At 33.7% G+C, this 71,443-nt stretch overlaps 8 protein-coding genes across 10 annotated transcripts; 5 read left to right on the top strand and 3 right to left on the bottom strand.

Moving 5' to 3' along the window:
* Positions 1 to 6,946: 6,946 nt before the first annotated feature.
* Positions 6,947 to 7,621, top strand: LOC133291477 (vegetative cell wall protein gp1-like). The gene has a single exon (XM_061489744.1). The coding sequence runs from the start codon at positions 6,947 to 6,949 to the stop codon at positions 7,619 to 7,621; it is 675 nt and encodes a 224-aa protein (XP_061345728.1).
* Positions 7,622 to 9,393: 1,772 nt separating this feature from the next.
* Positions 9,394 to 11,763, top strand: LOC133291529 (V-type proton ATPase subunit G-like). Of its 2 annotated transcripts, none has more exons than XM_061489805.1 (4): positions 9,394 to 9,506; positions 10,751 to 10,839; positions 11,156 to 11,256; positions 11,351 to 11,763. In XM_061489805.1, exons 2-4 carry the CDS (start codon positions 10,752 to 10,754, stop codon positions 11,492 to 11,494), a joined length of 333 nt encoding a protein of 110 aa, XP_061345789.1. In that variant the 5' UTR covers positions 9,394 to 9,506; position 10,751; the 3' UTR covers positions 11,495 to 11,763. The 2 variants fall into 2 exon arrangements, with proteins under 2 accessions (XP_061345789.1, XP_061345788.1); XM_061489804.1 differs by having other exon boundaries at positions 9,394 to 9,511; positions 11,351 to 11,762.
* Positions 11,764 to 23,100: 11,337 nt separating this feature from the next.
* On the top strand, positions 23,101 to 27,860 carry LOC133291519 (probable E3 ubiquitin-protein ligase LOG2). Its single transcript, XM_061489791.1, has 3 exons — positions 23,101 to 23,959; positions 26,685 to 27,180; positions 27,461 to 27,860. Exons 1-3 carry the CDS (start codon positions 23,508 to 23,510, stop codon positions 27,569 to 27,571), a joined length of 1,059 nt encoding a protein of 352 aa, XP_061345775.1. The 5' UTR covers positions 23,101 to 23,507; the 3' UTR covers positions 27,572 to 27,860.
* Positions 27,861 to 32,156: 4,296 nt separating this feature from the next.
* LOC133291534 (uncharacterized) lies at positions 32,157 to 34,073 on the bottom strand. Its single transcript, XM_061489812.1, has one exon. The coding sequence runs from the start codon at positions 33,670 to 33,672 to the stop codon at positions 32,269 to 32,271; it is 1,404 nt and encodes a 467-aa protein (XP_061345796.1). The 5' UTR covers positions 33,673 to 34,073; the 3' UTR covers positions 32,157 to 32,268.
* A 10,103-nt stretch (positions 34,074 to 44,176) lies between these two features.
* Positions 44,177 to 47,018, top strand: LOC133291538 (uncharacterized). Of its 2 annotated transcripts, none has more exons than XM_061489816.1 (7): positions 44,177 to 44,310; positions 44,646 to 44,793; positions 45,512 to 45,791; positions 46,114 to 46,186; positions 46,263 to 46,353; positions 46,439 to 46,518; positions 46,790 to 47,018. In XM_061489816.1, exons 1-7 carry the CDS (start codon positions 44,206 to 44,208, stop codon positions 47,009 to 47,011), a joined length of 999 nt encoding a protein of 332 aa, XP_061345800.1. In that variant the 5' UTR covers positions 44,177 to 44,205; the 3' UTR covers positions 47,012 to 47,018. The 2 variants fall into 2 exon arrangements, with proteins under 2 accessions (XP_061345800.1, XP_061345801.1); XM_061489817.1 differs by lacking the exon at positions 44,177 to 44,310 and adding an exon at positions 44,453 to 44,516.
* Positions 47,019 to 50,064: 3,046 nt separating this feature from the next.
* On the bottom strand, positions 50,065 to 57,456 carry LOC133291501 (uncharacterized). Its single transcript, XM_061489771.1, has 11 exons — positions 56,922 to 57,456; positions 56,141 to 56,455; positions 55,961 to 56,069; positions 55,778 to 55,871; positions 54,381 to 54,468; positions 54,194 to 54,277; positions 53,773 to 53,869; positions 53,583 to 53,670; positions 53,261 to 53,366; positions 53,092 to 53,184; positions 50,065 to 50,729 (listed from the first exon to the last, which is right to left on the bottom strand). The coding sequence occupies exons 1-11, from the start codon at positions 57,087 to 57,089 to the stop codon at positions 50,334 to 50,336; spliced, it is 1,638 nt and encodes a 545-aa protein (XP_061345755.1). The 5' UTR covers positions 57,090 to 57,456; the 3' UTR covers positions 50,065 to 50,333.
* A 3,131-nt stretch (positions 57,457 to 60,587) lies between these two features.
* On the top strand, positions 60,588 to 61,461 carry LOC133291531 (fasciclin-like arabinogalactan protein 11). Its single transcript, XM_061489809.1, has one exon. It carries the CDS (start codon positions 60,598 to 60,600, stop codon positions 61,357 to 61,359), a length of 762 nt encoding a protein of 253 aa, XP_061345793.1. The 5' UTR covers positions 60,588 to 60,597; the 3' UTR covers positions 61,360 to 61,461.
* Positions 61,462 to 62,590: 1,129 nt separating this feature from the next.
* LOC133291524 (dnaJ protein P58IPK homolog) lies at positions 62,591 to 67,811 on the bottom strand. Its single transcript, XM_061489798.1, has 9 exons — positions 67,592 to 67,811; positions 66,116 to 66,281; positions 65,385 to 65,586; positions 65,063 to 65,223; positions 64,885 to 64,978; positions 64,554 to 64,766; positions 64,291 to 64,371; positions 63,251 to 63,469; positions 62,591 to 63,151 (listed from the first exon to the last, which is right to left on the bottom strand). The coding sequence occupies exons 1-9, from the start codon at positions 67,725 to 67,727 to the stop codon at positions 62,948 to 62,950; spliced, it is 1,476 nt and encodes a 491-aa protein (XP_061345782.1). The 5' UTR covers positions 67,728 to 67,811; the 3' UTR covers positions 62,591 to 62,947.
* Positions 67,812 to 71,443: the final 3,632 nt, after the last annotated feature.

Raw genomic sequence — 71,443 nt, 5'->3', positions numbered from 1 at the left:
ATCAAGAAAAATATACATTACTTCTCTGACATCAAATTAATTGGTTAAAAATAAAATTACAAATGTAGACTTTTGTTTAAAATTTTTTGTTAGTCGAGTATGGGCCTCCTCGTCTAAGTGAATAAGCCCAAGGTTGGAGAAACTGGGCCAAGTAAATAACGGGGCCATTCTGTTCGTAAGTTCGAAATTATAGCCTATCCAAATAAATTTTACTATTTACATTTGAATTTAAATGACCCATTTGGTTACCAAATGGTGGTAACTCAGTTGGCGCATGAGAGCTAAGCAGGTGGGGGTGAGAGCATGTGTTCGAATCTCCCCAGTACCACCTTTGGGAGGGGTTTAAATCTGCTCCGAATCGGATTAGTTGCGAAGCAATGAACCGATTGAAATTTTTCAATTTTTTTTTTTTGACCCATTTGGTATTTATTTATTTTTTTAAAAAAAACACTCAATGCAAATACTTGCTGTTTGTAGCAAAATAAAAATCTCAATTAAAAAAAGAAAAACCACTGCTCTCTGAGTATGGTAATTTATTGGATGTTCTTGATAGAAGGATAGGAAATGAATACTCTCAATCGAATTAAAATAATTTTAGATAATAGTTACATTCAGAGTAATTTATGATCTATTTTTTCTACCCTTTTCATTTAAGTTATATTTAAATAACAAGTCTTTTTAATGTCAAAGCATGATTAATGGTCCCACTAAATCATAAGATTTTATTAAATGTCTAGATGCATAGTTTTATTACACTTATCCAAAATGATAAATCACAGAAAATAAGGTGTAAACTCTCTTTTGGAAAAAAATAAAAATCATAGGCCAATATTGAGATTCATCCCTTAAGTGTTTGTTAAAGTGAAATTAAAGCTTATCCTTAACCTGAAAAAAGTCCCAACAATGGCTAAGTTGTGTACATTTGTACAAGTGGTTGCAAATAATTTTTTAGTCTAAATTTTTCTACGAAGATTAATTTAATTCAATGGAAATTCATTGTGCATTAAAATAATAGAACGACAGTTGTAGTTCTTCCTCTACTAAATTTATATATGACAAACTAGTTATGCACAAGTGCGTAATTTAGTCTATTGGATCTGGCCGCTTTGGTGTTTGGTGAAAGCAAACTAATAGTTTTTATGTTACTTAAATTGTTTGGTACAAGTTAATTAATAGTTTTATATTGTATTTTTCTAACGTGTTCATTCACACAAGACCCTATTAAACTTGAAGAATAGATAATGCGTCAATCATGACAGATATACTAAGGCCCAATGGCCCATATGTATCCAAAACAGAATTCAACAGAATTCTGTTAACCCAATTGTTACTTAGTTATAAATAGTGAGTTAGCTATTATTAACTGATCTAAGTATAAATAGATCTCAAGTGTAACTGATCAATCAAGCTTTTCATAATTCACTTTTGCAATTACAGTTTCTTTCTCTTTCTTTCTCTCTCTCTGATACCTTTCATGGTATCAGAGCGTACTCGATCCATGGCTGTGCAAACCACCACCATTCACACGTTCTCTAATCCAGTGTCTGTTAAGCTGGATGAAAACAACTTTCTACCTTGGAAGCAACAAGCTTTAGCCACTATCAAAGGCTATGATCTTGACAAGTTCATCACGCAAGAAGTGCAAGATCCCACACCTGCTGCAAATAACACTACTGGTGAAAGTGTTGAAGGCAATACTGCAACAACCAATGGAGGCACACAAACTTCCAGTACACAAAAAGCTGCAAATGATCGCCAAGATCAACTACTGATGTCATGGCTACTCTCCTCAATGTCAGAAACTTTGTACACTCGTATGGTAGGTTGTTCAACCTCATTCCAAATCTGGCAGAAACTAGATGAATTTTTTGTCTCTCAAACAAGAGCAAAAATCAAGCAACTGAAAGTACAGTTGAAGAATTCCAAGAAAGATGGAGATGTATCAACATACCTACTCAAGATCAAGAAAGTGGTAGATTCCTTAGCAGCTTGTGGCTCATCAGTTGATTCTGAAGATCACATAGAAGCTATACTTGATGGCTTGAATGAAGATTATGATTCGTTTGTCACTTCTGTTATTTCAAGGACAGATCCTTACACGGTTGGAGAAATTGAAGCTCTCTTGATGGCTCAAGAACAAAGATTAGAGAGGCATAGAAAAAATGTAACAAATACTCTTCAAGCCAACATGGCTCATCTTCAAATGAGAAGATCCAGTAATTCTTCAAACTTCAGCAGAGGAGGTTATACTCAGAATAGAGGAAGGTTCTATGGAAATAGAGGACCAAATCAATTCTACAGAGGGAGAGGAGGTCGATTCAATCATAATAACAGACCTCAATGTCAAGTCTCTGGCAGATATGGTCATTTGGCTTTGGATTGCTTTCACAGTTCAATCAGCACTTCACAGGTTCAAACAACCAAAGTCAGTATAGCCAGAACAACAACTCGAGTTTGCAGGCAAATATAGCTGTCACAAATCAGAATGGTGGAAGGCAACAAGATGAAAGTGCCTATGATTTCTTTTCAGTAACTGACAGCAGCTGGTATCCAGATTCTGGAGCCACTAACCACTTCACACCAGATCCTCATAACCTGCACAACAAAATACCATACAGTGGTCAGGATGCTGTTCAAGTTGGTAATGGCTCTAATCTAAAAATCAAAAGCATAGGACACTCATTTTTGCATTCATCTGTTAATTCTTCAGTCTTTCAACTATCCAATTTGTTACATGTACCTGGCTTATCTAAAAATCTATTGAGTGTATCTCAATTTGCAAGAGAACACAATGTCATTTTTGAATTTCATGCTGATGCGTGTTATGTGAAATCTCAGGCTACCAAGGAGACTCTTCTCCAAGGCAGACTTAAGAATGGCTTATATGCTTTTGATGGAACTTCAAAGTCCAAGCATATTTCCTCTGCAGAAAATTCACATCTGAATAGCTCTATTTCTTCAATTCAGCACAAATATCCTACATGTAACCATACCTCTAGTATTTCAACCTTAAGTCTTTGGCATTCTAGGCTGGCTCATGCCTCTCTTGATACTGTAAAGTTGGTACTTAGACATTGTAAAATACCATATATAAATAAAACTGACTCAAAGCTTTGTTGTGCTTGTTGTATGGCAAAAATGCATCAACTCCATTTACCTACTACTACCACTGTCTATTCTCAACCTCTTGAACTAATCCTTTCAGACATATGGGGTCCAGCACCTATAGAGAGCACATCAGGTGCAAAATACTACATAATATTTGTTGATGCTTTCTCAAACTACACTTGGATCTATCCCTTAATAAATAAATCACAAACCTATGAAATCTTTGTTCAGTCCAAAACTATGGTTGAACTCCAATTTGACAGCAAAATAAAAGCCTTGCAAACAGACAATGCAAAGGAGTACCTTAAACTCACTCAATATCTAAAACAACAAGGTATTATCCAACGACTAACCTGTCCATATACACATCAGCAAAATGGAAAACCAGAGAGGAAACATAGACACATAGTGGAAACTGGATTGGCCCTACTAGCACAATCTCACCTACCCCAAAAATTCTGGGAGGATGCTTTCCTCACTGCCACCTATGTTATAAACCAATTACCTACACCCACTTTGAATCAACAATCACCTTTTGAGACTCTTTTCCACATTACCCCTGACTATTCCTTTCTAAAGACATTTGGTTGCAGTTGCTACCCTTACTTAAGACCCTATAACAAACATAAGATTGATTTTCGATCAGCCAAGTGTACCTTTATTGGGTACAGCGCTCACCATAAAGGCTATAAATGTCTAAGTCCAACTGGTCAAACTTTCATTGCTAGACATGTCTTGTTTGATGAAACTAGTTTTCCCTATCTTCTTAAGTCACCTAATCCCATCTCTATCCCAACACCTACTAGTCAGACTTCAAGTCCCATAATTCCAATAAGTCCCATAATTCCAGTAGGTCCTTTAATTCCAGTCAATTCACACACTACTCACACTAATTCCTCACTGCCTCTGAACCCGAATCCTACTATATCTCCTTCCACCAACTCTATATTGGGTCCCCCACCTATTCACTCGCCCAACCATCACTCCAACAGTACAAACTTGAGTGTTCCATTGCATGATTTTTTTGTTAGGACTACTAATTCTACTTGCAGGTCCTCTACTGATACACATCCTCCTCAAGCATCTGCTCATCCCATGACTACCAGGGCTAAAGCAGGCATCTTTAAACCAAAAGCCTACTTGGCAAGTCTAGAACCTACATCTACAGCTGCAGCTATTGCTCAGCCTCATTGGTTTAAAGCTATGCAAGAAGAACACTCTGCTCTTCTACGCAATCACACATGGGAACTGGTCCCTCTTCCTCCAAACAGATCTCCTATTGGCTGCAAATGGGTGTTTCGTACAAAGTTTAACCCAGATGGCACCATCCTTAAATATAAGGCTCGCCTTGTAGCTAAAGGCTTCCATCAAGAAGAAGGGTTTGACTATCAGGAAACCTTTAGTCCTGTAGTCAAGCCAACCACCATTCGTGTTGTCCTCACTGCTGCACTCTCGAAGAATTGGCCCATTCATCAACTGGATGTTAATAATGCCTTCTTGAACGGTGAGCTTCAAGAAGAGGTCTTCATGCAGCAGCCTCCTGGCTTCATTCACCAAGACAAAACACTGGTCTGTAGACTTACCAAAGCACTATATGGTCTCAAACAAGCACCTCGTGCTTGGTTTGAGAAACTCAGCAACACTCTCCATAGACTTGGCTTCACCACAACAAAGTGTGACTCCTCCCTGTTCATATCCATTACTCCAACCACCACTCTTTTTGTTCTAGTTTACGTTGATGACATCCTTGTCACTGGATCTTGTTCATCTGCTATCCAATCCTTAATTCATTCTCAGAATCAAGCCTTCTCCCTTAAAGATCTTGGACTTCTCCACTACTTCCTTGGTATAGAGGCCACAAAAACAACTTCTGGAGGATATCATCTTCATCAGTCAAAATATATTCATGATCTTCTTAAGAAAGCTAACATGCATGACTGCAAAACCATGCCTACTCCAATGATCTCCAGCTCCAAACTCTCTTCTCGTGATGGATCTCCTTATTCAGACCCTACACAGTACCGCTCCATAGTTGGTGCCCTCCAGTACGCTACAATCACTAGACCTGAAATAACCTTTAGTGTTAATAAGGTGTGTCAGTTCATGCACAAACCCTTAGACACTCACTGGAAGGCAGTCAAGCGGATCTTGCGTTACCTGAGTGGTACGGTGTCTCATGGCTTAGTCATCAATCCTTCCTCCAACTTCAACTTAGCTGCCTACTGTGACTCTGACTGGGGTTCGGATCTTGATGATCGTCGCTCCACCAGTGGCTTCTGTATCTTCTTTGGCTCCAACCTGGTTACTTGGTCTTCGAAGAAACAACATGTTGTCAGTAGATCTAGCACCGAAGCTGAATACCGGTGCTTGGCTGCTACTGTTGCTGAGCTCACCTGGATCCAGTCACTTCTTTCTAAACTTAGAATCACCATTCCACGTCCTCCTACCATCTACTGTGATAATATGTCAGCTGTTCTTCTCACTGCTAATCCCCTTTTTCACAATCGTACCAAGCACTTTGAGCTTGACCTCCATTTTGTACGAGAAAAGGTGTTAGCTAGGCAAGTATCAGTTCATCACGTACCTGCTCCTGATCAGCTAGCGGATGGGCTCACGAAGGCTATCTCCACTTCATCTTTCCATCAGTTCAAGTCCAAGCTGTGTGTCCTTGCCTCCAAGCCCACTCAGCTTGTGGGGGGATGACAGATATACTAAGGCCCAATGGCCCAATGGCCCATATGTATCCAAAACATAATTCAACAGAATTCTGTTAACCCAATTGTTAGTTAGTTATAAATAGTGAGTTAGCTATTATTAATAGATCTAAGTATAAATAGATCTCAAGTGTAACTGATCAATCAAGCTTTTCATAATTCACTTTTGCAATTACAGTTTCTTTCTCTTTCTTTCTCTCTCTCTGATACCTTTCAAATCATTCCTACTTATCATAATATATAGTTATTATTAATAGAATAAGAGCAATAAAATATCGAACTCATAACCATTTAATTTGATTCTAATATCATGTCAATCATTTCAACCAAAAAATTTAAACCGTTAGGTGAAAGCTAATTGATAATTTTATATTATATTTTCTGTAGTAGATGTTGATCTAAAGCTAATTGCTAAATTTGAATTTATGAAGAACTGCATCAATTTTATTCCTCATTTTTTGTAACAAGTGGTAAAAAATTAAACCAAATTGAACCTAACCGAATTGCATTTTTTTAACAAATTTTTAGAACTAAATTAATTTTATAAACCAATTTCAAAATTAAACCAAATCAAAAGAATTGATTTAAAAAATAGGTTCAGAAAAGGTTTTGCAAACTAGTTTGAAAAAAAAAATTCGATTCGGAAGAAAAAGAGATTTGGATCGAAACATACGCATCCTTAAATATCATGACGAGGGAAATTAACATGCTATTCAACATGTTTATAATAGAATGATAATAATAATAATAATAGAATGTAAAAAAAAAAAAAGCTTTCTAGCACTGTGCAGATTGTCGCAATATATCACTTCCTCAGCCTTCAATTTTATCATTTATCAACCATTAAATTCTGGAAATTAAGAAGGATGTATTCATTGATGAAGACGAGGCTTGAATTCGACATTTAATACACGGCTATTGAATCTTGAAAGAGAATACCACTAGCCATGATTTCTCCATGCAGCTTTCTATTTCAACCTTAAAGAGTATACACGCATATATATATATTAAAGCTTCCCTTCTTCCACCCTTCACAAATTAGGCCTCAACTAACTCCAATCCCACCTCACAGCTCTCTAACATTAGAAAACCATTCAAAATATTACTTCATTCATTTGGCCATCATGACTCATCTCTGTAAACTACTAATAACTCTGTTAGCGCTCATAGCCACAGTACTCCCCTCACCAACCCAAGCTTCTCCCATAGACTCATACCATGAACCTGCACCTGCACCTGCTTCACCTCCTGAAATCAACAACGATGACGACCCTCTCTCTCCGCTATCACACTCTCCTTCTCCTTCATACCCTTCTGATGATGAAGAAGACATGGCTCCAGAATACCAATACCCTTCTCCTCCATCTTACGCCCCAGGGATAGAAGAAGACTACCCTTATGCTGAAAACCCTTTTCCTTCTCCTTCAGAGGCACCTTACTTTGATGATATCATGGCTCCTGAACCTGATGCAGATGATGAGTTTTATTATTCTCCATATGAAGCTCCTAGTCCTACAGAGTCCACGTACTCTGCTGGGGTATCTTATGACGCTGCTGATATAGCTCCCGCTACTCCACCGGTAGTTCCCTTCAGTTATAGTGCTGAAGACGATAGTGGTGGTTTCAGTGATGAAGAGGAGTACCCTGAATTGAAGAAGGAGAATAGATCAGTCATTGGATTTGTAATGGGGGCTATATGTTTGGTTGGATTGGGAGGTTTGGTTTACAAGAAGAAGAAGAAGAATCAGAAACGCGACCACCCAATGTACGTACAGTTGTCAAAAAAGATGGATGTTTGACATTGACATGGAATCATGCAATTTTTAATATGCTCTATCTAATATCTATGTAACTTTTGGTCTATTTAGCAAGCTTTTGGTATTTTACCTTCAGTTTCTGTTTTCTGCTGATATTTTAGGGGGAAATTAATATATTGTTGCTATTATGCAAACTTTATTTTACTTTGATATACATTTTTTTTTAAATTGTCTTTCTTATTATATTCACATTTTACCATATATTTATTTTATTGTGAAATGAGATTATTTTGTTAAGAGTGAGGGTAACAAGATATCAACCAAGAACAAAATAATACTCAAAATACTAATAAAGCTCTGCATAATTAGTAGATAGTTGGATCCCCGATGGTGTGTATGGAAAAAGTTTCGTTGGTAAAGGTAAATTCCACTTCAGTTATCGCTACGTTTCGAAAGGATTAATCTTTAGGACTGAGGAATACTTGGAGGAAACTCAAAAAAAAAAAAAATACACAAAATAGCCAAAGTATTTTTGTAAAAAAGGTAAAATATAGATTTTTAATGGTGTTAATGATGAACTTGGATAAAAAAAATTATAAGGGAATAATATAAAGAAAAAATATAGGGTATTAGTGATTTAAACTTTGAAGAGAAACCCCAAGAAAATATTTGCACTTTTACAAAAGTAAAAATAAAAATAAATGCGCAAGAAGTCACTTTTCAATCTCCTAAAAATGACACCACTTATTTTTCAAATAAAAAGAAAAAATGACGCCACTTGAATCGAGTTTTTTCGCTAACCTCTTAGCGCATGTCAATGAATTCTTACCCCGGAACACAGACAAGGCTAAACGAGTTGAATCATTGTAGATTTGAACAGCTGTCAATTTGTTATGATAGGTTGAATTAGAATTAAGATCATGCCCAACACCAACAATTTAATAATTAATTATAATGTCATTTTTTAGTACTAATTACAATAAGAGTTTGTCTACTCTCAGCTAAGATACAAATGATGGAACCCATCACTAAAAATAAAATAAAAATAGCAGCATAATTATTGAAGTGTCTATAACATAAGATAATAGTCTCTTACAATATGAGACTATTATTTTCCTTACAATAATGTATTATTACAGTGACAAAGACTACTTTTAATTATTCAATAAATTATTGGTATACAAAAAGGAAAATATTTTTCTTATATTGCAGGAAAATAGTTATTTTATGTTGTAGAAATAAAATTACAAGTGAGATTCACATGTAAGAGGAAAGAGAAAAAAGAGTGGTGAGACCCAACCCTTTTTTGTATACGTAAGAAAGTTATTTATCTCATGTAAAATGAGATAAACATAATCCTTAAAAAAATAGGTCGATTATACTAACTAATGAGAAATTTTATAATTTTTATTAATAAATTAATTATCGTTGATTTTTATAAATTATAATGATTATTATTTATTAAAAATTAATAATTAATTAATAAAAATATCTAATAAATTATAATTATTAGATTGATAAAAATTAATAAAAATTAATTTAATAATAAAATTATAAATTATTTAAACAAAGATTATAGTTATTACTTCTTTTTCTTAGTACTAAATCGTAACTGTTGATTTTCGTCAATCTAATTGTTATAATTTATTAAAAATTAATAATTAACTAATAAGTATGAACCAATAAATTATAACCGTTGGATGGACAAAAATCAACACTTACAATCTAATAATAATAAATAGTAAAAAAAGAAATAAATATAATCTCCCGTAAATATAAGCTGCCCCGTGAAAATAAAAAATAAAAAAAAATAGGCAAGGGTTGTTTGCATTGTACTAACACGGAAATCCAGTTTTCGTGAGACAGCGAGTGGAGCAGAGCAAAGTTTTCCAGATCTTCGGGTCTCTCTGAATCTAACACCCAATAGGTTCGGTATGTTCTCATCTCTCTCTCTCTCTCTCCCCAACACATCAGATCTGCGATTTCAATGGCAATGCAACCGTTTTCGGATTTGTTGCGCTTTTGCGACTACCCTCATCCTTTCTTCGTTTTCACTCCCGATTCTCACGAGTTCCTTTTCTTGTCTACCATTTTGAATTTCTCTAGGGCTTTCTGTACATATACTCAATCATTGAATTTTTATCTGCGTCTGATCCATTTTTTCGGTTTGGTACTTATCGTCATGGGAGGGAGGTTGTGCTGCTACTAATTTGTTTGAAATTCTTGCATCGGGTTTGATTAACTAGTTCAGATTATTAGCGTTGGTATTGCTAACTCTTCATTCTTTGATCTTTAACAAAAGTTTCCCTTTGTTTATGTTGCCTTTCGATTGGACACGGTTGGTATTTTGGTGCGTTTGTTTGGTCCTTTATGGCTTTCAGCGCGATGTAACTGTCGTAAAAATAAAAATGAGTAAATACCTTTTTTTTTTTTTTTTTGTCCTAATCAAATTTCACGATGTTGCTTTTTAGTCCCTAGCAAATAAAAAAGCTCATCGTGGTATTTAAGAAATTCAAAATAGACCCGTTTAGTTGAAATAATGGTCCCTCACAAATTCAAAAAAGACTTATATTAGTCCTCAAAAGTACTAAAATGATTTGAATTTTTTAGGAACCACAATGTACCTTTTTATTTGATAGGGACTAAAACGGGTCTCGAGAAGTTTTCTGAAGACCAAAAAGGGTATTTACTCTTCAAATTACAAATTAAAAAAAAAAAGACTAAAGAAAATTGTTTAGACCTTCATATTTCAGTTGCTTGGCATAATATTAAAATTGGATCACTCCACCAAGGGAGAACAAAAGGAAATGGATAGATACAGTTGTGTATAAAATTGAAATGTGTTATTAACATACTGTTAGTGTTGTTGTGTTGTTGTTGTTGTTGCATGCTTGCACATTTTATCATTTTTATGTCATGTCATCCTATATAATTCTTGTAATGATTTTTCTCCTCCTCCTCTGGCGAGAGAAGAAAATTATCCAGTGGATCAATTATTTAATTTGTTGAATTTAATGTCTTGGTGTTACATCATGAAACTAGTTCTCTTTCATCACGGTGGCTTGTTTGCCAAAGAAATCATTTGTGTTGCTCAAGGACTTGCTTTATGTTTACTTTCTAGTAGTTTCATTTAACAAATATGTTAATAGTTACAAATTGATTGCATCACAGAATGGCATCCAACAGGAGTCAAGGTGGAATTCAACAGCTGTTGGCTGCTGAACAAGAAGCTCAACGGATTGTAAATGCTGCGAAAAATGGTATAGTTGTTATTCTCTGTTTTCCATTTCTGCCTGTTTGTTTACCATGACCCCATCCGATTCTTGGTATATTTATGTGTTTTCACTAAAAAAATTTCTTCTGCTCTCAATCCCTTTTGCGTTGGTCTCTTCATTTTCACATGGAAGACTAAGTTTTTTTATTTTTTATTTTTTACATGGGCATGGGTTTGCTTGTGTTCTGAGATATAGCTATGAAATATGATAACTCCCTCTTCTCCCTCATCTCTTTTAATACTGTTTTTGACTTTTGTATTCTTACTCCTATAACTTTTGTATTCTGGATCTCTACTGTTAGAAAAATTGAATAGGCTGAAACAGGCCAAAGAAGAGGCTGAAAAGGAAATTGCTGAATATAGAGCTCAGTTGGAGTACGAGTTCCAAAAGAAAGTGTCAGATGTAAGTCTATGATTCACTATAGTAATAAATGCAACTGTTATACTACCCCTCTATCTTGTTCTAAGTTTGTGTGCATTTTTTCCTATGAATACAGAGTAGTGGAGATTCTGGTGCTAATGTCAAGCGACTTGAGCAGGAGACTGATGCAAAGATCCATCACCTGAAAACTGAGGCTGCGAGAATATCGGAGGATGTTGTTGCCATGCTCCTCAAGTATGTAACAAGTGTGAAGAATTAGATACCTTGATTTATTGGTGCAGCGAACTCTTTAAGTTATGCTGAATATTATGTTGTGTTTATTGTTGACTCTAGATTCTGGTGCGGATAAGTTTCGTGCTTTGGTTATAATACTTGGTACCTTGCTGCCTTGTATTCAAAATAATTTCAAGCTTGTTAAAATAAACAGTTTAGAATTTATAGACATGCCTATATGTAGCATCGATTCAATAGAGGTGTATGAGAATCACTGTCAGAGTATATCGGGTAAAGCCGGAATGAATGGTTTATTCTTTTATAAACACGATCCTATTCTGTTGCGAAAAATGCATGCTTCTGTATCCCTGTTCCCTGAAGCGTGCAGCTTAGCGAGAAAATATGATTCCCAGCTGATGTGCAAGCTAGCGAGGAAGAGGTTGAATGTACACATCTTCTTCTGAACCTACTCGTTGGACTTGCTCACTTTAACGACCAATCCAGCTAGCTGTAGCACAAAATAATACTCCTCTGGTCTTTGCTTGGCTTGAATTTTGGACTTCTTTGATTCATCAACATTCTGATTAACAATTTAAACCTGAAATCGATACTTTTTTAAATTAGAATCATATCAGACTAAGTCTTTGCATTTGATAATATATAGTATGTCTTTGACCAGTTACAATGATATTTATCATAATGTTAGCCTTAAAAACATAATATGTTTGATACTTAACATATTCTTCTACCAAATCTTGGCTTTTCGAAGGTGTCTGGTCAATGCAGTTTCCAGATATTAACGTGAGCAAGAGATTGAAGATTTATTTGGAAATAATATTGGATGCAATGAAAAATGTGGATAAAATGAAATAGGAAAATCAAAATTTACCTTATTTGTTATATAGGAATACTATCTTTTATTTTTGTTTTTCGGTTCGTGAGATTTCATGGAGATGGTAATTTATCCCATTTCAAGGTCAACACATGCCACAAAATTAGCAAGAATTGGACAAGACCTTTGAGTTGAAGAAGACCAATCTTATTATTTTAATCAACCTTTATTAGTTACTATCATCATTTAATAATGTTTTAATACGTTACTATTTAACAACTCTATAAAGGAAATGATTTTGATTAAGGGTGTTCATCAACCAATCCAAATCGATTCAAACTGCGGTGACCGAACCGAAAAATCGATAACTGAATAAACCGAAAATCGAAAAACCGAAAACCGAAAAAATCACAAATTTTAATTGGATTGGATCGGTTTTTGGATGGGTTGATGAAAACCGATCCAATCCAAATCGATCTAATATATTAATTTTCCTCTACCTACTTGAGTCTTTTCCCAATTATAGCCCAAAAATTTCTAAACTCAAGACCCATTGGGTATCAACTAAACCTAAGAAAAAATCTAGTCACATCTCATCAACAAAATTTTATCTCTGTAGAGCTTCATATCTCGTTGCCAAAAAAAAAATTATATTATAATGTACTAATGCTTTTGTATTTAAAAAATAATAATTTACAAAGCCAATATATACAAAAGATGTTATTTGCATAATAATCATAAAATAAATTTTAGGATTTTCAAAAAACCGAAAACCGATCCAATCCAAACTGAAAAAAATTGGATTGGATCGGATCGGATTTGAAAAAAAATCCAAACCGAATGGATGATTATATAATAAAACCGAAGAGATTGGATCAGATGATTTTTGCTTCCAAAACCGATCCAATCCAGACCGCGAACACTCCGAATTTTGATTAACACGTTAACTGTGCTCGGTAAAACCGGCTATAAACTGCGGAAACACATTATTATATTTGTTACATAGTAATATGCACAGTGGAATATGTTTCTTATATGAGATAAAATTGTATGATACATGTAAGTGGATGAAATCCATTAAAAAAAAGAGAGAGGAAAAAAAAAAAAGTTTCATGAACTCAAATTTTGAATATACATGAGATAAAATTATCTCATATAACATGAAACATATATTTTTTATATATAAATTTAATTTAATCGGTGAATCAATAATTCCCTGCTTGAATTATTGATGCACTGTTTCCACCGAGTCAATTATTTATCCGAGATTAATAATATTAATTTTAACAAAGGAAACGCACCAGCATCCACGTATGGTCGAGAAATTCATAGAATAGACAAATTTTCTTGCCCTTTGATCATTATTAGAAATTTTAAAGTTACATCAGTTTTATATAAAACTTTCTCGCTAACTTTATTATCAACATTATTTTTTGTCTCTATTTTTTCTTCCTTACCATCAATAGTTCACCATTCTATGTGAGTCATATGAGTCTCACATTATGCACCGGCGGACCCACTTGCGGGCAAATGCCCGCAAGTGCGGTCATAAGAATTTTTACTTCAATTTTTTTTTAGTTGTTGGTACTTATTTGTCACTTGGTTCAATATATATATTAAGAGTAAATACTCTTTTAAGTCCCTAACAAAAAATATGGTCTCCATTTTAGTCCCTTACAAAAAAAAGTCTCGAGGTCCCTAAAAATCTTAAAGTGGATCAATTTAGTTAAAATTGTGATCCCTCATAAATTAAAAAAAGACCTACATTAATCCCTCAAAAAGATCAAAATGAATCCACTTTGAATTTCATATGGATGAGGTGACTAATCTTTTTTATAATGGACTAAAGTGTGAATCGAGTTTTTTGTTAGGGACCAAAAAAAATATTTATTCTTATATTAGTTAGTAACGTAGTAATGTACGGAGATGATTAAAATAATGTAGTAACGCAAATTGATTAAAGAGAAAACTTAATCTTTTTTCCCTATCACGTACTCAATCCTTTGTTTCCTTTTTCATTTTTATAAAAAGAGAAGATTGATTGTAAAAAAATTCGGAGGCGCTGCCCTCGAATTCCCACCATTAAACGTGCGGACATAAAAAATTATTCCTGGGTCCGCCACTGACATTATGTATCATCTTCCTTAATTTTATATGATTACCTTGTTGAATATTTAATGTCTCGGAATAAGAAAACTCACTTCAGTAAATAATAACTGTTATATTTCTCCTCACATCACATGCATGTCAAGATACTTCATAAATTGATATCAGAAACCAATAAAAAAAAAACTTTAATTCTCTCTAGATAACTTATCTATGGTACTTGTAGAAATATTTTTCTGTATATAAAATCATTAATATAGCTTCATTCAATAGTTAAACCTGATATATCATCTTCTTGCGAGGGGACATATTAGAGATATATAAAATTATTAATGTAACCTCATCCAACAACTTAAGGTTTTGGGTTGAATTAATTCTTTACATTTTTCATTTCAGTATTCTACATCTGCTATGAAGACATAAAAAAATATAATTCGTATTCGAAATGCCTAGCTTTTTCATTTTATTTGCGGAATTGTTAATTCTAATATATATTTTGAATATTGTTATTATGTAATTATACCTAATATGAAATTATTTAATTCTACTTTATCTGATCTTATTGTGTTATTATGTAATTATACCTAATATGAAATTATTTAATTCTACTTTATCTGATCTTATTGAACTCTGATACTAGATATAATTTAATACCCTACTTTATCTGATCTTATTGAACTATGATACTAGATATAATTTAATACCTTTTACATATTTGACATATTGGGGTCTTTTACAAAAGAGTTTTGTTAGTTTTACACCAAAACCTGATATCTTCTTTTTAATGAGAAAAGAAAAGAAAAAATGAAACAAACTTTCCAATACCTACTATCTCTTCTTCTTCTTTTTCATTTTTTTCGACAGTATAAGGTTTTAATACAAAGAATAGGTGTAGAGGGATAACATTTGTATATACGAAATCCCTTATCAAAGCACCGGTTTGGAACTGGATGGCTCAGGTCCACGCTGATGATAGGTGATCCATGCACGAAAAAGGAGACGAGCCCATTGCGCATGTTTGGGCTAAAACATGGGAATATTTAATAAACTCGTTTTAAGCGTTTGAGGCAATATGTTATATTCAATGGTTCCTCTCGCTTGTTTTAACATAATTATGTCATGAGAAAAATTTCAGTCATACTAATATATAACTATATGTTCTAAGAACTCACAAGTTAGAATAACACGTACGAGTATCTATTCCGGTTATATTCCCAGTTCCAAGACGAGTGCTATGGATTTCAGGCCTTTCTATCGTTACTCAATAATTTATTGCAGTTAATCTGCTGGTCGGTTCTCCGTATATCTCTTTTGACTTTTAACATGACTATCATGCTTTTAACTTTTAAGTACCAATCACTGTTCTGCTTTCACGAAAATAAAAGAGGACAAGTCACCTCTCATTACAAATCATGCTGTTTTGCTTTTGCTAAATAGTGTGTCTCCACAATTTATTGCGTTAACTGTGCCATGTTCCCGAAAGCACTGGCCCTTTTTGTGGAAATTAGAGTAACTCAAGGGGATTATCTGCTTTTTACATGTTTGAAATTAGAAGAGATCAATGTGAATGTGCATTTTCTTTTTAGAGTTTTAGGGAGGCATGGTTCGTCTAGCTTGTTAAATTAGTACTATGGCAAGAGAACCGTGGTGTTTCAATTACCTTAGTACCATAATGCATGTGGCTATTTGCACAAAACCTGCTAGATCAGCGGAAACAAACATGAAACAGAGACTATATATTCTGCAATTTGAAGGGTAACAACTAACAAGGCTTTTCCAAACACAGACGTTCCAAAAATATCAGTTCTCGTGGAAAAGGAAATAAATGACAATTAGGTGTTCACACCTTCAATCATGCAAAACGAGTAATATAGCTCCTATCTCATACAATTACACTTTTTTTATTTTTTTTAATATTTTGTCTAGTCGACTATTGTCCACAAGATTCTGGGTATGGAAAATCTGCAGCTTTATTTGCAACTTGACCAGGGATGGTTCTGGTCCTACTTGAGATTCCTGTCTTACTAGAAAGGTACCCTCTATTTTAGCCACTCTGCTTTTGCATGTGCTTTTGTCTGTAACTTTTGTTATGCAAATCAGGAGCAACCCGGGGATGTTTCATTATTTCTACCAAGTATGCAATTCATTCAGCAGTTTACTACACTTTTTAAAGGGTTTTATAAGAGTTATGTTGTAGGAAAAGTGATTCTGTAATGTTATAGAGATTCGTTTTGCGTGCCTTAATTTTTTATTTATTTTTTTGTTTTAAAAAGTGTGGGCCCCACAAAATGTTGTGAGGGTAGGAAAGTTTGTTGTGTTATGTTATGTTAAAGGATAAAATGAAAACCCCTCTTTAAAACCTTTAAATCAGTCTTTTCTTTTCTTTTTCTTTTTCTTTTTGGGTTGAATAAATTGCTATGGTTTCATTTTGGACAATTCCTTTTGAGTTGTTCATCAGCTCTTGCATCTGATGATTGAGGGGCAATTTAAAAGCACTGGTGTATGCAGTGCACGACAATAGGCTTATATAGCTTGGTACAAAGAGTTCCGCTTCAAGCATTTGCCATGCAAATATCACAAGAAATGGACAGATTCTTTCTAACACTTGTGTTTTAGAATTTAATTTCATAAATATAATGTCTATTTTTTGAAGTTAATGTGTCATGAGTTCATGTTCACATAGTAGACCACATGTTACTGAATAGAGATAAGCCAGAGTAACAAACTAAATAAGAAGATGGTATTGCTAATCTGCAGTTCCCTGAGGTAAAGAAAAAGAGAGATGTTTGTGCTGTTTCTTACTTGAACTGCTTTTATCTTGCAACAAATTGTAACTTGTAAGTGATCGCAGTTTACTTGAAATGCCTGCAGAAGTTGGTTCGACGAAAAGGAGGGACAATAAAGAAAGAAAAACAAAGAAGAGAAAAAGCTACCTAAGTGCTCCCTAAAAGGAACTCCCTTGTTAATACTTAATACTGTGTTGTATTCTTACTGTTACATCATCATACATACAATCCCAAATGTGAAAGTAAAAAGAAACAACACAAAGTGTAAAAGCCTAAAAGGAAAAGGACAAGGGAGGGAAATATCCTGATCTTTAAAGAAGTTCAGTTGTGGAGGAATAGGAATCTAAGGGGTTCCAAGCACTTGTAGACAAATCAGTTTCTCAAGATAAAAAAATGATTTGCCCTTTATGTAATGTAAAAAGAAATTGAACATCCCTAGAGCCATCCTAACCAATAGTGAATAGGACAAGGCTCTCGTTGTCTATCCACCTTACCCTATCATATATGTAACCCTACGCTCTTCAAAGTTCAAAGTGTTTGTAATCCTCAGGGAGTTTAAAAAAGGAAAGTAGGTAACCCAAAAAAAAGACAAGGTAGATTCAGGTAAGGTGATTTACAAAGTCAGGTTTGCTTCATGCTAAATTGCTATACCTGCTTGGTTGTTTCCCAGGTAAAAACAGTAGCCAAAGGAACTGAAAGCCATGTCTTTAATTCTTCATGCTGTATATATATATATGCTGCTCAATTGGTCCTAGATACTTGCAGATCACTTCTTGCCCCAGCACCAACGATTATCATGGGCACGAATTTGTTCAGCTCTTTACATATCTTACCACTTCCATGCAGGAAAGAGAAATAGGGGCTAAGTTTGCATTTGGTTTTTGTGTATTAGCCTATACTTGGTGTGCCTGGCTCCCTGCATGCCATTTGCAGAGCCCATCAGGACATTGATGGCCTTAACAAATGGCGTGCGAGGAGCCATGCATGCTTGCTGAGTACTGTTATTAATCAAAGGGTAAAGGTAAAGTGGTTTCTATCTTCTGCAAAATAGAGTTAATTATGTCTCTTAAATTCAGTTTTAATCTCATATTCTTTGTTTCCTTCCATCTTTATTTTGGGAGGGATCCAAAGTAGAGGTTTGAAAGGTCTCCTAGTCTCCTTTGGTGTCTGGTAAATGATTAATCCGTTTTTGTATTTTGTTTATGTCTTACTGTTTAATGTCATTTGTTTCCAAAATCAACTTCTTGATGTGTTTGCAAAATTATTACCTTTCTCTTTGTTTTTTCCTCTCTTGTCCAAGATGGCCATAACATTCATTCAGTCACATTATTATAAATTAACTATAGTTAATTAGTTTTAGTTAGTTATAACTCTGGTTATTTATGTTGTGTAAAGCTTTTGGCTTTGACGGAACTCTGAACACAATTATTCAAAAATCCTCTTTTTAATTTTGGAAATGTCATTGACTTGATAGATAGTAGATAGGTTGTTTGGTTGTCCACTTAGGCTGCCAGATCCAAAATGTCATTGACTCGGCTAGATAGTAGATAGGTATATATTATTAGGTATAAATGAAGAATTTAATATTTGTAAGTGAATATAGATAAGTTATTTATATTTGTTTTCAAAATGAATGACGTAATTTTGGGTTGAAAAATTAAAAAATTATAATAAAAAAATTATTATAACTTTGAAATAAATTATAATTACAAAAATACCTTGATATCCGTCTCAAAACGACGTTATTTTGGACTTAATATAAATAAGTTATCTATCTTGACCGTAAAAAAAGCGAGTTCGAAATAAGAAAAAAATATTTTTATTTTACTATTTGCTTTCCTTTCTTATCAGTTTAGAGGTTATTTGACATCTGCTGTCCTCCGTCAATTAAAGATCATTGTCACTTTAAAGTTGACGTATCCACCAATCGTTTTCATTGTTGTATTGTCATTTTGTTGTAAAATTGACTAGTTTACGTCTTTGCTACATTTACCTTTGTTTATATTCAATATAAATCAGTTCAAATTAGGTGCCCGGTTTTGAGTTATAAACTTGTGATATCATACACCATTTCTTGGTGATAATAAGCAAAAAGTTGACTGAGAATTGAACACCTATCAATAAATGTACCCAGCTTGAGAGAACAATGAGTTGGGTGCCCTTTAGTTAATTAAAAGGTTTATTTTGCTTAACGTTATTAATCTTTTCCAGCTTTTGTTATCCTTTGGAGTCACACAGGTACACTCTTAGAAAATTGGACTAATGCCATTACTCGTTAAGCTTACACGAGTAAGGCTGTTCAGATTATTGTTGTAACAACGGTGTGGCTTTGTCCAAGTGAAAGGGGTTTCAAAAAACTTTAGTTCATTCATGTCATTTGTGTATTTGAGAAGACATTGTTATTTAAGTAGCAATGTTTGCATGTTGCACATTTATGTTGCACCGACATTAACTCAAAATATAGGATATGACATACATGTTAATTTTAAAAAATATTAAATTTTAACATGATAGAACATATTTTGATATTAAATAACATTTTTAATATATATAATATAATTTACATTTAATACATATAACAGTCCATAATAAGTCATATAATCAATCAAATATTTAAATTCCATAACATAAAGACAAAACAAAAATAATTTTTCATGCATTATTATTTTTTCACGTCAAATTCCATAACAGAAAATATTTAATTTATAAATTAATTTTTCATTTTTAGTTAAAATAATAAAATAAAATTTGAATCTGTCTGCATGAACATTGACCACATGTCCCAAAAACGTGTGTCGGATATGTGTTGGTGGCCGGCCGACACACATTTTTCAGGAAAAAAAAAATAGTGTGTCCGTATTTTATTGATAGACATGACCGGTTTTGGTCTTGCACTTTGAAATGTTTTCAAGACTTCCATAACTACCAAAACTATGGTTATCGAACTGTTCCAATTGAGTTTGCAACTAATGTGCAAACTTCATAATTTAGTACCTGTTTACTTAGTGCATAGTAAAATTCTCCAATCTTAACGCAAGATTTGATGACCAGCATATTCAATATCAGTTTTTTGCTTTCAGTATGTCACATTTCACATATAAACACATTTGTCTAAGAAAACATATAATTCAAAGAGGAATACTAATACTATTCACACAACTCAAAATGTAAAAGAAAGAAGTAAAAAAAAGAGTTGTCTATGACTGTGAACTTCTGAACTATTGATTGTTTATCAAATCGACTATCTGCACAATTAATCATTTTTCTTTTCCTTTCCCTTTAGCTGTGTGGCTAGCTTTACTAATTCACATGGTAGTGGGAGTTGAGACTATTGTTCCTGCCCAGTTTACACACGCAACTTTTTTAGTCTTTATACTTCTATAAGGATGCTATGAGTAATACACTTTAAGCAAACAAGGTCAAGTAATAATTGTGCAGTAATTTGTTAATATGACTCTCATGCTGGCCATTGGTTTCAATTGTTACATGAATTCAGTTCATTGACAAAGACGTAAAGCATCAAGTCTTTGTCAGTGAGTAATGCTGACTAAATTAATTGGAAATGTTAATGGGTGAATTATAAAATTCTATGGCAAAATAGTTTTATATTCATTTTGAGCCTTTTTTTTTTTTTTTTTACACGGAAAAAACAGATTTAGGTGGCAGAAAATAACGATGGAAAAGAGAATTCAATGAAATAAATCCAGGTTCCATCAGCATTACAAAACAATGGACCCGTTTACTGTGAAAACCGTGGGCTTAGCCCGATCTTCAACAACCGGCCTCGTAGAATATGGATAGTCCTCTTCTCAGTGGATACAAAAATAATAATATAGGATTTTGCAGCCAAAAATAATAATAATAATAAGGGTTCGTTTTTTCTGCAGTTATCTGCCGTAAGTCCAATACGATATCGTTTTGGGGCAGAAATCATGTTGTTTTTATAATTTTAATTTATTTCAGGGTTATAATAGTCTTTATATTTATAATTTTTTAAGATTTTATTATTAATACGACGTCGTTTTGAAAATAAATGCAGATAACTTATCTGCAGTAACTGCAGAAACATTTTTTCCTAATAATAATATAGTGTTTCTATCTATTGCATGGCCTATTGGCCATATAAGGATGGCAATGAATGAGTATGTAAATTCTGTATTTTATTTAAGGAATTTGCATCTATCATATTACATGACATCAAAAAGTTTCCTACACACACAATATTTTGTGGAGTCCACATTTTTTAAAGCAAAAAAAAAATTAAAGCACGCAAAACGAATCTCTATAACATTACACAATCACTTTTTCTACAACATAACCCTTATAAAATCCTTTATTTAATGATTTTATTATAATTCAGTGTAGTTTGAAGCATTCATTTTCTGTAATTGGATAAAAGCTAAAATTTAATACAAAACTTCTAACAATTATTATATTTCTCTCTCACATACACGTATATATACTATTTAAATATTATAAAAAATCAAAGAATAAATTGTGAGATAAATATAGTATCTAAACTTTACAAACTAAAAGAGTTCTTCATAATTAATTACTATTTAAATTTAAATAGTAATTAATTATGCGAATCCAAAAAGACAGTAATCCATACAAAATATTAGGGTAAAAATAATTAAAACAAGAACGGCCAAAAATGTAACAACCCAAAATATTAGGGTAAAAATTAAAATTAAATAATTAGTTACAAACATGTCATTGCATGCCATTTGAATGGATAAACTAGAATGTTTTAGAACACAGGGTAAATGGGTTAGTACGGCCTATAGGAGTCTATGGCTTAAATTATATTAGATCAGACTTGTCCTATTACAAATAATAAAATAAAATATACCTAGGTTTTTAAATAAATCTATTTAGTAAACAGGTCATAGGTTTTTTTATACATGCTAGGCCTATAAGCTTATAGATCGGCATATATCATATTATTTATTTTAAATTAAATAAATAATTATTATTTTAATAATTTAAAATAATAAAGTAATATTATTTTAGTTATTCTTTTAATTATTGAATGTTTAATAGGCTTAAACAGACTAACAAGCTTAGGCTAAAGCTTTTATTTTTTAAATATAGGTCAAACCATACTTGTAATTTGGGGTCTACACAGGCTAATAGGCCAGGCTAGATCCTATATTTTTTACACAGACCTGATCTATTTAAGTCAAAGCCTAACCTATTTGCACCCTAATCATAGAATACTCATGTTGTCTCAAAATAACCATAAAAACTCAGCAAAATGGTAAATTAAAAAGTTTGTTAATGAAAAATTTAACGGTGGATATATTTTAAAAATTAATAATATTTATTATGTCATATTTATTAATTCCTAATAAATTATAACCGTTAGATTGATGGAAATTAACGGTGATTAAATTGGTTGTAAGAGTTGTAAATTTTTTTGGTGGTAAGTGGATCCTTCTCCATATTTTTAGGAATTAATAAATGTGACATAATAAATATTATTAATTTTCAATAAATTATAACCGTAAGATTACGGAAATCAACGGTGATTAAATTGGTTGTAAAAGTTACAAACTTTTTTGGTGGTAGGTGAATCCGTTCCCATCAAATATCGGAAACATTAATTTCGAATAATAATTAATATAATGGACTTTCATATAACACTAAATAATAATAGGAAAAAGTATTTGTCATTTAAAATGACATAAAGTTATGTCATTTTAAGAGAGAGACAAACACAGAAAAAAATTTTTATTTAAATTTTAAATTAAAAAAAATCACCCACTTTCTCTCTCCCATGATTTCTATTTTTTTGTGTCTATCTCTCTCATAAAATAACATAATTTATCTCATTTAAAATAATAAATACCAAACCCATAATAATAATAATAAATAAAGCATTGGACCTTAGCACTAGCAGTTAGCATAATCTTCCCATCCTCATGAAAAGTGTTTCTCTCCGCCTCGGTGGAGATTTACGCAATCGCATTGTGCCTGCCAACTAACAAAACCACTCTTTCTCTGTCTTTCTCTCTCTGTTTATTTCTATTCTTTATTTCTACGCAATCATTCCTTGTTTTGATAACACCCTTTCGCCTCTTAACTTTTCTGCTCCAAATTTTGGATTCATCTTTCTTTATATTTTTTCTTTGTTTTTTTTTTTAATATTGTATTTTGCGCATTCGTTCTTAAGCTTTGTCATTTCCAAAAGGCAAGAAAAACGGTGCAAAGGAAAGACTACCACCGGTTTGCGGAGATTCGATCCCAAACAAAACACACCAAAACCTATTCTCCCTCAAATTAGGGTTTCCCCCTTCTTCTTTTTTTTTTCTTCCTCTGATTGCAATTCCATCATGGGCAACATCTCTAGCAGCGGCGGTAACAACCGTCGCCGACACGGTGGCGGTTCCAGGCGGAGTCATCCGCCGCCCCCTCCGCCGGTGACGCCGCAGCCCGAAATCACGGCCAATCCATTTGTGTACACCGGCGCTGCACCGTACCCGAACCCTGCACTGCATTACCCACAATACCCTTACCCAGGTTACTATCCCTCGATGCCTCTGCCCCATCATCCTCACCATCATCATCATCATCATCCACATCCACATCCACACATGGACCCAGCGTGGCGTTGCCCTTGTGGACCTGCCATGCCTTCGCCTGCACCCTTTGTTGAGCATCAAAAGGCCGTTACCATAAGGAACGATGTCAATATCAAGAAGGAGACCCTTAGGGTTGAACCTGATGAGGAAAACCCTGGTCACTTCCTTGTGTCATTTACATTTGATGCCATGGTTTCTGGGAGGTAAATTTCATTTTCCCCTTGTTCTTAAATGTAAATCATTAAATTATATATATGTTGTCGTTCATTTTGCTCAAAGAAGATATTGTCATGTCTAAGGTTTTCGGATGCTGTTAGTGTTTGCTTGTGGAGGTGTACAGGATTTAATTGCTCATTTTGTTTCTCTTGATTCAGCAAAGGCCTGTTATTGTATTGTTGTGCTCAATCTATTGAGCTACCATGGTTGCTTGACTTTTTTGGACTGTTGTGCTAACTTTTTTCGAAGTTAAGTTACCTCACCAGCTTGTGATTGTATGGTTACTAGTCAGCTGAACATGTGTTGCTGTATTTGGCATTGTAAGCTATGAAAAGGACGTATGACATAAAGGTGTGCAATTAGTATTGACCGGAGAAAAAATGTAGATTTAAAGGTAGCTTCATTAAATGAGTTGAGGATCTGGATAGCTCATTGGATTTTTCTGTGGGGCTGAGTAGATATAGTTTTTGTTGAATGAGTATCTTCATTTGTAGGTTGTTGTCATTTACTGGTCAAGCAAATCTTTGTGTTTCTACTTTCTAGGGTTCAATTACTTATCTTGCGGGTGGTTTACAATTACTAGCATAATCTTCTTTAATTTTGAAATCATTCCCTTTTATACCCTTACTATTATTCATTCAAATTTGAATTCTAATTTGGCAGTTTGGGAAATAGAATAGTTGGAAGACTTTGGTGCTTCTTTCATTTATCCAGTGTTGTTAAAAGAATCGCGATTTTACACGTAGGATCCTACGATCCTACGATTTTTGGTGTCTTAGCAATTCAGATCGCAAGAAAAAATGGCATTCTGGTAGGATCGTGTAGGATCGCCTTGCAAACTCGTAGAATTGTTCCGTTTCTGGTCCTTTATTAGGAGACCCAAAATGCCCAAATTTTAAACCCAGTAACCCATGACCCGGAAAATACCCATGACCCAAAAAACCAAAAGCCCCAAGTCAGAAAGTCCCTAAACGGCTATATTTCCTCCTCACCTTCTTGCCCGAAACAGAGCATTCTTGCTACAGACGATTGCTAGTCTGCTACTGCTTGCCATCTCCCTCTTCTTGCAACGAACGACTGTGGCTGTGACTGGACGGTGGCTCTTCTGAGTTCTTCCATCTCCCTGTCCAAAACAACCTTCTCTTCCTCTCTTTCTTGCGCAAACGAAAAGTTGCTTCACTCTGCCATTCTTCGTAACTTTGTTCAAGTGAAGTGACTATTGGGATTTGTTTTGAATGAAGGGAATATTATTTTTTAATGCTTCGGTTTGTAAAGCATTGTGTTGAAATCATTCTGACCATAAATATATTTTATTTGGAACAATGACCAAAATTCCACTTTTTGGCAAAAATTTTACCCAAATGCCACGCGAAAATATTTTTTACCAGACTGCCACGTGGCGTAGTTCGCTACGACTGGTAGCAAATTATGTTCGCCAATGATTTTGTGACACGTGGCACACTTTCGCAAGAAAACGCTAACGTGTCATAATTCGCTACCAGTGGTAGCGAATTTGGTTTGCAATATGGTCACGTGTCACAAAATCATTGGCCATGAAATTCGCTACCAGTGGTAGCGAATTATGACACGTGGCAGTATGGTAAAAAGTACTGTTCGCGTGGCGTTTGGATAAAAAATTTATCAAAAAATGACATTTTGGTCACTGTTCCATTTTATTTGGTGTCTTCTATTTTTTTAATAAAATATTTTATTATAATTTATTTTATTTTATTCCATTCTAACCATAACTATGTTTGAAACCTTTTTGTTTTAAATGATTCTGCCAATATTTTAATTTTTTTAATATTTCTGTTTGTAAAGCATTTTGTATGGGTTTTACAAATGATGTAAGTTATTTTATATATGGATTTAACATTTCTCCCTTTAATTTTTTTTTTCTACTGCACTCACATAAAATTGAGGGGATCCCACAAACTTTTTCTCTCTTTTCTCTTCGTAATGGACCCACTCACTTTTATGTGAGTGTGGCCGAGAAAAAATTTCTACATCAAAAGCAGAATCATTTTTCCCTTTATATGTATACATTTTGTATGTTATGAGTTATGAGTCTTACGACTTTAAGTTATGTTATGAGTTTTACAATTGATATAAGTTATTTTACATGTGTGTGTATATATATATATATATATGGTTGAATATAATTTTGTATCATAGGGATTAAGATCGTGTCGATCCCACGATTTACGATCCTACCACCCCCTACCGATCCTGCATAGGATCTCGATCTTGACAACATTGCATTTATTGCAGTTCTAAAAATCATGGCTAAGATAGTAGCAAAAAAACGGTGACTTTAATATTTCAATGTATATATAGAAGCAATACCTACTCTTTCTTTGTTAACTATCTGAATACGGAATAGTTTATTCAATGCATGTTTTACTATGCTTTTTGCCAACGTTGCATAAGAATTTTTTTATGCATGAGAAAATGTTGCTAAATTATTCTCATTATTTATGAGTACTTGTTGCTTTATTATATTTAGGAGCATTATATAAGCTGTAAGCAGCTTAATGCATGACAGTTTTGTTGCATGTTTGAATATTTGATACTTAGCTTTTAAGTGCTAGCTTCCGTTTGTGTGGGGTTCTGCCATCAAATCTTGATGATGATTATGAATGTGGACATTTTGTGCTATAGTTCTTCATTTACTTGTTCTAAAGATTTTGTTTCTTTTTATCTCTTTAACAGCATCACCATATTTTTCTTTGCAAAAGAAGTTGAAGGCTGCAACCTCGCACCAATGAAGGAAAATCATCTTCCACCTGTGAGTGTGGATTTCCAGCAAGGTCTTGGCCAGAAGTTTAGACAGCCAGCTGGAACTGGTATTAATTTTTCAATGTTTGACGAGTCAGAGTTATTGAAAGTGGGTGACATGGATGTTTACCCTCTAGCAGTGAAGGCAGATGCTTCCTCTGGTAATCAGGATGGATCAAGTGAAACCTCAACATCTAGTAACACAAACTCTCAGATAACCCAAGCGGTGTTTGAGAAGGACAAAGGAGAATTCCGGGTGAAAGTTGTTAAGCAGATCTTGTGGGTAAATGGAATGAGGTATGAGCTGCACGAAATATATGGTATTGGAAATTCAGTGGAGAGTGGCTTGGATGAGAATGACCAAGGAAAAGAGTGCGTCATCTGCTTGTCGGAGCCTCGTGATACAATTGTCTACCCCTGCCGACATATGGTATGTGCAGTTTCCCTTTTTGGAATGAATCGTTCTTTGATTAGTTGATAGAAAGATGCTGATGTTAGCCATCAATATTATAATCGACCTTAGGAAATATCTTTCTTTTTTTGCCTCGTTAATCTTTCCCTTCTTTTTCTAAACTTATTTAGTCTGTCACCTTTCACTCTTAGGCTATTAGCAAATTGATGATCATTTAGCCAAATTTAACTGTTGAAAACTACTCATTTTGTTCTTGAGTCCTTGACATGCTTTGGCGGGTTTCCTTTTCCTTTTCCAGTGCATGTGTAGCGGATGTGCAAAGGTTTTGAGGTTTCAGACAAACAAATGCCCAATTTGCAGACAACCAGTTGAGAGACTTTGGGAGATAAAGGTAGGGTCTGAGGAGTGAAGAAGATAAATTGTTGGTTCGTCAAGCTTCCTGTACAGCCCAACTGTTATACTTCAATACTTCTCCCTGTTTCCTTCTTCTTATCATGGTTTCCCCTCCCTTTTCTGTTTTTCCAATAATCAGAAAAACAAGGAAGGAAAATGGAATTTGTATATGACATGCGGTATAACATGAACAACAGGCTGGCATTGCACATGGCTTGTGCAAGACAATGCCTCCAACGAGCTTGTTTGTCTTTGCTTCTAAATGGCTTCCCTTATAAATATACTTAATTATGTATGTTTCTATTCGGATGACATCATTTTATTTTATTTTGAATTGAACTTTTAAAGAATGATTGATATCAGTGATCAATATTTCAATATTTTGTCGGCTGTTATATGTAAAAGTTTCCAGTCCTACATAGTACGGATAAATAAAGGAATAGAGAACTAGGGGCAGAAAAGGGAATTGTGCTAAATAATCATGCTTTCGAAGCATTCGGGTGTGGGAAGATAGGGGGAAAACGTTTAGGAGCATGGATAATGGGAGGGAAGGATCCTGGTGTAAAGTGGATTTGGGAGTGGATATTCTGTGTATTAATTAAATTGATTATGTTATACATGATAATTATAATTATATAAAAGTGAATCAATGGTGATTAGAGAATAGAAAAAAATATTGAAATAAATAATTATAAAATAATTGTTGTTAATTAATTTTTGTATGATTAGGATTTCCGCATATGATATAATTTTATATTAAATAAAACATGAGGATTTAGAGTTCTGCTTAGAGAAAGCATAGAAGTCTATCGTTTTCTGTTTGTGAGTGTGGGAGTGTTGTTTCTGGGATTCTGATCTCTATACTTGGAAATTGTTCGGATTTTCTGTAATCAAATACATAATTACTTATCAGGGCACTCCTATTTGCTTTTAGACAGCCATTTTTAAAGCAGGGATTATCGCATGCTACAATTTAGGACGCTGTCAGTTGTTACATGTCAAAAGTAGGAGCGAATTTTCTGTTTCGGGAACACCAAAACTAGGTGCTTCTTTCTCACAAATGAAGAGGATAAAAAGAAAAATGAAAATGCCTTCCTTAACGGAAATTTTTTAAATATATCTGATCTACCCACTTGGTACTTGGGTACATCATTTTATCAAATGAGATTTTTTTTTTTTTTTCATTTTTATCCTTATTTTTTATTATTTCATTTCATATTCCAAAATTTTATCTCTTTTGACAGAAGTGTACGTATATCTGGTGCACAGAAGGTTTTCTCCTACACAACTAACAAAAAAAGGAAATGGGGAAAAAAACATGGATAAGATGAGGAAGAAAAAAATTTGTTTCTGAGAGAACCACCAAAATTTTGAATGATTATACAATTTTTTTTTTCACAAGGTGAATTGAATGGATGTTCACTTTCTCTGTAATACAGTAAAATTAGAAATTAAGTTGACGAGAACGAGGAACCCTTTTAGGCTTAGGTTGCCTTGACGGATGTTTTGTGCTTTTGCAGCAGGTTGCCTTTTCATTTCCAAGTTTCAACAATAATTCCACAATGTTTTGTCACTGATTGTGATGAACAACTAGGTGAAGTCATCATATAAAATGGTCATACATCAATGAGACTAAAAACGAATGAAACTGACCTACATCCTGTTTAAATTCATCAAGCGACAGGTTAAACCACCGAATTCAGATATTTGTATCATTTTCAATCAAATTCTTATTATGGTCATGCGATGACCTGTCCTTTAACATGGAAAATTCAGAAAAAGTTAAAATCATATAAGCTGCAGGTCAAATTTTTTTTGATGTTGTTATGGATTAAGGTCCATATCTCAACAACTTAACAAGCATATCAGTTATGGATAAGATGATTAAAGACTCAATTCCAACAATAGGACAACGCATCACAACAATCTCATTACAGATTAAGTGGAGGCCCAACTAGATAACTCATTATAAATAGGAGTCATACTCATCACGTACATATTTTTTGGCTCATTTTTACTTTTGTTATTACTCTGCACACATACCAATCTTCGCTAACATCATATCATTCAGTGCATAGTGATCTATTTATCCTTATGGAATCTCTCTCATATAAATCCTTGTGACACCTTTTGGTTTGCAACCTCATCCCAGGACCACTTAGTCGATGAAACTCTCACAAAACAGTGTGGAGCAAGATTAGAAATCTTACGTTATTTTGCTATGAGTCAGGTGAATACCTAGAAGGAGGAGCACTGTTATGTGTAAATCACTTTTGCTAATGATCCCTTCAGCCATGCTCTTTTGAGAAGACAAACATAATTTTCTTGAGTTTTTAATTCGAGAATTTCTTAGTATAACTTGGTGTAAAAAGTCTTTGCTCCATATTACCTAGGATTTAATCCAAGTCACTAGTGCATAACGATCTATTTATCCTTATGAAATCTCTCTCATAGATATTGTAAGTGTATAAATTCAATATTGAGTTATCACCCATCGCGTGACTATTCATAGTCTCCCCGGACATGTCAATGTCAATGTCTGGTACTTAGACATCTTGGTACATTTCCGTGATGTCCTTTGGATTGTCTTGCAAGTGTATGTAATGGATGTGCGTGCAAGCATCAAAAGCGAAGTTGGAAGTGGCAATGGCCACTGTCTACTTTCTTAACCGTGGCAAAGATTTGGTTTGGCCAAGGTATTAGATTGGCAAAACATTTGTAACATTTAACTTGCAGCTATTTTTTTTCTAAATAAGAATAAGAAATTTCTCTTTCCAACACTAAAATTGTTATTAAAATGGGAGAAAATAACAAGTTGTCATTACCAGAAAAAATGGGAGAAAATAATAAGTTGTCATTATAACTATCAAAATATGGAAAAACATTTTTTCTTTTTAAAGGAGAAATTTTTTCTCATGTTAGTAACTCATAGCATAAGTGAGTCTCACCTTCAAACTTTTTCTCTCTCCACTATTTTGTGGGCCCGACTTATATTATGAGTCACTAACATGAGAAAAATTTTCTCCTTTAAAAGGAGAAAATGTTTTCCCTTAAAATATACATGTTAGAGACATGTTATTACTATAATTTCTTTGAAAACATACTTTTTGACAACAGTTTTTATAATTTAATTACATCTCACACTTGCTTTTAATTATTAAAAAAATATAAGACATGATATAAAAAGTGTGATATTAGTAGTATTCTTCTCGTATATAATAATAGGAGTTTGATTTTCTCACGTTGTATGATAATTTAATTTTCATGTTGTGACTCAATTAGTGGTGTTATTAAAAAAAAGAAAAATTTTACACGCAAATCGAAAGATCGCAACATGATGCAACATGAGAAAATATTTTTTCATAATAATAATGGGAAAACATTTTCTTCTTTTAAAGGAGAAAATTTTTCTCCTACTAATTACTTATGGTATAAGTGGGTTCCACCTTGATTTTTTTTTTTTTTTTCTCTTCACATTTTGTAAACTCCAATTATATTATGAGTCGAGAAAAATTTTCTCCATGAAAATGATTCCCCAATAACAATATATGGTAAAATTTCGCAGCATTTGTTAGAACGGGGAACTGAAAAATAGACGGGTCACTGTCATTTGGCATAATACCCAGCTATGGTAAAATTATAGAAATGTAAGCAAAATACTTTTCTACACTCTGTATCGACCCTTTTCTACATTCAGTATCGACCCTTTTGATATGCATCCTCTATTCAACGAGGAGTTAGGGGATATTCCAAGAATAAGGTGGTCTGAGAAGTTGAATATTGATATCTCCAAATTTATAAAAAAAAAAAAAAATTATGCAAATCTCAACAAGTTATCTTGAATTTTTCTCCCATTTCTCGAGAAACTAAATAGATACATGTTAATATACATGTAATTCCAAACTTCCTGCAGGCTAGTGCATATTTCCTCATAATATGTTATGGAATAGTTCTACCTTAAATTGGCAATTACATTTAAAAATTTATAAATGACCCTCTAATTATAAATTTATAACTGAATATTTTCATGATTGAACATCTAGTCTTTATTACGCTGACCTAGGTGACAGTTGATCCAATTGACACAACACAGCTTTTGTCTGTTGACGTAGCAATTAGATCGACATCCATATTATAGAAAGTAAACTGAAAATTAAGCCAAGTATAGAGGGCACAGCCACATTGAAAATTAAGATTTTTAATAATATTTTGGTTTTTTAATAAAATATAGCAATGCTTCAGAATTATAAACAATATACAATGAATCTAAAAAAACTTCATTTTATATTGTTTTTCGTGGTATGGCTACGATTTGATGGATCAAGTATGGCAATGATTCTTGATCCAATATAAAAATTGGTTCGTCCTTTTTTAAATTTGTTAGGAATTTACGTTTGTCACTAAAACCCCAACCAATCACCCAAAAATAACCCCCGAACTTTTGAAAAAGAAGAAGAAGAAGAAGCATCATAACACATATGTTATTAGCAAACGAGAATGACAATGGTTGCTTATTTAGTATTAAGCGCCCAACCATAAAGCACTGGGATGTTCATAGCATCCTACATACTCTTGACAGACAACAGACAACAATACACGAAATAATTGGACTATAGTCCAATACATCAAACGCAGAGAAGTTCTTGTACACACACAGAATTTCTCTTACACCATAATCATAAAAGATTTAGCACCTAAGGTCGTTGATGAAATTTAGTCTCCCCACCATTGATGGACATAGACGCCATTGCTTCTGAGACCCTTGTAAATATCCATGCAATTTTCCTTGCTAGTCAAAGTTTTATCATCACCTCCCTTCTCTGGGCATCTGAGAAACAACTCATCAACAAAGCATATAGCTCCACTGTCAAATATATCCGAGAGGAACTTGAGTTCAACTTTTCCTGCATTCATCTTCAGGACCACAAAATCTGCATATTGCACAGTTTCTTTGAACCAGGCAAGGAAATCAAACTCTTCCTCCCCAAGAAAAGGATCCAGGTCTCCATCTGTACCAAGCTTGGCCGTGACCTTACCAGCCAATCCAGGATGATAAACAAAGGTGATGCCAGGTCGCTTCACATAGGATAACAGAATGGAAGTGTTGTAGTGAACAAAATAGACATTGAAAGCTTTCTGATCAATGGGATATGATGGCATGAACCAATCACTGACATTTGCATTCAGGAGCTCCCCTACCCCAATATCAATATACACCATCCGCTTCCTAGCAGAAACATCCACAAACTTAGGCAAATAGGGAATCCTTTTCTCATCCTCAGGATGTGGTTTTTCACCAACAAGAGGTTCCATCAGCTCTATGAGAGGTTTGGTGAAAGTGACACTTGGACAATCTGCTGGTAAACTATACTGATAGAAGGAACAAGCATTTTGAGATCTTTTCTTGAAAACCACAAGGTTAAGTTCATTGATTGAACCAACGTGCACAACGCTGGAAGATCTCAATAAAGAGGACACTGGGGTAGCTGACCTTATCAAATCATTGATTTGTGAACCAGTGTTACCCACAAGAAGGGCACCTATTCCATTAGGCTTAAGGATGCGTTCAACCTCAAGCACAAGCAATGCAGGGACTGAAACCTTGTCTAGGTCCCTTGACAATACGAAATCGAATGAACCATCCTGGTAATCAAACTCGTACACGATCTTCCTCTGCTTGAGGGAGAAAAATCGGTGTCTGTGGACACCACTGACACTGGAGAATCCCAACTGTTTCATTGCCACGATGGCCATTGAGGACCCTTCTCCAATGCAAAGGCTTTTGGCTCCACAGTCCAAAAACTGCTTACCCATTAGCTCATTGACCACGTTCACCGTCAAGTTCACGTCTTTGACGCAATTCACGGAGCCCCAGAATGTGGTGAAGATATGGCTCCGAAACAAGTAGGAACCAGGGCTCAAAGTGACGTTTCCGAAACGCGAATCGCATTGAATATTGGTGGTCATCATGGGAGCCAAAGATCCCGAATCGAATATCGATATAATGCGGATCAGAAAAACGACGGAAATTGCAGAGGCGAGTAAGATTGAACGAAAGAACACGCGCCTCGCTATGGACCCATTAAGGATCTTGAATTTCAGGGCCTTAGTGTCCATGAAATTCTCAAGTTCAATTCAAGTACGAGAATGTTTTGTCAAAAAGACAGGAACTTTGTCGAACAAAGATTGAGAGAGTGAAAAATTGAAAGCCGGAGAGGGAGAAAGGAGTTGAGGAATTAGCGAGTGCAAAACCTGGAGGAAGTATGATTGCCACCCACGAGGACACCCATTGAATTTTGGAAGCTTAACCAGACCCTCCTTGGAATCCTTTTCTGTGTTGGCTCGTACCAGCAGCCCCCACCCATGTTGGATGGGTTGAAACCCCTCATTGCTCCCACCAGATTATCCCATCCTCCCAGTTCCACCTTCAATTTGTGATTAATTTACGAACTTTTTTGGTCCGGAAACCCTAGCTAGATGTGAAGCAGAATTTGGGGATGAAGGTTGAAGAAGAAGAAGAAGAATGAAGGACACAGTGTGGACTAATGGGTGTTTCGAGAGTGGATCTGAGGAACATATAGGCCACGCTACACCGACGCTGTTGCATAGCCAGCGAAGCTGCAATTTGTGACGTGTTGCTCTGTTACAATAGATTCTGCAAAGTAAAATTTTTGTTTTTTTTTTTGTTTTTATAAAATATAATAAAATTTCACTTTTTGGGTAGACTATTTCACTTATTTAATGTTTATTTAAATAAAATATAAAATAAAATTCTATTACATAAAATGTTGTGAAATCTTAAGATTAAAAAATTGCTTATTTACCAAAGTGATATACTTTAAAAAATTTATTAAAATATTTTAGTTTGAAAATTATATTGTTAAAATAATAATATTTGATCATTTTCAATTATGCGGATCCTACAAACATAATACGTGTCATTTATATAGTGATGGTATATGTCATGTTTATAGGATTTATATGATAAAAATAATATCACTATAATAAATAATTTTCAAATTATTATTTATTTATTTATTTTTCAAATTATGTTATTTTAATAATATTTTGAAAGTATATCGTTTTAGAAAATGTACATTCACATTGATCTCTTCTAATTTTAACTCTCTCTCTCTTTTTATAAGCACGGGAGATAATTTTTTTGTTTGGGACGGATTCAGATTAAGATTTTAAATCTCTTTCACAGATAATACTGGAGAGAACTGAACATATATTTTTACTCCACCTAATTAATTCTTACGTGTCAACTGAACTACCATCATTTGATAATAATTCTTAAACCAGTTACTCATCGACTCAACACTCTGTCGAGTCTGACTCAATTAATGACCGATGCAAATTTGATAAAACTGCAATGATCAGAATAAAACAATAAACTAGGGGATATTGAATATCTTTATGTGGCTTGTAATGAGAGTGAATTCCCTATTATGAAAAATGGTCACGTGGTTATGTTATTTGATCATAATCACTCAATGAAAAGTTATATATTTTTATCTCTCTTATCTCATCATCAATGAGTGATTACGATCAAATAATATGATCACATAATCACTTTTTTACATAAGAAGATCCACTCCCGACTTGTAATAGAGTACCTTCTTTTTCATCTAGTGTGTGCTACAATGCTAAAAGGGTGATCCAAATACATGCTATAATAAACCTAAAATTCAATTATCCAAATACTAAGAATGATTCAAATACATGCTATATGAACATGAAGTTTAATAACTATAATGCTAAGGATGATTAAAACGAACCCGAAATTCAATGATTTAAATACTTTTATTGCATGTTATAAAAAAAATTACTTTTGTTGCATAATGTGATTAATTAGGCCATTCTATATTAACTAATGATTAAAAAAATTATGGAGGATTGACATTTTCACATGTTAAAAAACCATTACTTACTTCCTCCGATGATGCTTTTGTCGTCTCCAATGGCGCGAGCATATGAGCCACCATTGTGAATCCAAGCAGCTGCCTTCATTGCCACCTTGCTTTTGTTGGCGACGTTGACAGTTAATCATGTTCTTTTCGGCTAGGTTTGAGAAGAGAAAATGTTGGAGGATTTTAGGTAGTTCCACGCAAATTTCAACTTTTATAAAACTAACTTTATAAATAATACTTTTATAAGTAACCTATTAAATAGGTTACTGGTAACATTTTTTAACCATTAATACAAAAGTCTTGTAAATCAACAATGTAGGGATTCAATTCATAATTTTTACAATATTTGATATACACTTTATAATTTAAAAAAAGAAATGATTTTCTCCTTTCACATGAAATAAGATTTGATTTCTACACATAAATCGATTTTCGTGCCAAATTTTTATTTTTATTTTAAATTGCCGGCTCCACTTTTTTGTTTCAGTAGGAGATAATTTTTCTCTTATGCTAAAGGAGAAAAGTATTTCCCTTTAAAAAATAGTAAAGTGAATCTCACAGTTAAAATTATTACCTATACCAGCACACTTTAAGTTAGAAAAGTGCATCTTAAACCTTACTCTGTTTTTTCCTTTATGTTTTAGCGAAATATATTTTTCATCGTTAAATTTGTCTTATGCAACACATAAAAAATAGGTGAGACCCATTTTTTTCTTTCTTCTTTTTAATAGATCTCATCCATTTTTATGTGTGTTAATGAGACAAATTATCTAATACAACATGAAAAATATATTCTTCTATATTTTATGTACCAAACCTTCCAACTAACAAGCTAATAGTTTGCAGTGGTCTCATAACCCAAGGGACCAATTTTTTTTTTTTAGTATACCAACTCTAATTACTTCTTCAAAAAAAGTCGCCACCAAAATTCCCACAAACTTTAATTACTAATACCGAGTATAGGCTTATTTAGTTAATTACTTTATAAAGTTTTAATTTTTTATAACAACAAAGTACGAGACACTTTTTATAACAACAGTAATAATTACTTTTATTTTATTTTAGTACAAAGGAAGGCTGAAGCCCAAAGGAAAAAAAAAACTAGAAATCAAGGAGTCTAGACTCCTGGATCAGTAGAGGACCCAGGCCAGAAGGAATATTCTGATAAACAACCATGTCTTCCCTTATGTTCAAAGGATTGCCCACAAGCCAGTCTGCGCACAAATTTCTTTCTCTGACAGGATGAACAAAATTAATCTGCCAATCCTTCTTGAACCACTCTCTAATTCTGTTAACTATGTAGGGAAGATATTATGAGTTACCATTGTTGTTGATGGCTTCAATGGCAAGAAAAGAGTCACTCTCTACCAAGGTATTCCTTACTCCAAAATTCCAAGCAAACTGTAAGCCCTTTAGAATGGCCCAAAGCTCGGCACACAGGATTGCAAATGCCAATCCTATAAAAGAAGCCAGCCAGCCACATCCCTTTGAGGTCACGGATCAGCCACCCACAGAAAGCAAGGCTCAAGTTATTATTCATCGCCCCATCCACATTCAATTTCCACCAACCAATGGGGGGCTTCCAATAAACCTGGTTAATGGTCCTGGTATCGATGGCCTGCATGCGAATACCCAACGCCAAATTGGTTTCACTGATGTATTCAGAAATGACAAGGATGAGGTTCGTTGGTGATAAACCTTTAGTTTATCTTGTTTAATGGACTAAAATAATATGAATTATCTAGTTGAACAAGTCAAAAATTAGGGTTTTAAAATGATAATCATGAACATTATTTGATTGTTGGAACTAATTAATATATTTGTTATTTTTAAAGGAATTTGATAACAAATGATTCAAATATGAAGATTTAGATAAAGAGAGATCAAATCAGAAAAGAAGATGAATCAAGGTGAAAACAATAAGATTGAAGATCTTATCAAGTTGTTAGAAGTGGGAGCTTAAGCCCCCATTCACAAGCTTAAGCGCCCAGACAAGTTCAACTTAGGCCCATTCAAGTTTTCTTTTGCAATACGAACTCTTGACCTATTTAAAACACCATTGGGGACCAGAAATACAAAACTTTTACATTGCTAAACAACTCTTGGGTGCTTGGAGGCTGAAGGAACGCGGAGGAACATCAGATTCATGTTCGTGAGCGGCGGAGACGGATCAACGTCAAGTGTTCATTGGAGATTTTGAAGATCCACCAATCACCTATGGAGTTTGGGGGAGCTTTTCTATTTTCTTTTGTTCTTGATTTTGCCATGTCCGGCTAGTTCTTTAAGTAGTTAGGGTTAGATGGATTTTAGTCGATTTATTATGCTTTGAATAATTCGTACGTTAATTTTCTTTTTTATCATGAATGAAGTTATCTGTTTTTAATGCTTTATATAGGCTTGAATCTTATATAATGATCATCGGTAAATGCATGACAATAGGAATGTTGGTGTGTGATCCATATCTGATAACTTCATCGTAAACGTTATGATTCTAGGGATAGACATAGGGTTTGCGTAATCTTTAAGATTCTTGAACTTAATGCTTGCATTCTTGGGGAATAACCGGGGAACTAGGGTTCTTTCAAGTTTGTAAAGATTTTAGGGTAACAAGGGATTGAGCTCTAATAACATGCGAAAGAATTGATTAGATTGATACTAAGGACAATTAACATTAAGAAGGAATTCAAACGTAATAAGGAGATTAAATGAAATCGAACCCCTAGCTACGTTTTTATTTTATTAGTTAAATCACATCTTTAATTTCTTGTCTTTAATTCTTGCAAGTAATTAGCTTAATATTTAATATTTTAATTTTGCAATTCAAATCCTGTTTCCAAATACACTTTCGATTGTCCAACTAAGTTTGCGATAGCGAATTAGTGCTTGAACCGTAATCCTCGTGGGAACGATCTCTTACTTAATCATATATTACTTGTACGATCGGTGCACTTGCCGTGAGTAGCAACAGTTGGCCTAGAGAAGATAAGCACATGAATTTCGTTATTTCTCCACAGTCATAGATGCCAAATTGTAGTAATAAAAATGTCATTCCACTTGAACACCTGATTGTGCCTCCACCCACCAAACAGGTTTTGACACAAACAAGACTTAGCATCCATGGAGAAAAAATCAGTAGGGATGTCATTCACAAACCAGCTCCTCCAAATAGTTTTGGCCTTTCTACAGTCCCTTAAAACATGAAGGATATCCTCCACCACATTAGTGCAGGCATGACAAAAATGTTCTCCCCCCATCTCGCCATCCTTTCCTTGGTGAGAATTTTGCCATGTTAGACTAGCCAAGCAAATGTACGCAGTCTAAACAGGCCAGGCCAACTCCATACTTCGTCCGAACTAAGCTTATCAAAACCCATGATGAAAACATAAGCCTTCTTCACAATTTGGCCATTGCTCATCTTATTCCTCTAAAGCAAATGGTCTTGTCCTTTATTTAGAAATTATTTTAAATATTATTTTAAATTTAAATCTGTTGAAAGATTTTGTCAAATTTTTATAAAATTATTAAATTGAATATAAAAACTCACAAAAAATATCAAATAATAAATAAATTTTGGCATGTAGGTTGTAACAACAAAAGGTAAGTAAATAAATTGGCCAAGCGCTAGTAGCACAATGTTGGCTCCAGTAGCTTCAGGGCAGCGCTAGTAGCGCCACAATCATTAGAGAGAGGGGCTGGTACATGTAGCACCGTATTGACGCCAATAGCGCCACATGTGTATAACAAAAATAAAAGAAAGGTCACGTGAAGGCACTAATAAGGTAAAAATCTTAGATTTTATTAGATATGTAATAATTAAATTTAGATAAGTATGAATAGATATTTTCAAAAGTCAAGTTAGTGAGATTCTTATCCATATGAAACGATTAGTTTTATATATATATATATATATATATATATATATATATATATATATATATATATATTCCTACAACCACTTTGGATAAGGTTATCTACAACTATCCCAAAAACTACGTTGTTTTGATTAATTAAGGGTGTTTCTGTAACTTTAGGTGAATTAATAAAAGATGTTTGTGTAATTTTGTTTATTTTTTTATCATATACATTTTACTGAAACACCCTTCATTAATCAAAATGACGTAGTTTTTGGGGTAGCTATAGATAACCTTATCTAAAGTAGTTGTAGAAATGTTATTTATATATATATATATATATATATATATATATATATATACACTGACGTGAAGAAAGAAATAAAAAGAAACAAAGAGGGAGCATGAAAGAAATAAGAAAAGAAAGAAAGAAATCGGGGGAGGAAAGAAAAGAAAGGAGGAAGAAATAGAGAGAGAGAAAAAAGGAGGCATGTAACAATAAGGGAGAGAAAAGAACTCGAGAGAAAACAAAGAAGAAAAGAAAGAAAGGAAAAATAAAATATGAAGGTAATATTGGGAGAAAATGCCATTCTCCTAATTTTATTCCTTTCACCTATATTTATTTAAAGTTGATATTTTAAATTTCTTTCTTTAAAAGTTGTAAAGATACAATTACTCTGTCCAAATATTTTCTTATGAATCTTTTCTATCTTTTTGATGTATCTGTTATCTTTAAGTGTGTGGATTTGATGAATTGATTCATATTAGTTATGAGAATGAAATTAAATCAAGACTATAGAACTAAAGAATTCCTTTAGTACCAAATGAATATTTGCGGAATATGTAATATTTTACTTAATGATTCTGATGTAAACTGACTCATAAAAGTTTGGGATCAGAATGGTTATAGGGTAAGGGACGTCTTATCATGACTCGAGCTTCGCCATATAAAACCTTTCACATACATAACCCACAAAGGTTTGGGTGCTCGCAAGGGTTTGAGCTTTAGTCATTTCAGTTAAAGACTATACGTTCTTTTATGTGTTTGTATGCAGAAGCCCACAAAGGTTTTGGTAAAACCCACAAAAGTTTAGGTATGTTTGTATGAAAAAAAAACCACAAAGGTCTTAGTTTATATTTATTATTCATGATATTATTTTCTTATTATAAATATGTTCGCGAGAATGATATTTTTTGCTAAAGCGACTGAATCGGTTGTGGTTCGAAAACCCTAATATTACTGAGATTTATCTCACATGTGTATCTATTTTATGCTAACCTTTCCAGAAAGTAACCATGTAAGTTTGTATAACTTTGGAGTAGAATGAAGCACCAAGATTAAATGATTAAAAATTTTGAGAGCTGTACATAGTTCAGAATGGTTTGATGTACTTGTGAAGTGACTGATAGAGTAGAAATAGTTCTCTTTTAGTTTAGATGATAATATAAGATAGTCCATATCAGATGTAATAGTGAACTTGACTTCAATCTAATGTATAATTAAATTTTAAGTGTATTTTATTTAAGATATAATTTAAGAAGTAATTTAAATTTATTATTACGCTACGCTAGATACTATGCATGTTAATAAATCGGTACATAACCGAGTGTTACACATGGTCTTAATAAAATTATTTTAAGTTAGAATATTTAAGGAAGCATTATTCATAAAGATATGCAAAGAGAAAAGGATGAAGAATGTTATATGAATAAAAAAATAAAATTGGACCAAAACTTGTATAAAATAGTTCATAATACTTACCGCAATTAAAGATAACGTCAATGATATATGAATAGTTAGAAAAAAATAATTACATAACAAATTGCTTAATTAAATGTGAATTTATATTAAAGTTATACTTATAACCTATTTTCGTTTACAACTTCTTACAACTATATTTTAACCGTTGATTTTCGTCAATAAATAGTTATTATTTTCACAAATTAAATTTATTAATTAATTATTAATTTGCAATAAATGACAACCGTTGCTTGACGGAAATCAACGGTTAAGATATGATTGTAAGAGGTTGTAAACGAAAATCGGTCGTAAGTATAACCTTATATATATATATACAGGTAGGATCCTTTGACACCAGTGTCAAATTTAAAATTTATTAATTATATATATATGGAAAAAAATAAGATGAGATCGTGTCAAATTAAAAAATTTGACATTAAATCTTAACTGTTAATTTCTGTCAATCTAACGATTATAATTTTTTAAAAATAAATATTTAATTAATAATTGTGATTCAATAAATTATAACCGTTAAATTTTTGAAATTAATAATTAAGATTTGATGTAAATTTTTAGTTTAATATTGATGTCAAAGTATTCTCACTCACACACATATATATTATATTTGAAAATTAAATGCATTTTTGCTAATATTGTCCACGCACAATGCACCGACAGGTTGGGCCGGCGGGAGAATGGCGGATATACACGTTACTAATAAATGCTGAACTAAGTTTTCAAAAAAATAAATGAATGCTAAACTAAAAGATCAGCTATGCCTAACAATTCTCGTCTGTTTTTCATTGCTCCATCACTTATATTTTTATTTATGATTGTATGATTACATTAATATTCTTTAAAGGGAGTTATTATAGTAGTATCCTTACATGTTAGCATCTTCGACTATATTTATCAATCTCGTGCGAAATAATCGGCATATTTACTACGGAAATCACATTTTTAATTTTAATAATTAATTTTAGTTATATCTAACAATTTTAATTTATTAAATATGTGAGGTTAGCAAATAACAATTAAGATTTAATATAAATTTTTTTTATATCGATTTAAATTAGATCCTATTCCATATATTATAATTTATATGTAATTCTATTTTTTTCCTTTTTTTTTATAAACAAAAACGAAAATAAGTTTTCTATATTTTTCCTTGTGGGAAGGCGTTTTTTTATTTTTATTTTTTATTTTTCACTTATAATGGGAGAAGGCAACTATACCAAAGTTGAGGCCCAGCATTTGGTACGTAGGACTTGTCACATGTCAGTTGTCAGACTCTGTTTCTGCGAATAAATCTTTGGTACACTGCTGTACCAAAGATTCAGTGCATCCTACCAATGAAAATATTACATATCAGTTAAAATTCTTTTTTTTCTGTCAAATTTTTTCTCTTTCCTCTGATGTGTAAATGCTCTCATTGATGGGATGCACTGAATCTTAGTACAGCAGTAATACCAAATATTTACTCTGTGTTTCTGCATGTCGTGTACTCATCTATGCATAATTTAGATCAAACTACGGAAAATCCTGACCATGAAAAAACCTGTTTTATATAAAATGATAAAATAAAGTATGGAACAAAAAAAATTGGAACGTTGATAAAAACTGCACGATCCCACTGCATGTGACCGTGGTCCCTTGCCATATAATGTCCACAAGGTAGTGTTTGGTTCGGGAGAAATTGTTTTTACTAGAGAAATGTAATTGATAGGAAAATGGTTGGAAAGTGAGTTTGGTAGGAAAATGTAAAAAAAGTTGTTTGGTTGACCGAAATATTACCAGGGAAATTTATTTAAATATGCAAAACCTATGTTCGGGAGAAACTTTGCACCTGTTTTTTTCACTTCCCCAGTTATCTCAAAATACCACATCTCAAGTGGTATTCTGTAACAGTGAATTTCATCCAAAAATCAACACAAAAGTCATTTTTCTATCTATTCTATTTGCCTAGTGTTTTTTGGAAAAACCTGAACCAAACGTGATATTTTCCAATATCCACTTACACTTTCCCATCAATCCCAAAATAAACCTTCAACCAAACACTACACAAGAGAATTCGTAAACCAATGATGGAGATTCAGTACTGTACATAATTACATTTTCCATGCGGATCAGAGAGCAAAAGTGCTTAGTTTTAGAGTAAACACAAGACAAAATAGGTATATAAATCTTATAATTTCACAATAAAACTACATCCCCTAATTAACTTTTAATCTAAAAAAAAATTAATTTTCTTTTTCATTGTTTATAGAAGTAAACACAGCACGTACTTTAAGAAAATGTGAACATAAATTTGCGTCCATATTTTTTAGTTGATAACAAAAATTATTTGGTAAAGCCAACATCCTGCCTCCCAAGGTCCGGTGTGAATTGAATTCAGATCAAATCGTGGTGCTTTGAAAATAGAGCGAATTGCGCAATAACTAACAATCCAACATATTATTAACTAATTATTTGTATATAAATGTAAAATGATTATTTTTAAAACACTCATTAAGATTTAAGAAAATATTAAATAGTTATTAGATATTATATTTTTCGTAAATATTTTCGATTTATAATTTTTTAACAGATACATTTAGATTTTAGAGTATTACTCAGTTTGCTTAGAAACTTAATTATATATTATACCCCAATATAGAAAAGCAACAAAGGAAGATGCGTTGAGATATGGATATGGTGCTTATTTAGTTTTTCCAGTGAAAGCATTTTTAGAAGGTCTACCTCTTTGCGCCACTTGTACTCGTCTCCTTGCCTTTTATAAATTCCCACACGCTCCTTTCCAATCAGTTGCCTTTATAAAAGCAACTGGCTTAAATATAAATTTGAACTATGCTCCTTTAAAGCAAAGTTGTTCATTGCTTCTAGTTGGATACGCTGGAAATGACATTACATATATTAATTGGAAAATAATTCATTTACAATTTTCTTTTACAAATCACGTTAAGTCTGACTGGTCATACATTCTTGATTGAAGTATGACTTGTCAGACATAATGTAGTTTGTAAACGAAAAATTTATAAATATAAACTTGTCTTGTTAATTATACTATTGAATAAGCAAAACCATTTCCACAAAGTCCACTTTTCTCTGGTGGGTTTTCCACTGAACCCACCCCTTCATCTATGGTATGGCAACTGAAGCAGAAGGCTTTCCCAAGGATAATGACCAAGGCGCTGGTACCACTAGTGTTACCATCAACACTGCCAGTAGAACTGATAATCCAATTCAAAAGGTACAACTTGAGACTGTTCCCACTTCCCTCAGTTGCCTCTTTTTGGTTTTCGTCGTTTTCTTACTTTTAATATAACAACAACTTATTTTCTTTAGAAGGTATAGAGTGTGTGTGTGTGTGTCTAAGCTGTTTGAACTAAATTGGTTTCTTTACTAGAAATCATATCCGTATTCTTAGTTCATTCTTACTCTTATTAGTCCATTCCTGTATCATCAATCATCATCTCCTCTGTTTCTATCTTTGCCAATTTTGAAGAATATAGAAGCGTGTTGTTCTCTCAAATTGTCATTTTTATTCTTATTTGCTAAATTATTCTTACTTTCCTCATTTTACAGAAAGAAGGACACCAATTACAAATTCATGTGCTTGCCAAAGATGGGAACTCATCTATAGGCGGCATGTTTCGTATAGTTCCTACCACTCCACCGTTGGCTGAGAGTATTATTGACACAACATCTACAAAATATCCACCTGAATATACTGGTAAAGTGGTAATTTTCTTATTCCTGTTTGTATAACAAAGTTCTAATAACCTCAGAACGTTCAACTATGTCTTACTTGTCTTAACTAAGAGTATATGCTACTTGGAGATGGAGTGAACTTTTCTGGTTATAAATTTATGATCTTTATAACTATCAGCTGTATATGCCAGTAATCTTTAAGCTTCAAGTATTTCAAAGGTTCCAGTGTGCTAGTGTCATTGACTAAAGCTTCAAGTATTTCAAAGACTCCTAAACTGAAGTTACTTTAACAAAGAACCAACCATTAGGAACAGTTACATGTTTCCTGGCTTAAATTTAAGCGACTGATCTACAAGAAAAAAATAAAAATAAAAACTAAGCAACTAATCCTAACTCAACCCTCTTCAGTTCATACTCTTGTTCATTTCTCACTATCATTTCTTTATTTATTAACCTTTGTTATTGTTTCCCTTTCTCATCCAACTCAATCTCTTGCCTGGGCTGTCTGTTGTGTTTCATTTCATCCATGTCATGACTAAGTAAAATTTATTGTGTTCTCTTAAGTTTGGGTTGGACTATCCTCTCTATGGTTTACTCTACACAAACTTCTTTTTTCAGAATTAACCAGTTGCTCTGATAACATAGCTAATTTCCAAATTTGAAGGTATCAGTTAACGGATTGAACCTTTCTATTAAGTTCTTTCAATAACTATCTTATGCAAATAAGTATTCTGGTTCAGTTGAAAATGAGGATAGCGAAGATATTCCTGAAGAAGAAGCTGTCTGCAGAATTTGTTTGATTGAATTGAGAGAAGTTGCTAATACCCTTAAAATAGAGTGCAGCTGCAAAGGTGAACTTGCTCTGGCACACCAAGAGTGTGCAGTTAAATGGTTTAGCATTAAAGGCAATAGAACATGTGATGTGTGCAAGCAGGAAGTTCAGAACCTACCTGTTACTCTTTTACGGGTTCCTAGTGACCGGGAACTTAACTTGATAGGGAGCAGAGATCAACTAAACAGGCAAGGGAAACTATGTTTTTCTTGAGTGTTCTTTTTTCTGAAAATAATTTCAAAATTGTTTTTAATGATTTTATGGTTCATCACTTTTGGTCCTTGTTTCACTCATGAGAAGCAGGAATCTGGATATAGGGATTGTAAATAAATATAAAAATATAATTACTGATGATTTGTAAGACTTGTCAGACTACACAACAATCTGATTTGCCAAAAGGTCTCTAGTTTGTCATGACTTGCAAGAGACACCTATAAAACTTTGTGGTGTCATAATTCAGTACAGTTTTCCAACATGGTTCACCAGAATTAATGTGCAAAACTTCTGCAGGTATTGGCAAATAGTTTCCATTCTTGTCATAATCAACACGCTGGCTTACTTCTGTTTTCTTGAGCAGCTCCTTGTAAGTTTAACTACTTTAGTATAATGTTCTTGTTAGTCCATATAAATTCCTAATAAAATGATCATTGGATGGACAGGTCACAAATATGGGATCTGGTGCCATTGCCATATCTCTCCCATTTTCTTGTGTACTGGGTCTTCTTGCAAGCGCCACGTCCTCAACAATGGGTTAGGTTTTTATCAACTTTAGACAACACTCTATACTTTAATTTTGCCTTTGGCATAACACTGATTCCTCCAAATTTGTTCTCAGTCAGGAGAAAACATGTTTGGGTTTATGCAATTGGCCAGTTTATTATGATGGTTCTCGCTGGATGTCTTTTCTACTCACTGGTAAGGAAATTTTGTGTGTATGTGCGCGTGCGCGTGAGTGTGTTTTTAAACAAAGCTCAGGTTATAAAGACAAAGGATTATTTGCTGAATATTGTTAATGGCATATATAACCATGATCTATAAGCTGAATGCTGATTAGTCAAATGTAGCATTGCTGCGGGTTTCAGTATGATGGTTTTCAATATATAGATAAAGCTTATGCCAGAATCAGCGTAGTGGTAAGTGGTAACCTTCTAATATCAAGTGTTGTCATACATTTGTGTCATGACAGCTTCATATGCAAGCTGTTCCATCTATTCTACTTGCTACATTTACTGGGTTTGGAGCTGTTGAGTTTTTAAAATGGGGGAGACGATGGCTTTGTCAACTGAATCAACAACATGAATCCCAAGAAATGTTATCACCTGATCAATCATCTGCAACCCCTCATCAGGCTCAGATTGATTCTCAACATCATGAAACTAATAGGCAAGCTCTGCAGCTTGTGAGCTAACATTGCACAAGCAGCAATTTTGTTGGTTTGTTTATTATGATAGTTTTTAAAATAGAAATACTAACATACACTCTTCAATATTTCTTTTTTCAACACACTCTCCTCTTAGCTGGGTCAAAAGAATATATTGCTAATATTTCTCTTTTAAAAAATCTGTTTGGTAGCTCAAGTTAGTGCTCCACTTTCTTTTTAAGTGCCCACTAATGTAATTACTGTTCATCACATCTGGGACAAGAAAAGAAGTTGCCTTTTTCACATATGTATCCATTTGAATAGGAGTTTTGCCAAGTGTCCTGAATACCTGGAAAATATAAAAAGAATTTAATAGGGGTTTACAATCATCATTTAACATGACCATAAAAATTTTTCTACACACACAACATTTTGTGGAACCCGCATGTTTTGAAGAAAAAAACATTACGGCACGCAAAACGAATCTCTATAACATAACACAATCATTTTTCCTACAACATAACTCTTATAAAATCTAATCTAATATTAGTAATCAAATGATTAAGATTAACAAGAGTTATGGGGCAGGATCATCTTACACCGGTGTAAGAATAATAAGTCTTACACCAAATCTTAACCATTGATTTTCTGCATCTAACGATTAAGATTTATTAGGTCTCACTAATTAATTAATTTTTAATTCCCAATAAATCTCAACCGTTAGATGTACGAAAATCAACGGTTGAGATTTGGTATAAGAATTATTATTCTTACACCGGTGTAAGTTGATCCTATCTCTCTCTCTCTCTCTATATATATATATATATATATATATATATATATATATATATATAGGGTTTAGTGAGTGTACAGTGACTGGATATAAAATTTGGTCCAATGCACTATGTTCTTCCGGGAGAACACAGTTATAGTAAATATTATAACTATGTTCTCCCGGGAGAACACCATTATAATATTTAGTGCACTATGTTCTCGCGGGAGAGCTTAGTGCACTGGACGGTTCAATCACTGAATTTTCATTTTTTTCATATATATATATATATATATATATATAATAACATAAATCACTACTCAAAATTCATATATATAATAGCATATAAGTCATTATTCAAAATTCAATAAACAACTTCATATTTAAAAGATATAATTAAGTCACATAATAATATAAAACATAGTCCAAAAAACAAAAAGAGTTTAACAACTCTTGTAACCAGCAAGTTCCAAAACATTAAAAAAATAAAGTTTACCAACTCCTAATAGAAATATAATGGCCTCGCGACGATTTTTTTCTTCTTCGGATAATTAGAAGAAGATATTGTGCATTTGATTTGGGAAATTTAAAATAGGGTTTTTTTAAAAAAAATAAAAATAAGATCAGGTTATGAGTTAAAAGTTGACCGATTTAATTTTTTAGGTTAAGTAAAAACGTAAAAAGTTCCGTTTCCACTATTTGTATGCTTTTACATGAAGTTTTATTAGTTGTTATTGAAGATTTTGTTTTAGCATGTATTACTTCAATAAAAATATAAAAACAGAAAAACATAAGTTTTTATATTTTTACAGTAACTTTTGACAACAAACAATGCTTTGGGCAATTGAATTGAATCAGATCAGTTAGAAAATAATAAACCGGATAAATTAAGGATCGGGTCTTGGGTCAAGAAAAATAAAAGCCGTAAAACCCGACCCGACTCACATATACATGTATTCACATCTTGACTTTATGATACCTGTTGAACGCAAGGTGGCGGATTCGATTCACATGCAGATCTGCGGTATTGGGGGTGCTCCGATCTCGAGTCCGACGAGGAGTGAAAGGGTTTGAGCTACGAGTAATCCAAAAGGTTAAAGAAGCAGTAGATGAGGAAGACGCTAAAGCACTGTATCTGGAACGTCACGCCGAGTCCTCTGAGGCACGATCACGATGATCTGCGAGTCCTTGATTGGCCTTGGCTTTGATCTTGTTTTCCTTGTATCTCATGTTTTTCAAACAGATTATAGCTCTAATTTACTAGTTGTATTTGTATTTATCTAATGCAGTCAAGTATCTTTCTATTGATGACTTGATAACCAACCTCTTTCTAATCGGGTTCGGGTTCTTTCGATTCGAGTTTCTTTAAAAAGTTTACAAAATGGATCTGAACCGAATCATTGCATTTTAATCAGTTTGGAGTTATTTTTTTTATTTTTTTTTTTTTATTTTTAGAAAAAAAAACCTGACCCCACTTGAGCACCCTTATTTATGTATGCCAAAACGATGAAATTTTAAATTTCAATATTAATAGCATTTTTTTGTTATTAAAAAGTTCCTTTGAGATATTACAAAAGAATTTTATTTTTAATAATTCTTTGCAAGTACAAAGATTTTGGATAAGAATTCAGTAAAATGAAAGTAATAACGGCAAACAAAAATATCTGGAGTAAATTTAATAGTCAACTACTAACATGCTTGAATTTTATGAAATTGTATATAGTTGATTTAGTCATTCCTAGTTATCAATATTGTACTTACTATTAAAAGTTCATCTCTAAATAAGGATCCAAATCCTAAATTCTTGTTTACATCTTTTGGTGCTGTACTTTCATTTTTAGTTCTATCAGACTAAATATTTTTTTGAGTCTTTAACAAAAAACACGATTTCATTTTAATTCTTTACGAAATAAAATTAGTCTCAAAATCTCTAAAAAAATTAAAATTGACTCATTTAGTTAAAATTGTGATCCCTCATAAATTCAAAAAAGATCCATATTAATCCCTCAAAAGGACTAAAATAGATCCTCAAGACTAATTTTTTTTTATAAGAAACTAAAGTGAGAATCATATTTTTTAATAGGAATCTAAAAAGATATTTACTCATAAATATATTCATCATATTTTGGGACAAGTTTCGTTGAGCAGGTTCAGCTTTAAAAGTGCATCAATTCAGATATTAGCTTAGCCTCACCAACATTGGCATGACAGAAACACAAACAGCTCACTTCCCGGCTTCACGCAATTCAGGTTGTTGGAAGTTATAATTAAACGCGAAAAATTAAAGCCAAAACAATAATAGTTTGTATGCACTTCCAAAGTACTGATCTTCAAGAACCAATTTCACATTATTCCTGTAATCACTTATCAGACATCCTAATAACAGCCGTTTTGTAATTACAGGAGGCAGCCGGAGAGAACTCTCCCTCCCAACCTCTCGGTGCCATCAAATGGCATGCTCATCCGTGAATATACAATAGACCAGTTGGTTTATCTTTACTTGAATCAATATGTTAAAACTACGAAACCAACCAGGTAACAGATAAACAAACCATATAAAAAAAATTGCTTAAAATTCCCCTTTAGATTAAGATTTAGTCATTGTTTGTAGCTAGAATTGCTAATCTTATTTGAAAGAAAAGGCTTCTCCTTGAAACTGGTAGGTAACAAGGTTTCAGAGTTGCTTGATTGGCTCTCAGCAACCCCAGGTCTCATCCAGATTTTAATGTGTCCCTCCCGGCAGGCAGTAAGTACAGATTCCTGGGTAAATATCAAGCCAGAGAGTGGTTCAGTATGCACACGGTGAGCAACCAAAGGAGTGATTTTTGGAACATCCCGCATGCTCGGAGCAGGTTGCAAGGTACCCAATGGAACAGCACTTTCCCATTGGGATGACTGGCTTCCAGCACTGTAAGTTGGGGATCCACCAGGAGGACGTCTCAAGGGCACTACAATCTCATCCATTTCCAAGTCCCATAGAAGCAATTGTGTATCCTGACCACCAAAATAATATAATGTAAAATAATATGTAAGAGAGCTTGAGTAAGGCAATGCACATATCCGAAGACAAAAAGGTATAGAAATTTTAGTCAAAATCCATTTTCAAAATTTTAAACGATTAAACATATATCTCCTCATACAATAGCAGCCGCTGGCAACTTAATAAAACTATATTTCTTTTTAACTTCACGGCATGATATTATAAATGAAATCACATTTTAGCCTTTTCCTTCTCTGTCTTGACTGGGGAAGAGAATGAGGTGATTTTCTTACCTACATCAATTTCATAAATCAACATGAACATCAATATCAACAACACCTTTATCCCAAACTAATTGGAGTCGGTGGTAAATGAATCCAAATGAAAGGTATGAAGGGATATATATAAGTAAAAATAAAAGCGTGTAAAAAAAAAAAAAAAGAGGAAGAAGATGGGGAAAGTAAAAGAGACAAAGGAAAAAAAAGGGGGAAATAAGAAGAGGGGAGGGGGGATGAAGAAGAAAATGACTAAAATAGGACCATCTGGAACATAGGAATAATAGATCTAACCCTCCACCATGTTAATAGTTTTTCTTCATTCCGTCCTAAGGCATACCGTCCACCAATCTATATCTCACTCCATTAAGTCTTATTTTACTACCTTCTCCCAAATAAGTTTCAGTCTACCTCTACCTTTCTTTGTGTCGAGCTCCTAGTAACAAACTTTTGTTCTTACAGGAGCATCCAGGGGCCTTCTCATTAAGTGCCCAAACCACCTCAATCTATGTTCTCTCATCTTTTCAGCCACCGATAGTACTCCTACCTTACGTCGAATATCTTCATTTCTTATCTTATCCATCCTCGTACAACCACACATCCACCTTAACATCCTCATCTCTGCTATTCCCATTTTATGTTCATATTGCCTATGTGCTGGCCAACATTCAGCTTCATATAACATTGTAGGCCTTACTGCTGTTCTATAGAATTTTCATTTTAACTTAAGGGGAATTTTGCGGTCACACAAAAACCAGAACCACTACGCCATTTCATCCACCCTACTCTGATTCTATGACTTACATCCTCATCAATCTCTCCGCCTTTTTGCAGAATGGATCTCAGGTATCTAAAAGCCTCTCTCTTAGGTACCTCTTGACCAATTAGATGCACGAGATCTTGTCTACATCTCTTACTAGAGAAAACTCACACTTCATATACTCAGTCTTGCTCCAGCTTAACGTGAATCCTTTAGACTCCAATGTGCTTTTCCACAATTCAATTTTTCGATTAACACCGTCTTTGATCTCATCAATAAGCACAGTATCATCTGCAAAAAGTATACACCATGGCACTTCCTTTTGGATATCTTTTGTTAATTCATTCATTACTAAGACAAAGAGATAAGGACTTAGAGCTGAACCTTGGTGTACACCTACTGTGATAGGAAAACAACTTGATGTTCCATTACAAGCTATCACACATGTAATAACCCCATCATACATATCCATGATTGTCTTTGCATACTTTGTTGGTACTTTTTTCTTCTTTTCTCGATAAAACTTTTATTGGGACCCTGTCGTATACTTTCTCAAGATCTATGAACACCATATGTAAGTCCTCATTTTCTCGATATCTTTCCATTAATTGTCGCATCAAGAAAATGACTTCCATGGTACATCTTCCTGACATAAACCCAAATTGATTTACAAAAACCTCAGTCTCTCTTCTCAAGCGATGTTCAATAACTCTTCCACAACTTCATAGTATGGCTCATTAGCTTAATGCCTCTATAGTTAGAACAATTCTGAATATCTCTCTTGTTTCTGTAAATAGGCATAAGCATACTTTTCCTCCATGCATCAGGCATCTTATTTGTATGAAAAATCTTATTGAAAAAATTGGTCAACCATTCTATTGCCACATCCCCTAGGCCTTTCCACACTTCATAAATAATACTAACATATTTCAGAATAAAAAAAAATAGCACTACCTTCCTACCAAGCATTTTGCAGCTTGCACTATCTATAAAGTCTTCGTAATTAAATACTTTTTGTTTTCGCTATCAGAGTAGATTTAACTAAACATGTAATTGATATGCCAGTATATACTTAATTCATAGAAACCAGTCATAGATCCAATATTTGGAAACCATGACTAAATTTGAACATTTCCCCCAGTGACACTCTATCAAGACATTCGAAACCAAAACCACCCAGCAATCAGCCAATTTTTACGCAAGCAAATACAGTATTTTTATTTTCAAAACTGTCAATCATAACATGGGCCAACAGGAAAAAATTATAAGGAAAATTTAAAGCGGAGAGCCAAAGCAACACAGACACAGGAAAATTTATAATGAAAACATTTTTTTCAGTACCTGCCCAACAGAACCGAACCGATACATAATGGTCTCTCCATTGTCATTTGAATTTGGTGATGACCAATATGAATCAAAAGCCACTCCGCTGACCTGATCCCAGCATTACAAAAACAAATTCAGCACTATGGTAGGAAATTAGCCAACTCAAAATTACCAAGCAACTTACCCACGAGTTATGTCCCTCACCCCATGCCACAACTTTGCGATCTTCCATGCTCCAAACTTGAACTAAATCATCTTCTCCTCCCGTCAAAATATATTTTCCATCCATGCTGTTAAAGCAGAGATTTCATTATGGTATAGTATTCTCAAAGTACGAATTATTTTTTTTTTTAGAAAAAGAAAAGAAAAGAAAACAGAATTACAAGCTAAAGTATATGTACTATTATTTTATATACTCGAAAGTAAGAGGCGAACTAAGGAATAGGAAACAAATCTAAACATGCCAATTTCACTAATTAATTGACTAAAATCAAAACATGTCTCACCTCCAAGCACAACATAACAAAGCACCATAATAACTTTTCCCCCCACATATAAGTTGTTCTTTTGAGTAATCAAACACTCGTAAGTAACCTGGATGTAGCAAGTAAAATAAATCCGGGAACTTAGTTTTCCAAGGAAAATGAGGTAAGTAGGAACATCACAGTGGGGATGATATTTGATAAAAAAACATACCATCTCGTCCAACAATTGCTAAGTATGCCCCATCAGTTGAAAAAGAAATACTGTTAATAGAACCCTGGCATATATGCCATCTGGCCATTGGATTACTCTGCACAGGACAATATTTAAAAAAAAAAATGATAGAAACAAAAAAAAAAAAAAAAAATTATCCAGAAGTGAAAACTCCAGAATTCACTATTTTGTCCAACACAAATTATGCCTTAAATTGGTTAATTGTGCGATCAATCAAATGTTCAATGAGAAAGATGCTACATTCTAGAAGAACTAAGCAATCATAAAATCATAAAGTTAATGTTAAAAGCTGAATTTAACTATAGTAAAATTAAAATAGATAGGCCAAAAGGAAAAAGGTAAAATAGAAGCAGCATATCAATATTTTGCCATGAAACCAAAAGGACATTAAACTCAATACCTTACTGTAACGTGCATGGGAAACAGAAAATTGAGTTTGATCTTTGACAACTGGGAATGAAGAATCACCGGCGCCATCTTTGTTCTGAAATGGGAAAGGATTGGTTAGTATATGCTCTACTCACCATAAGAAATATCATTATACATTACCCATAAAATCAGTTTCTCTCTTGATAATTGGGCCTTGCCTTTTCATATACATACAAATTCCCGTCAGCATGAGCAACAACAAAAGCACCATCACCTCCAGGAACCCAAGCAATACAAGTACAGCGACTGTACAAATCAAAATGCATGAATCAAGATAGCTTCCAATCAGTGTCTTTGACATAATATTCCAATACATTAAAGTTCTAGAAGATAACCTGGACAATTTTAATAACAATTAACAATTCAGATAAAGGGCCTCTAACTTCTCTACCACTCAATGCCAAGAATTATAACCATTGAAGTCAACTACATATCACACTTTACCCAGTTAGAGTAAAACACTTAAGATAAACCAATTTTATACAATTAACTTATAAAACTAATTTTCCCATTTGATTGGAAACATGAAATGCTCAAGTTTGGCTTGATTCCAATCTTTTATTGAGCCTACCAAGCTGCTGTATTCAATGGGTACCCCAACCAATAGGAGATCACATGTTTTAAAAAGAATAAATCCTCAGCAAGCATAATCATTCTCAACAAAATGCAAATACATGGTTTGATCCTTTAGAAAAAGGATTGAATTTTCAGTGAAATGTATATTTATATTTCTTTCTAAGGAAATCTACAAAACAAACAGAGATGAACAGGATTAGATATTAGAATTCTCACATTTTCAAATGGGCAACACAAACATAGATAGAAAATTTTGAAGGTTGAACTTCTCAACCACTATGGGTTTCAATTTATACATCATGGAATGGTAAATATACATCTTCAAAATTAACATTTGCAATCATACTTCCACCCACATCAAATGACATGGATAGCCAAGTAATGGTTACACATTTATATTCAAACCTTCATTCATAAAACAGAGAGATTGCCATGTCAAGGTAAGTATCTACAAGACATCCAAAGTAAAAAATTATTCACGTCTCAACGAGTTTTCACAAATTGAAATAATATCCTTGGCTTCCAGGATACTTTTCTGATAAAAACCTTACGAAACAGAAATAGGCTTGATTGTGAAGCACTCGCATAGATAACTTATTATGAGCATATACAGAGCTTAATAGACAACTGCAATATTACCAGCCACCATGAGATGAATCAATAAATAACCTATTCATTTAAATTACAGAGTAGACAGTCAAGGCACATAAATTATCAAAGTTTGACCATCTGAGCATAATATTTACAGCATATTTGTTTCTAATAATCTATTCTCAAAAACTGTCACTACACACTCAATCAACAATCAGGAATTTGTGGGGGGCAAAAATGCAGGTTGCTTTAAAATCAAATTTTCTCTCTCTCTCTCTCTCTCTCTCTCTCTCTCCCTCTCCCTCTCCCGCTCCCGCTGTGTGTGCGTGTACCAGCACTCATAGCAATTAAAACTGTATCACAAAGGGATCGGATCATTGAATCTTGCCTGTTATTGACAGAACCATCTTTGTTGTAATGCTGGGCCCCAACAAGCCTTTTACCAACATCCTGTAATTGCTGTCTCAGTGACACTGTGTAGACTACAATAATACACACAGGCACGATAAATTCATGAAGCATAAATTTCCTTATGAAATGGAAATTTAAATTTTAGTGGGCAGTTCTTTACCATCACCGGAATTCAAGCCAATGAGCAAATCATGCCCATCCTTAGCATCATGATCAAATGCGTGACACACGGGATTAGAATTACTGAAGTGAATAGACTTTATGGGGTCCTACATGAAACAAAACCTATCACGTAACCAATCCAACATACTTACAATCCATGAAAACCCAACCAGTATACCTTGTCTTGAGAATTCAAATCACTAATGAAAAGTGCATCCCCAACATTGAAGATCAAGTAAGTTCCTTTCCCATCAAAATTTGGATTAGCCATGGAATTACTTGAACTTGAGACACCAATAGAACCAATCCTACTGTTTCCTCCATTGCTCTTGCTGCTACCATTGCCTCCAACAAAACTAAGTGCTCGGCTTCCATTGGTTCCTCCCAACAATCTAGCTGCCGCAGACCGTACCCCACTGCTGGCACTGAAACTCGAAGACGACGCAGTTGGGGTCGAAGGCGCTGGCTTGTCCTTGAGATGTGCCAGGGTTACCTGGACATTATTCAATCAAACCAACGGTATACTCATATCCTCAGATAAGTTCCGTTTTGACTCAACAAACAGTAATGAAAAAAAAAATTACAGAATTCATCCTGGAAAACAAGACATGCCATCCCTGAATTTGATTCTACAAAACAGCTAGAAGACAATAAAATAACAGGTGGAACTGATTGCTGAAAGTCAATAACTTATCCCAGAATGAACCCCCTCAAAAAAAAAAAAAGTGTTGCCAAAATTGAATTTAGAAGAGAAAATCAGAAACTTAATTGAAACAAAATTAGAAATGATAATAACGAATCACAAGGGGAAACCCTAGGAATGAATTCCAACATGAAGAAAGACGATGCTGAAAAGATAGATTGAACCTAACAGGCGTCGAAGAAAGCATCAACTCTACAACCCTAAAAAGAAGAAGAAGAAGAAGAAGAAAGAGTTGAGAGGGAGGTTTGGTGCAAACCTGAGTGACGGTTTTGCCATGGGCATAATGAAGGAGACCAGAAGGGTGAGTTTTTTCGTATTGAAGCTTATATCGGCCTTCGGGGGTTTTGAAATAGGTTTTGAGTCCAGGTGACTGAGCGGTATTCGATGAAGACGACGGGGACATAACGCCGTTCGCTGTGTTCATCGTCGTGCCGTTTCAGTTACGCACGATCATCACAATTTATTATGTTACTATGCTAGGGTTTCAAGCCTCCAACAATGGCTTCGTTTCCACTACAGATCAAAGGTTAGAAGAAGTAGAAAGAAAAAAAGAAAGAAAGAAAGAAAAGAACAAAAAACTTTGTGCGGCTTATTGATGTATACCCCTGGCAATGGCAATGCGAATTGGGAAGTGCTTGCTTTTTTTTTTGTTAATTCGGAAAACGGCACCTCGGTCAACGGAATGAACGGCCACGATTGCAGTTTGTAAATTAGTTATCTTTTTTTCTCTTCTTTCTTTATCTTATTCTTATCTGATTATTTCAGTTTTAAAAAACACAACTCTGCGACAACAACACACACAAGCAGAAAGGCTCGATGATGCCCTAACTAAACACTACCATTCAGTGTTGCGCTTGCTCGCACTCATATTATGCGCTATCACTTTCCGTGCTGTGTTTGTGTGCTGTTTCCATTCACCCAATGCCCATGTTCTGGTTTATGGACCCAAAAAAAAGCCCATGTTCTGGTTTTTGCGGTTATTAGGAGAATAACTTCTGGGCTAGATCCGTAAACAACATTGGACGCCAATTAGTATTTAATAGTCCACAATTACAGTAACAAGGGTGACGTGGCAAAATATCTAGATGAAATCTTGATAATTCATTAATTTATTCTCTTAATTATGATTTTATCTAATTTAAAAAACTTATTAAATTAAAAAAAATTGCCTGAAATGATCTTCTTACAAAATTTATAGCAGCTCGTCCCCTTCAAACGAAAGTGTCAACGACAAAACTCTGTTCCTAGTTTTGAATACTATTACTTTATCCGGAAATATAATCATCATGTTACATGAGACAAGTTACATCATGTTATAAAGACAGAATTGATGGGTCCACTGTTTAATTTGTTTTTTATTTTTTATTTAAACAATAGACCCAACCAACTTTATCTCTACAACATTATGTAACTTATATTATGTAACATGACCAAATACAATCTCTACTTTATCCGTTTTCGTGATTTTGCTGCTTACGTATATGTATACTATTATATGTTGGATTCGCTTTTTCTACAGTCATTATAGATAATTTATCTATATTGAACTCAAAATGATATTGTTTTGAGGCGAAAATTAAAGTATTTTTATAATTATAATTTATTTTAGGATTATAATAGTCATTTTCATTATAATTTTTTAATCCAAAATGACTTCGTTTCGGGAGCGAATATAGATAATTTATCTACATTCACTGCAAAAACATTAAAACCTTATATATATTATGGGAAAAATGTTTCTCAATACAAAAAATAAAATTATCTCCACTAATTTCAAAATTTTGTTATTTTGAGAGTTAAGGGAATAAATGAAGGATATTTTGATAATTTTGTTTATTTTACAAATTTTGCCAATATATTCTTAATTAATTCTTTTAACTTTCAAAACTACGTAGTTTTAGAATTATAGAAAATAACTTATCTCTTGCCACTGGAGAAACGATAAACTCATATATTATATGTGGGAAAAATATTTTTATTTTTGTTGCAAATTTCTTTTCTGCCACACTAATATAAAATTGAATGAGTTAGAACCCACTAATTTTTATGTGAGTATCACAAAAAAAAAATTTACTGTAAAAGCATAAATATTAAATTCAATGTATATATATATATGTATTAGTGTTATTTTTATAATTTTTTTTGCTTACAATTTATTTTTTCATCATTAATTTTTATTAATCCAGCAATTATAATTTATTAAAATTAATAACTAATTAATAAATATAATCTAATAAATAATTACAGTACTTTGTTTTGCTTTTCTAAGTTGACGTTCCAGGTAAAGGCATTCGCTAAGATGGACAGATGGGCATCCATGGCCAATATTATTGATAAGATTATCAATGACCCCGGCATGATAATAATTGCCACTTGTGTTTTTGGGTATTAATGTCATTTTCAACTACCATAAAGTTGATTAACTTGAAGCTGAAGCAAAACTAACAACATATTAATAAATAATTTAATGGGAAAGCATACCGCTTCATGTTTTAGCAGTTTTTATTGTGCTCGACTTTTTTTCCCTCTTCAAAATTTATTTATTAATTGTTGATTCCACCCGAGGGAAAAATGGGTGTACTCAGAATTAGATTTTTAGTTGAATTAAATCAAATTAACTTAAATAGGTTTAGTTCAGAACTATTTTATATTTTTTTTAAAACCGATTCAAAACCTGTTAAAAAATGATTTGAAACCGGTTTAGAATTAGTTCATGCTTTAGAATTAATTCATGACTGATTTAGGTATATAAACCCATTCTGAACCTGTTACAAAATGGTTTGGTTTTCGAATTAGTTCTTTTGGTTCGGTTTAAATTTGAAACAGATATAAAAAATCAATTCAATTCTCAAAACAAAATTAGAAAAATACGATTCAGTTTCAGTTCACTTGGTTATTTTACACATTCCTAATTTAAATGTAAATGCTTCAAGTTCAATAAATATTTATCAATAACCAATAAACATTAATATTCAACAAGTAATAAAGCTACTAATATAAGATGACTACTGTACCGTTGGAATCTATAAGCTCACTATGTTCCCTTTAGGGATGAGTCAATGTATGGATGATACCCTTAGCACAGGTACAGACCAAGCTAAGGGGTATGGTGCCAAATACAAGCAAAGTAATCAATGGATAAGCTAGGGTGATAAAATGACTCTAAGGAAATGGACAGTATAACGATACATAAGATGCTCTAGGGGGTGTCCTTGAGAGCTATTTATAAGGGAAGATTGTGCTTATCGGGTGAAGGTTGGTGGGAAGAAGGTCAACTCTCCTTAGGGCCATATGCCGATGGCAATGTTGGGCGTGACAGGTGCTACCATCGTAGTAGTGCTGTGCCTTCTGCGTCTGGCGGTGTCAGCATAGGTCACAGGGGGATAGTTTCCTCTTAAGGCATTTGAGCGATCGCTTTCGGGAGTTGAGGTCCCTAGTGGGATTCTTTGGTGTTTAGCCTTGGAAAGTTACCACATTGGGGGTATGCGTCGCCCTAGCTGGTAGGACTGACGTGGATGCTTGGTAAGTGCTGAGCCTTGATTATTGGGCTTGACTCTTGTTAGGCCATCCGGAACAACTACTATGCTAATAGTAATATAATTTAAATACGAGTATAACTGAAATCATATTAAACTAAATTCAAATTTCAATCCCATATATTATATCAATTTATATCTGGCTGTTGTTTCTGCCTCCCAAAGCAATTCTCGGTCCCTCTCCCTCCCTGTAATGTCATCCCTTTAGAAAGAAAGAAATTGATTGTTTGAGGGCCTCTTGCCACCTTATACAAATTACAACCTTTCACCAAACTTTTACCAAACTAATTTCCATTCACCCTCTCCTTAATAACACACATTGTATACATATATATATAAACACACTACACCCTTTCCTTCCACTCGTAACAAAATCATAGTCACTTCCTAACAACAATGGCAAAGCTATTCCATTTCCTCCCTCTGCTATTCCTCAACACCATGATCTTCTTCCAAACAATCACTGCACAAACAGCAGCAGTGGCTCCAGCACCAGCAGGACCCCTCAACATAACCAAAGTTCTAGAGAAAGCAGGCCAATTCACAACCTTCATTAAGCTACTCAAAACCACACAAGTAGCTGACCGCATCAATTCACAGCTTAACAACTCGAACCAAGGCCTTACAATCTTTGCACCCCCTGATAACGCCTTCTCAAGTCTAAAAGCAGGGACAATCAACTCCATTAGCACACAAGACCAACTACAACTTTTGCAGTTCCATATCTTACCCACTCTCTACACCATGTCACAGTTCCAAACTGCTAGCAACCCTTTGCACACGCAGGCTGGGAACAGTGACGATGGTGAGTACCCTTTGAATGTTACCACCTCAGGGAACCAAGTGAATGTAACAACTGGGGTGGTTGATACAACTGTGTCCAACACTATATATAGTGATAACCAGCTTGCGGTGTATCAGGTGGATAAGGTGCTCCTTCCTTTGGCACTTTTTGGCCCAGCTCCGACCGCCGCACCGGCAGAGGCTCCGGCGCCGACCAAGCCGGAGAAAAATGTCCGGGCTTCTGATGCTCCGTCCGGGTCGTCGGATTCATCGGTTGATGCTTCTGGTGCTGTGGGTCTGAATAGCCAAACAGTTAAAGGTGTTACCTTTACTGTTGGAGTTGTGTTCATGATTGTTTCTTGTTTGTGGATGTAAGTCTTGATATTGTTCAATTTTCTTCACTTTTATTTCCTTCTTATTTTTCCCTCCTCGAGCGAGTTTGAGTTTGTTGATGATGCAGATTTTGTGTACTGTTGTGGATGCAAAGTTAAGAAAAATTTGGGTTCAATATAAATGATTTTGTTTTCTTCTTTCAAATTCCATGATTGAGAAATGAGGCTCTTTGTTTATTTATTTTTTATGTGTTTGCTTATCAATTATCATACACTTCTACAATGCAATGGTGAAATTTTTGCCCAGCCAATGCAAATTGGGTTGGCACTTGAATTTCAAATAGAAATCACAAAAACGGTTCCTTATCGTAGTAGACAAGTGCCCAACGTATTGTCATGGTCATGGCCCCAAAAATTAGATATAATCAACGCATAATATATTTCTCCAATAGAATGAAAACTCATGATATTAAGTATGAGTTAGGCTTATTTTGCGTTCCAAACAACAATCCATAATCAAAATCTAAATGATAAAACTTCTAAAAAAAAATTTACTCAGAAATTAATCAAATCCAACAATGGACTAGAACGCATCAACTTTATAGCATGGGAGTAGCAAGGCTACCAATTGGAAGTAAACCCAAAAATACATAATAATAAAAAGTGTTTTTTCCGCCATTAATGTAGATAAGTTATCTACGTTAAGCTTAAAACGACGTCGTTTTATGACGAAAACTAAAATATTTTTGTAATTATAATTTATTTTAAAATTATAATAGTATTTCTGATAATAATTTTTTAATCTTTCGATCCAAAATAAAATTATTTTAAAAGTAAATGTAAATAACTTATTTACATTTACTGTAAAAACATCAAAACCAATAAAAAAAGGGGCAAAAAATAATGGAAAATATTTTTCCATGTTGCATGAAACAAAATTATCACATGCACACACAAAAGTGAATGTGACTCACTTTTTTCTTTTTCTCTAATCTTCTTAATAGATCCCACCCATTTTTTCATATGTTGCATGAGAATATATACCATGAGAAACATATTTCTCAAAAATAATATAGCCGACTAATGGCTATAATTTCAGAGAATAAATGAAGGGCATGCACAAGTAGAGTGGCAAATCCAACTAATGTCAATTTCTTACCGCAACAGCTTGATAGTGTATATTGTAGAGCAACGGGTATAGCAAATAAATTAAAATTTTCATGCGTGACAGTTGCAACTAAGTAGGCTTCAGAAAAAACTCAAGTTTCCGTGGTATTAATTGTGAAGCAATTGAATTGACTTAAATATGTCAAAAAGTATTATGGTTGCCTGGAATTTAAAGTCATCGTTACATAATGACAACCACCACATAAACCCAAATGTGGCTACATCAAAATGTGCCCTCCTTAACTAACACCCACCCCATCACTTTTGCACAAAGCAAAAAGTTTCCTCTGAAGCACATTTCTTATCTTACAAGCATTTGTGGGATGGCCTACGTATTTACCTCAACAACCGTTAGCAAGTGATTAGTCAATATTATTGGTGTGGTCCCTTTCAAGAAATCAAGAAAGTCTGTAACTTTCGCTTAAGAAAAACATCAGTAGTACGGCTTTTCCAATCTTCACCCATTAAAAATGAAATTCATACCCGCCAGGAAAGCCACCTCCAAATCCACCACCAGGGAAGCCACCTTCAAAAGAGAAGGTATACTGCTGCCCTCCACCACCAAAGGGGTTGAAACCTCCGCCGCCGCCGCCGCCGCCACCCATTCCCGTTTCTTCTAGGTCCTCCCCTCTGTCATACCTTGTGCGTTTGTCTTCATCACTGAGAACCTAAAACACAATGCAACAATCAGTTATTCAATAAATACTCAAGTAGAAAAGCAAGGGCATACTAATAAAAAAATAAGGCATAATAGTCATGACTAAGACCTCATATGCAGCAGCAATTTCTCGGAATTTAGCCTCTGCTTCTTCCCTATTGTCAACATTCTTATCTGGGTGCCATTGTAAGGCAAGCTTCTTGTAGGCACGTTTTATATCAGCAGCGGAAGAAGTTTTTGAAATTCCCAAAATTTTGTAGTAATCCTTGCGTTTGCTCATCTTTAAAGCTTTTTCAGCCCTCATTAATGCTTCGCGGATATTCATATCCTGCAGTTATAAAAGTATTAAGGTTTTTCGGCCCTCTACTACTCAAACACAACAAAAAATATTAAGGTTATAAAAGTATTACAGTATCAGAGAATCATATTTACTATGTTAATGAGGCACTTTTGTATTTAATTATAGTGTAAAAACCCAAATCTTTTTACACTAACAATGGTCGAATTTAAACTCTAAGAATAACTACTAGTACTAGAAGCATGAAACAGGAAGAAAAGGCAAAGTATTTTTCAGTGCTTAAAATTAATACAACTAAAGACATTTCTGAATTCTCCAAACCACTCATACACAACAAATACAAATAATAAATAACAGGGTTTGAGTCAACAAATAACTAATGGTGCTTAAAAAATTTAATTAATGCATCATATAAATTAATAAAGTAAGAGGCCAAGGGACTTCATTCTTAAATGTTTAACAAATTAACAACTGATTCTGAACTAAGGCATTAACAAAAATGAATATTTGTACAGTACTGCTGAGGAAAGTAAGAAGCAAAAGAAATATGTAAGTTCTTCGACCTATATGAATAGATATTGACGAGCTTTCCTTAGTTGATCCATCTCTATCTCTCTTATTTTTTTGGGTGTGTTTAGGTGTGTGTTCTTGTATCTTTAACAAGGATTTCTTATCCTCAATTAATGTACTCACCTACTCTCTCCTCTTTTTCAAGGACTTCTTAGCAGGAGGAAGAAGAATTCAAAATGGAACTTGGAATATTTGTTCCTCACAAGACTCCTTCTAAATGCTAATTTATTATGGTGATTTGGATTTGGAACCGCAATAAGAGTTCAAAATATATAACAAACCTGAGGAGATTTTTGAGCAGCTGATTTCAGATCCTCCACAGCTCCCTCCCAATCCTCTGTTATGAGTTTAGCTTCTCCCCTCTGCAATGTTGAACATCAAGATAAGTTACTAAGTGCAGCCTACAGTATATGTTACTGCAATGAAGTATTTGTCCAACCTCACACCACAAGGCATCGATAAATGAAGAGTCAATTTTCTAACAGACTATGGACAAATAATGCTAAATCAGAAAACAAGCACTATGATGTTTTAAGGCTACAACCTGAACGAGTGCTTCAATCAGCTCCTCGTTGATCTTAAGAGCTTCACTACAACTGTTCAAGGCGTCTTTTCCTCTGCCAAGCTTGACTAGCACTTTACATAAGCCAAGATGAAGATGTACATTATGTGCTAGATGGTTAGGGTCAACAGCCAGTGCACTTTTGAATTCCTCCACTGCCACTCGTAGCTTACCCTTGCTGGCATTATCTTCAGCCTTTATGAATCACGTAGAAATAAAAAAGCAACAATTCTTCAACACACAAGAGAAAGAAGAAAGGAAAATAGACTTGAGAAGGAATGCAAAAAGAAATTGCAACAATATCAGGGCTTACACTTTTACTCTTTTTGAGTAGATTTTTCAATCCGAAATATGCTTTTTTCAGCTCACTGTGCTCTGGATCTAGGCGGAGACCTTTCTGGAAATGCCTGAACATATGTCAACATATAAGATGGATTATATCAAAAATAAGAATATAACAAGAATTCAACAACATCTTCCACAAGAAGAACCTCGTGGCAACATCATGATCAGCTAAATAGTAATATGCACGACCACGTAACAACAATGCCTCTAAATTATTTTCATCTTCCTTGAGCATAAACCCAGACTCAGCAATGGCACTCTCATACTCTTTATCAGCTATCAACAACTTCACTTTAAGAAGCTTAGCCTGTAGAAAATAAAGCATATGGAGTTAACATGCCGGTTGCACATATCAATTCCAAGCCTAAACCAAATGTATAGGCTTTCACATTCAGACTAAATAGTGTAACTACTGAGACACTAAACTGAAATGATATTAATGGAACTGGTAGAGCATAAAAAAGTTACCTTAGTGCATGCTGGAGAAAAAACAAGAACAACTTTGTCAATATATTCCAGAGATTTTGCGAAGTTTCCCAAATCATAGAGGGACTGAGCTGTTTCTAGGGAACTTTGAGCCTGCAACAGCTGAGAGAGCTCCTTTTCTGCAGCTGAATCTCCAGGTTTTAACTCCAGAAACTTTTTGTAGCTCCTTTCAGATTGCTCATATCTACATTAGCCAAAAAGCACCTGAATGATATAACTTTCCAATTAGGAGTTTGAGAGACTTGGAAGGAGGCGCAGGACATGGCATGATGGTTAGTTTCTGAAACTAATAGAATCTCAAGAAATCAGGGATTCCTGTCATTTCTTTCCGAACTTTAGGAAGGGTTGGGGGGAAAAAATGGTTCTGCTGTTTTCCCGATGATTGATTGATAAAAAGAAGGTTTGGTATATATCCCTCCTTCCCCAAAAAACAAAAGTACATTTTTTTAATACAATTAATTTTGAACTAGTCAGTATTAAATAAAAAACAGCATAGTCTAAAAAACAAACTTAAATGTATATAAAGGAATGCTAAAGAGGAAGTACACTTTAGTAAGCAACATATTAGATTAATAAAACAGAAAAGGAAAACAAAATAAGATGTGCTTTATTTATATTTAACACTTCCCAAAGCTTAACCAAGCATTTAACACGGAATGCTCTCTAGGATTCATAAACCGGAGGGAGGAGTAATACTTGCAAATGAACCATACCTACATAACTGACGAAGAACTGATGCACGGTAAAGGTAAGCTTCTGAAAGGGTTGGATCTGCTTCTATAGCAGCATTCAGATCATCAAGTGCCTCAGTATAATGTTTCACTTTTATACTTTGTGATGCCCTCTCAAACAATTCAGCAGCATTTCCAGATTTTCCACCTGAAAAAAAAAAAAAAGGCAAAGACTGTTCAGGCAACAGACAGCACTTGGTTATTGAACAATTACAAAACTTCTAGAGGAGTGATAAAAATAGGAAAAACATTTTCCAGTGGGATTGTGCAGTTAAATTGTATATAACCCTAAAGGATAAATGTGGTTTCCTGATTAAATTAAAAATAAAAAGGAGAGGCAAACTACCATATGCCACGTAATTTGATAATCTATGGTAACAAAAATTTCACTTTACAGAGCTACTTTCTTAGTTTCTCACTTTCTCACTATGGTCCAATAAAAGATGTATGGCAAAAGATTTAGTTCAACCTTCCATTCACTTTTTGATTAACTTGTACAATAATACCTATCCCCAAAATACAATATTTTGATTGGTGCACCATTATGTGATGCCGCTTACCATTTTTCTTTAGCAGATAAATGAATAAGAAATATCAAAGATCGACTAATGGAGAAAGACCAAGAATATACCATGCATGGAATAAAACTGAACAACTGAAAAAATTAAACCAATCCAGAAGATCAGAAAAAAAGATTATAAGAAGAACAGAAAGAAGCCGTTAAGACATAAATCTGTCCAGCTACTACGAAAGAAATTAGCCAACGCAAAGAGCATGGCCTTCAACAGGGCTACTTGGAAAACATGTCATTGTGGGGGAAAACACAAGGGAGTCATGGTGAAATCATTCGGGATCAGGTATATGTAACATTGTTTTGTACTATTGAATAAATCCAACTGACATAGCAACATCATAAACATGTCTTGTTAATGCTTGTTTAGTTTTTGATGTAAACTGTCAGACTACATAAAAAGTCCCCACAAATTACCACTCTAAAATCCTGAATAATTCACAGTAGATTAACCATCCCTTGATGCATAGTCCAAGGTCTATTAGATGACATTGATATATCTTAGAAAAAATGTGTAATTTGGTTAATAGCAGCCTACTATTTCAAATGCACTCTTTTCTTTACAAAACACAAATCGTCATTGACGATATATAAAAATGCAGCGACTATTCCACAGTTAAATGCAGAAGTTTTTGTCACTGCAGTTCAGGAATCAGTTCCACATCAAATAAATACGTTCCTTACAGGACCCCATATATAAAGACCCGAAATTTAAACTGTCACAAAAAAAATAAAAATAAAAAATAAATACACCCACGAAACAAAGTTCGATCCAAGCATTGAAGTTATGAAATTTAATTGGGGGAAAAATGAAAACGAAAATTAAATTAAAATGGGGAGACAAACAAGAAAAACAATTCAATCGGTACAAACAGATCAGAATGTACCTGAAGCAGAAACAAGAGGTTGAAGGAGAATGAGTTGGCAGACCAAAACAAAATTGAGTATGAAGAATGTGTAGAGCAATCCCCTGCACGCCACCGAATCCATGTTGAGCAACGAGAAACCGATAAGACTACCCATTGGGATCTTCCTCTATTGTTTCAATTCCTTTTTTCTGTTATCGTCGCATTCGCAGAGGAAGAACTCGAGGGCACTGATAGCCAGAATCGCCACACAGCGTCTGAATATTTTTTAAAATTTTAATAAATCAAATGATAATAAACTGATAAGAGTTGGAACAAAACGAAACCTAGTAGCTACAACGATCTACATGTCATCCCACGTAGTTTTCGCCAATGACCGGGGTACACGTGTAGTTTTAGACCAATAGTCTCTCCCTTTATTGCCAACTGTACAAAGCATGGTCTAATTACAATCTGCCACGTCGTTTGGCTTCTCTTATAATGCCATGTCATCATTTTCATTTTTAGAGTTTTATTCAACAGCATTCGCTTATCCACAGTCCAAACAGAAAATATCAAGGGGTATTGGATTAGAATTTAAAAAAAAAAATTGAAGATAAAATTTTTTATATATTTTAAAAGGCTATTTAAAATTGGAGAAATTTTAAATACTTTTTCAAAAGATTTTTTTTAAAATCAAGATTTCATAAGATTGGATTTTAAAGGATTTTAATAGAATTTATAAAATTTTAAAGAACGATATGAATTTATAAAATTTTAAAAAATCATATGAATTTTTAAAAAACATTTAAAATTATAGGGATCCATAAAAAATAACAAAGAAATATAATGATATTAATAAAAAAAGTAAAATCTAATATAATATTCTCAATCCGTAAAATTCATGATAAAATTTTGTTTGGAATTTTTTTTAATTGATCTTGTAAACCTTGGGGTCTTTATTCTATGTGATGAGAGTTTTCTAACCATGTATCATATGCATGTTTTCATTGAGTATTCCAAGAAAATTTCGAATATGAATTTCTAGGTTTTATTACATGAAAGTTTAAAAAATTTCTCAAATTATTTTCAATCAATATATTGAAATCTTAAAATGCTTTGGGGCTTTTAAAAAATAAGCTTTTAGTGATCTATTGATACAAAAAGTGTTTGAAATCGTTTCCTATAGCGAAGGAATTTCGTTCATGAATGTATTGTAATAAAACATAGGGTTCATATTATGAAAATTTCAATCTTTTTTTAAATCGATCTTGTTTCGTTAATGTAAATCAAAAATTGGTTTGGGGTTTTTGTTTTCTTGTTTTTTACCACTGTTTTATGTTGTTTTTAATACAAATATCATATATTTTTGTGCCAAGAAAAATTACGACAATAGCTTGAAAAATCATTTATTAAACATTCAAAATCGCTCAAAATTTTGCTATTTTTAAAATGTTGTTGGGTTGTTGTTTCTCGGTTATTTTATGATGAAAATCGCTCAAAAATCAACTATTTTTAGCTTTGACGAAGTTCTCATGACGAGACCTGGTTTTAAGCGGTCGACCTGCCAAATAAAAAAAAAGGCATTGTAATGGAGAAATCTCAAGGAATCCTAGGGTTAGGATGAGATTGTGAAAGAGGCATCCTATTTATATTTATCACTAAAAAGTCTCACGAAATCTACACTAATAGAAAATCCATTAAAATTATCAGATTTTTGAATACCACAAGATTATTTTCCTTTGTTTCAAATCGTGATTAAATATCAAAGTATTTGGACGGACTCTAAAATAATCTTTTAAAATCCTAATCGAATACTACGTGACTTTTTTGCAATCTTTTAAAATCCTAATTGAATATCAATCGATTTTTTTGTCCAAACATAATTCATTAAAATTCTTTGAAATCTCAATCTAATACACCCCCAAGAATTATGCCAAAGAAATTTGGTATTAGAAAAATTAACAATAACAATCTAAAAACAAACTGATTGTTTTTTATTCAGATACAAATAATGTGCTTAGTTTTAGAATTTAACTTATTTAAATTTTAATGTGTCGATTTTTCTTCTTCTTCTTTTTTGGTGAAAGGAAAAAACATCATTCAACAAAATATGTCCACACAATTTCGGGAGAGACTAAAAACATAAAGACCTACATGCTTATAATCAGCAAATTAACAAATCAACTTGTCAACCAGTTAGTTCTCACCATCTAATGAACACTTCCAAGAGGATTGGATAGCGTAAATATCAGATAAGTAGGTGTGTATCAGGGTAAATAAGGATATATACAAGGGTAACTAGGTGTATCAGGGTAAATAAAGATATATACCGGGGTAACTGGGTAGGTACCCGGGTAAATAACTTCCTACCTGAGTATTTGGGTGGTCTACCCCGGTATAAACTCAAATTATGTAAAAACAGTTATATTCCACGAAATATATCCGGGTAATCGGGTCAGTACCCGAATAGCTATGTGATCAACGGTCAAACAGAGTAAGATTGATGTTATGTTTGTTGAGAATGTTAAATTTTTGAAATAGTTTATAAACGGGGACACGATGATAATTTTTTATTAGTTAAAGGCTACAATGGTTAAAAAGCCGATGGACTATGTTTTTGACTATTGGCTTGTTGGTTTGGAACATGTCTTTAAACAATAAAATATTATTTTTGAATTCAACATATGAAGAGAGTCTAATATAGCATCACTTAATCGAAGAATCAGTGTATATGATATGCCTACAGCATATGTAAAAATCTAAGCCAAAAAGAAAAAGAATCTTGGTCAATCCTGGATAAAAAGGGCTAGAATTATTGATTATTTGATAAATCTCAATCAGAGATCACGCAACTGATTACCTTCTGATTTTGCAGGAAAACAGGACAAAAAGAAGCCCAAGTGAAAGTTTCCAAGCTGAAGCCCCACGCTACTAGCGTGGAACTCGCGCTAGTAGCGCCAGAATTAAATTTTATCCAGAGGCATCCACGCTCACAACGTGAAACTCGCGCTAGTGGCGCCAAGCATTCTTGAAACCCACGCTCAGAGCGTGGACTCCTAGCCTTGTTAACAGAACTCCCACGCTCACAGCGTGGGAACCACGCTAGTAGCGTGGGAGGTGCGGACAAATCAACAGTAAATCCTGTTCTGTATCAGCGGAAGATTAGACGAAGATTTACGACGAAGATTCAATTAAGATATCTGAGCAAGACACAAAGTCTATAAATAGAGGCTTAGATTCCCAGAGAAAAACATCTTTGGCTGGAGAGAATTGTGAGGATCAAAGAATTGAGAGAATTCTTGGAGACTCGTGCTGGAGATCAGGATTCCACCAGAGTTGAAGGCTGAAGACCATTGAGTTTTTATTCTTTTTCTTCTTTTCTTCTTAGTTTATGAACAATTTTTATTCTTTTAATTTGTTTAAGTCAGACATGAATATGTCTGGCTAATTTGTTTTTGTAGTTGGGATCACAGATCCGATGTGAATCCTTTATATTTTCTGTATTGATATTTTATAATTTAATTAGTTAGTTTGTTTTATTCTACCTGGTTTAATTTTTCCATATCCTGTTTAGAATTGGCCACTCTAAATTATAGGGCTTTGAGGGTTAGAATTCAAAATAGACATATTGGGGTTTTAATCTGGATAAGGGTAGAATAACAATTTGTGTATGATCTAGACATAGGCTTACATAAATTGCGGGTTCATAATTCATTTGTTTAATGCTTAATTCAAGAGGGATTACTAAGACATTAGAATTCTAATTGGGTTAAAGGGTTGAAATCACTAAGACATTAGGGTTCAACTATTTTATAAGGAAATAATGAATTGTCTGAACGAACGAATTAATTAATTATAAAATACAATATAGGAATATAAGGAAGGATCGGA

This window comes from Gastrolobium bilobum, unplaced genomic scaffold (genome assembly GCF_033153095.1).
Source record: "Gastrolobium bilobum isolate Gb01-03AN ecotype WA unplaced genomic scaffold, APGP_CSIRO_Gbil_v1 utg3161, whole genome shotgun sequence".
NCBI lineage: Eukaryota > Viridiplantae > Streptophyta > Magnoliopsida > Fabales > Fabaceae > Gastrolobium > Gastrolobium bilobum.
The sequence above is the reverse complement of the archived record's forward strand: the minus strand, read 5'-3'. Positions and strand labels throughout refer to the sequence as shown.

Coding starts and splice junctions, on each gene's coding strand:
- LOC133291477 (XM_061489744.1), top strand. CDS start 6,947: ATGACTCATCTCTGTAAACTACTAATAACTCTGTTAGCGCTCATAGCC.
- LOC133291529 (XM_061489805.1), top strand. CDS start 10,752: ATGGCATCCAACAGGAGTCAAGGTGGAATTCAACAGCTGTTGGCTGCT. Junction 10,840..11,155: donor TGTAAATGCTGCGAAAAATG/GTATAGTTGTTA, acceptor CTCTACTGTTAG/AAAAATTGAATAGGCTGAAA. Junction 11,257..11,350: donor TCCAAAAGAAAGTGTCAGAT/GTAAGTCTATGA, acceptor CTATGAATACAG/AGTAGTGGAGATTCTGGTGC.
- LOC133291519 (XM_061489791.1), top strand. CDS start 23,508: ATGGGCAACATCTCTAGCAGCGGCGGTAACAACCGTCGCCGACACGGT. Junction 23,960..26,684: donor GATGCCATGGTTTCTGGGAG/GTAAATTTCATT, acceptor TCTCTTTAACAG/CATCACCATATTTTTCTTTG. Junction 27,181..27,460: donor TCTACCCCTGCCGACATATG/GTATGTGCAGTT, acceptor TTCCTTTTCCAG/TGCATGTGTAGCGGATGTGC.
- LOC133291534 (XM_061489812.1), bottom strand. CDS start 33,672: ATGGACACTAAGGCCCTGAAATTCAAGATCCTTAATGGGTCCATAGCG.
- LOC133291538 (XM_061489816.1), top strand. CDS start 44,206: ATGGCAACTGAAGCAGAAGGCTTTCCCAAGGATAATGACCAAGGCGCT. Junction 44,794..45,511: donor ATATCCACCTGAATATACTG/GTAAAGTGGTAA, acceptor ATTCTGGTTCAG/TTGAAAATGAGGATAGCGAA. Junction 46,187..46,262: donor GTTTTCTTGAGCAGCTCCTT/GTAAGTTTAACT, acceptor TTGGATGGACAG/GTCACAAATATGGGATCTGG.
- LOC133291501 (XM_061489771.1), bottom strand. CDS start 57,089: ATGAACACAGCGAACGGCGTTATGTCCCCGTCGTCTTCATCGAATACC. Junction 53,870..54,193: donor CCCATGCACGTTACAGTAAG/GTATTGAGTTTA, acceptor TGTCCTGTGCAG/AGTAATCCAATGGCCAGATG. Junction 50,730..53,091: donor GGTTCGGTTCTGTTGGGCAG/GTACTGAAAAAA, acceptor TTTGGTGGTCAG/GATACACAATTGCTTCTATG.
- LOC133291531 (XM_061489809.1), top strand. CDS start 60,598: ATGGCAAAGCTATTCCATTTCCTCCCTCTGCTATTCCTCAACACCATG.
- LOC133291524 (XM_061489798.1), bottom strand. CDS start 67,727: ATGGGTAGTCTTATCGGTTTCTCGTTGCTCAACATGGATTCGGTGGCG. Junction 65,587..66,115: donor GTTCTTCGTCAGTTATGTAG/GTATGGTTCATT, acceptor TGGCTAATGTAG/ATATGAGCAATCTGAAAGGA. Junction 64,767..64,884: donor TACTCAAAAAGAGTAAAAGT/GTAAGCCCTGAT, acceptor TGATTCATAAAG/GCTGAAGATAATGCCAGCAA.